Source organism: Tenebrio molitor, chromosome 8, assembly GCF_963966145.1.
Source record: "Tenebrio molitor chromosome 8, icTenMoli1.1, whole genome shotgun sequence".
In the NCBI taxonomy this organism is placed as follows: domain Eukaryota; kingdom Metazoa; phylum Arthropoda; class Insecta; order Coleoptera; family Tenebrionidae; genus Tenebrio; species Tenebrio molitor.
Genome location: NC_091053.1, coordinates 7,633,964 through 7,699,713, shown reverse-complemented (window position 1 = coordinate 7,699,713; position 65,750 = coordinate 7,633,964). Strand labels below are relative to the sequence as shown.

At 33.9% G+C, this 65,750-nt stretch overlaps 2 protein-coding genes and 1 long non-coding RNA gene across 4 annotated transcripts; 2 read left to right on the top strand and 1 right to left on the bottom strand.

The window, feature by feature from the left end:
* Positions 1 to 33,497: 33,497 nt before the first annotated feature.
* Positions 33,498 to 34,066, bottom strand: LOC138136700 (uncharacterized). Its single transcript, XR_011161396.1, has 2 exons — positions 33,684 to 34,066; positions 33,498 to 33,628 (listed from the first exon to the last, which is right to left on the bottom strand). It is a non-coding gene; the product is annotated as an uncharacterized lncRNA (long non-coding RNA).
* Positions 34,067 to 34,069: 3 nt separating this feature from the next.
* On the top strand, positions 34,070 to 46,768 carry LOC138136699 (odorant receptor 4-like). 2 transcript variants are annotated; one of them, XM_069055978.1, is made up of 7 exons: positions 39,582 to 43,051; positions 43,110 to 43,597; positions 45,105 to 45,867; positions 45,917 to 46,016; positions 46,069 to 46,176; positions 46,223 to 46,378; positions 46,429 to 46,768. In XM_069055978.1, the coding sequence occupies exons 3-7, from the start codon at positions 45,131 to 45,133 to the stop codon at positions 46,489 to 46,491; spliced, it is 1,164 nt and encodes a 387-aa protein (XP_068912079.1). In that variant the 5' UTR covers positions 39,582 to 43,051; positions 43,110 to 43,597; positions 45,105 to 45,130; the 3' UTR covers positions 46,492 to 46,768. The 2 variants fall into 2 exon arrangements, with proteins under 2 accessions (XP_068912080.1, XP_068912079.1); XM_069055979.1 differs by lacking the exons at positions 39,582 to 43,051; positions 43,110 to 43,597 and adding an exon at positions 34,070 to 34,137.
* Positions 46,769 to 55,070: 8,302 nt separating this feature from the next.
* Positions 55,071 to 64,849, top strand: LOC138136687 (alkylglycerol monooxygenase-like). The gene is made up of 9 exons (XM_069055958.1): positions 55,071 to 55,422; positions 60,198 to 60,325; positions 60,970 to 61,121; positions 61,185 to 61,288; positions 61,733 to 61,895; positions 62,023 to 62,174; positions 62,270 to 62,404; positions 64,137 to 64,250; positions 64,452 to 64,849. The coding sequence occupies exons 1-9, from the start codon at positions 55,228 to 55,230 to the stop codon at positions 64,728 to 64,730; spliced, it is 1,422 nt and encodes a 473-aa protein (XP_068912059.1). The 5' UTR covers positions 55,071 to 55,227; the 3' UTR covers positions 64,731 to 64,849.
* The last annotated feature ends 901 nt before the right edge of the window (positions 64,850 to 65,750 follow it).

Sequence of the window (65,750 nt, the reverse complement as noted above, 5' to 3'; positions counted from 1 at the left end):
TTTACACTAAAACGTTAGGGCTTTTGTGAAATTCTAGTCATGATTCGTTACGGTATCAGGTAAAGCAATATGACGTTCCTGAAAAATTAACAAAACCCGAAATCTGGCTCAAACTGCTCAGGTGTTCGATGCGTTGGGTCTTGTGGCCCCAGTAAGAGTAAAAACAGAAAAGCACAGACAATCCTTCAACAATGCTGGAGTAAGATGGGACGATTTATTGCCAGAAAGTATTTATTGTGCATGGATTAGGATTTTACAAGAACTTGCTCACTTAAACGAAATCGAAATTCCAAGAAACATATCTAATAAAAGCAAGTCCTCTGAATGTATAATACATATACAGTTATTTTTTGATTGTTGTGAAATTGGTTTATACTTCCAACAAATTAATAAAAAAAATGCAAGAATGTTGAGATAACCGCTTTTGAATTCAAAACTAACCGCCAATGAAAGCTATAGAATTACCGGCGTTCGGTACCGTCGGCGACCGCTTGGGGGCGTGGGTGAAAGTCGACAGGGGATGAACGGCCATGTTTTTTTTGGAGGGCACTTTTTCTTGACCGCAGAGTAGTACAGAAGTACCGTGTATTTTTTCTGTGTGCTAATTGTGCGATTTTAGTTGTTTTTATTGAACTGTGCTAAATGTTGTTGTCCAGCTTCTGTTTTGAACTAGGTATGTTTGCGGGACTAAAATTATGTCTGTTTCGCGCGAAGTGTATTTTAATTATCATGATGGTCGCACGTGGGTTGTTGATGTTCCCACCATATTGTATAAAATCCGCAATTATCTCGACCATCCCCATGTATCACGCTTTTAACATTTGTAAGCTTGTGAAGGAGAGTAAGGCCGCCTGGTTCTAGGTTTGTAAATTTTATAAAATTGCACGGATCACGTTTTTTTGTTGTCAAATCTGGTTTTACAATTCACTAACTTTCCTAAAAGAAAAGGGCGCCAAGTTTTAGCGTGGGTCTATGGCTTTTACTTTTTATAAGCGCACTCCCTCATTTTTGATCCCCTTCTAATTATTCCGAGTGACGCTTTTGGCGTGACAAGCATCTAGTTATTGTTCAACACTTTAATCAAAATTGCAAAGTTTCCACTTTCCATCCCGGTAGCAACCAAATGTTTATATTTCAGGTGTCTCCGTGGGTAGTTCCTTAGTTAGGGATCTACTACATTTAGTCCCGGGGCGCCCTCCATATTATTCAGGGCGCCCCCCTTTGGCGATGAACCGGCTCTAATATGCTAGGGTCGACCGGGCTATGTTTTTGTTATTTTTATGTATGCGTTAATGGTTGTTACCACCTTTCCATCCCAAATTGAAAGTGTTCTTAGATAGCTCTGTCAACAAATATTTGTCGCGTTTCTTTTTTTGTTTGCTTTTTTCCAGGTTGTTGTAGCTGTAAATTCTAGACCTTACCGCGAGGGTCTCTCTCTGTTTGTAGGGTTTTGTTTTTCCTCTAACCTCCCAACGTTGAACACGACCTCGCGGCCCTCATAAAATTTGCACCCCAAGGGAGACCCAAAAACCTAACGCTTGGCAGGACTTGTTGAATGCTGGGTTTTACTCGAGCTCCATGGCACACTTCCGGAAATGTGATCAGGTCTATTTTCCCTGAGTCTGTGTAGCCTGACAAGCGCGTTGTGTTTTCTTTTGCTGTGGAAAAGTAATGTTCACTTCAACCGATGAACCTAGAGTACCTCAATTTGTTGACTTACGTAAAGCAGTTAGGACCTTTCCCTTAGCAATAAATCACGGGTAGGCGGGAAATGTTAAAGTCGTAAGGATAGGTGCCACAACCCACCGGACCACCCAAGGCCACTCGCTCCTTCTATAGCGTATCTGCCGCACATTGTAAATTAACTTGAAAAGGAGAAAACATGCTAAGGTTCTCGTCTAGTGCTCGCTCCCGCTCGAACGGTCCGAAGTAACTGTTTTGTTTGTAATGTACATGACCCTCCTGTTTTCTTTTGAATTTGAATTGTGTTGTTTATGAAATCAGTTTTGCTCAATTTTCACTAACTGTCCCGCCTACGTTGTCACTTCGGACCTGTTCGTATTTTTAGGAGAGGTTTTTAGCGGAGCCTCATTCGGGGGTCTAGGAGGATGGCCAGAGCTCACCATTTTCCTAGAGTTCTAAATGAGTAGTCTTCTCACATTTGAGGAGACTTGAGTGCCCTCTCCCGAGACGTTTTATTATTCATAAATCCCGGCGTTAACGAAAATCATAACTTTGAATAAATAGCTGGTTTTAATTATTGTGTTGTTTTATTTGCACTCTTCTGTGTGGTTTACAAACCCTGTTGGAACGAATCTGGTAAGGTTTAATTTGTATAAAAAAAAAAACACAACGTAGAGAAATTAACGAGGTACGATCACGCGCTCTTGGCCATTTTTTTGAATTTCGCGGGTTTTATTTTTTCAGTGTGTATGTTGGAAAAAAAAATGAGATGGACGCTTGGTGGGAAATTTGAATTACCCACTTGGTTCATCACAATGTTATTTGAAAAGTTGAAGTATCTAATACATAAGGCTAAAAAAACTTAATAGACTTTTCACTCTCAAGATTTTTTGATAAATTCCCACATAGTCGAGTCAATGAAGGTTTTTACTTCTTAATCCTCAAGAACAGGTCCGATTTTGCTGATTTTTTTTTTTTTGAATATTTATTTTGATATATTATTTGAAATCAGAAACATTTTGGAGGAGGAATATAAATATTTCTATTGTTAAAACAATAATTTTGCTATTTATGGAAAAAATCAGTTTTTCACGATTTTCATTCCAAAGGGAATATTTTATATTGAAACTGTAATATAAAGATAGTTGTCAAGTTAAAATTTTTAGTAAAAATTAAATTTTTACAACTTAAAAATGCGGTACAACAGGAATCGAGAAATACGTTTTTTTAACTGTTGCCATAGGGAATTGCACGGTAAAACTTATAACCCCTGTTAACTTTTGTTCTGATGAAAATATTTAAACCATTTTTGGAACAAAGTTGGAAGATTTTTTAAACTATCGCATAGATTACAATTCAATATCCTAAACTGTCGAAAAAGTAGTGAAAAAAATATTTTCTAGCGCGCCGGAATTATAGTACGTCGAGCGGTCGCCAGAATAGCGTCCCTGTCGGCTCAACCAGCACCTGACCATCTCCACTTTTGACTTTTGTCACTTTTATTTTAAAAATAAATAGCGAGATCTCCTCGAGGCTATGATTAAAATAAATAATAAATTAAAATATAAAACCTAATTTTTGTTCCCATATCGCATACCACGTTTTTTGTCAAATTATTTACGTTCATTAATTTCAACATTGAAGAGTAAAATTAGTAAAATTAAACTGCTTGTCGTTGTTCAAACAATATGCATTACGTAGTCTTATTAATGATCTATTACAAAAATAAAAATTAGCACGAAATCTGCAGTCGATCATAAGTTAATAGAGGGTATCATTTTTACCATGCAATTATGTAATTCCCTATGACAACAGTAAAAAAACGCATAAGAGGTCAACCAGAAACTGTGGAGGAATTAAGGGCAAGAATAACTGAAGCTTGTAATTCCATTACAGTGCGACATTTATAAAACACGCGAAGAAATTTTCAAGATCGCTTGGTACATTGTCCAGCTGCAGTCGAAGGAAAACACTTTGAACAATTCCTTTGACAATTTCCGTTAATTTGTTGAGTTACTTGTGCGTTAACGTTTTTAGGTTCTGTTTTTTTTTAATGAATAAATGTTTAGATGTTCTGCTTCCAAAAGCTAATTAATCATAGCCTCGAGGAGATCTCGCTATTTATTTTTTAAATGAAAGTGACAAAAGTCAAAAATGGAGATGGTCAGGTGCTGGTTGAGCCGAAAGGGACGCTATTCTGGGGACCGCTCGACGTGCTATTGGGGGCACGGAATTTCGGCCAGACTTAAAATTTGACTGATATAAGATGTGAAATAGGCTTTAGGTGCTAGACGTATGAATAACCTCATTTTAATATCTACTATTGTCACAACTCATTCTGACAAATTGCATGCATCAATCCTGAAAAGTTGCAAGTCCTTTGTGATTTTTTGATTTTCTGAAAACTGAACAGTCTTTTATTAAACTTTGGAAATCAAAAATCAATAACTAAAATGAAAAATAATTGTGCACAATTGTGACAGTTTATTTTGAAGTTAAGTCAAAAAAAATATTATGATAATAAAGCTTAGACTACACTGGGTTTTTTTAAATGACATATAAATTGCTGCCGGAAATTCCATGCTCCCAATAGTACTACATATTATTCCGGCGCGCTAGAATAGTTATTTACACTACGAGAGAGGCGGCGGAGACGAGTTCCTCCCGGTACCCAAAATATCCTAATCTAGGATGCAGGTAGCGAAGGGTTGGGGATTAGACTGCATTGCAGGGGTGGTAATTATCATCTGCACATTTAAAAAATAATTTTTATTCTAGTCATCCTTCCATTTTTGCTTTTTTAGATCACTCATATAGATAAAATTGAAGTTGGTTTATTCGGTTCTTCGCAAATTATTCACACAAATTCGTGGTGCAGCTTTAGCACTGGTTCACACGAGTGTGAAAACGGTTCGCATGTAACCAAATGAAGAAATATGCGGAACCAGTACTTTTAGATGATCTTAAAAATTATGTGGTCTTAACCAGAAAAGCTTTTCTTTTACAAATGACCGAAATTGACTTAAATTAACAAGATGTTCTAAGACGAGTAATGAATGGTTTTAAAATTATTGAAAGGAAACCCTCCAGAACCTTCAACTTCCTCCTGTAAATGAGAATGAAATGAACCCAAGGTCAAGGCTTGGATCTCACCTTGACTGTAAATAAAAATTGATTCCTACAGGAAGGGGCGAAGTCGGTTAAGCTCCAAAATTGAAATTGATTGAAAAAAAAACGTTGACAAAAATTCTTACTGATTTTCAAAATACAAAAAGATTTACAAGAAATGCAGAAATTGTTTAACTGAGAAGCGGGAAATTCGAGGCGCTCAAAAACTTGAAAGTATGCGCAATAAAAGTGTGCCGGCTGGTAGGGCGTCCTCGGAGAGCGTCCTATTGACTTGCGATACTGTTCCTTGACGGAAGCGTCACGGTGTGACCTTGACTGTTTCTTTAATGCTTGACCGGAAACGAAACGATGTTCCTTACGCAACGATAGTTGGTCTGGCGATGACCCAAACGAATGATGTGGCGAACGGCCACGCCGGATGATTGCGGATCCCGAACGCCACGCACGTGATTCGCAGCTCGCGACTTGCGGCACAGCGGCCCGCTCGGCGGTCGCCGACCGAGTCCTCTAATTTCCGCTCGCGATGGGTTTTTTTTGTTACCCCCGAATCTAGGAGAGCACACGATAGATCTGGTCCTTATTCCGTTGCGCGATAAGGCGTCCCGGTAATTGTCCGAACAGCGCATCTTGATGACAACTTCCGGCGGTTCTACACTTGCGCGCTTAATGACAGATGGTCGATCATGGCGCCGGTTTGTTTACACTGGAAATCACCGATCGGAAAATTCAGATGTTGAAGCGGTAATGTGTCGGTGAGTCCGCGCGTAATTCACGAAAGATGGTAACGGCTATTTCCCGCAGGATCTCAAAAGGTTGAACACAACAGGGATGAAGGAAGAAGGTTGGGGAGAAGAAGAGAAGAAGATAACTTTCCGGCAAGTCACGGGAACAAAAGGGAATCGGAACTAACTTTGCCGTACGGTTACCCGAGCTGAGAAGAAGAAGAGAGGAATTGAAGGAAAAGGAAAGGAGAAAGAAGAAAAAAGAGAACGATAAACAGATAGGCCGCAGCTAGACAGCCTAGAGGCGTGAGGCCACCTCAGCCTAAAATTTAGGGGCTAACATGTGTTATTCCAGCCGCCCCAAAACTGGCTGGCACAAGGACTCTACAAAATGAACTCTCAAAAATGAAACCGCGAAAGAAACAAACGAAAACCGAAAACGAAACTGAAAGCGAAACCGAAAGAAAACTGAAAGTGATCCGATAAACAAAAAATGAACCCTGAACCGATAAACTAAAGATTGTCCTGATTGACGACACAAACAAAACTGAACGATCTTGAAATGAGCGTCCCGAAAAAGGTTACGGCAGGATGGGCGCGTCGCGACGTCAAATGCCGTGCGTTGTCTTGCTAGTTCCTGATTTTCGAACAGCGATCTAATAGTCCCGCGAGCATAAGTAGGACCTCTTGGCCTCCTACCCCGGCCAAAACGAATAGTGGCATTTTGACCTGCTACAAGTGTTCTCAATATATGTATATTTGTTTAAATTTATTATGCCCTTGCCATCTAGTCAAGAGACCAAAACTAGCTTTTTCTGGTCCGTACGAGTATACTAAAACTTAAGATCTAAGGGTCACCTTGATGTCTTTTTAGTTATTTCTCATGACTAAAGCTTGTTTGACACGATGCTAAATTTTGTAGAAAATTTGTTAGAAAATGAGAGAGACCCTCGATCAGGACTAATGAACGATCAGGATCATAGTCTGTCTTTGTCAGATCCTGATCGGTCATTGGTCCTCTCTCATTTTCTAACAAATTTTCTACAAAATTTAGTATCGTGTCATACAGCCTTAAGGCACTTTTTTCTTGCGCACTAAAAATACTCTGCTTGGCCACTTTATCACACATTACACCAAGCCGTGAGGTTTAATTCTCTTCAGAAAAATAAAGACTGAAGGGAAAAGACAAGACCCTCAAAGCAAGATCCTTATAGAAAAACCAAAAGACCCTTTCATGGAAAGATGAAAACGCAAATTAGAATAAAATACGGTAGAAAAACTGTGACTTACTCAGTCGGCGTGAGGTCTTTTTTTTTGGGCGTACAAGGCCATGACTCCCAGAGATTCGGAATTGCCGCACGAGTTGGAGTTCCCAAGGTACTCTCAAGGCAATAAAACGGAGAACCACTCCTTGCTAGGGTACGAGAGACTTCGTCTATATCCCGTAAACGGCGACACTGGTGACGAAGTGCACCCAGTCACGATACTTGCACGAGAAAGAGGAAGAACGGCGTCGAACCGAGTATTTATCACATACCCCAAAAAAGTCTACCCAGTCTTGGCGAAGGAAAATAGACCTTAGCGGCTATCGACGGAAGGAGAATCAAGAAACGACACGTGTGTGCTTTCTAGAATTTTCGACGCGCGGAAGCGGAACTGAGTAGTCGACGGAGAAAAAAAAAGTCAAGGGTCAAGAAAGCGAAGGGAATTTATCGGGTTGGAGTCCAAAGGGAAAAGGGAAAAGGGAAAGGTACGTTCTGATAACTTACCGAACTCCGATAAACTCTAGAACGTGAAGAGAGAAGAAAGTAGGAAAGAATGAAATTTTTCTGAGTCAAGGTTCGCGGCCTGACAAACCGCTGAAATTGTGAGGTAAAAGACACTCTTCCAACTGCCTCGTCAGCTGGGACCAAAAATAAAAGATAAAGACAAGGTTCGCCGAGTCGAGTCATGGAGACTAACGGAAGCAACGATGAAAAAGATTAAAGAATTTGAGATGTGATTTGAGTATTCCAAGAGTATCATGAACAGAGCATGTAACTAATACTGAGATCATTAGGAGAACGTCAAAAGAAAAAATAACCATCAATACAATCAAAACAAGAAAACTTCAATACCTAGACAACATCATGCGAAACAAAAACAGATACAATCTCTTGCTGTGCATATTGTAGGGAAAAGTGAAAGGAAAGTGAATCGTCAGAAGGAGAAGAATTTCATGGCTGAAGGACTTGGTTTTCCATGACAACGATAGAACTCTTCTGAGCGGCTGTTAACATAGATTAGTCAAGATGATGGCCAACGTCTGTTGAATTAAAGAACGGTATGATAATCATTGTTGGCAATGTAGTAAAAGTTGAATATAAAAGGTAGAGTAAATAAAAAGCAAAAAATAAAAATTAAAAAAACGCATTAAGTCAGTTTTAATGCCTCATAAAAAGTACTTACAGAATAGTACGTTCCATAAATTGTTAATAATGTGACAAAAATAGAATATTAAAGTTAAAAAAATAAATAAACAGCCATCAAAGCCAAAACAATAATGAGAAGGCATTAACAGTATATTATGTTATGAGGAGCAAAAATGAAGTTTTTCCTCAAACGTCCGTAAATTATGACATTATCCTGCTGCATTGATAATGCTAAAGTGTCACTTCATTGTCATGGCATCTAACGAGCTGACGAGCGGCAGATAAAGTTATTATCCGTGAAGTTATTATCTCCGCTGATGAGCGGCAGTAAAGTAAACTAGCTAAATCATTTGAAATTCCTACCTGGTTTCTTAACATGTCTTAAATAATTTGTTATGAAGGTTTGAAGAAAAAATAGTATATGTTATTCGGAGCAAAAATGGTTTTATGTGCTTTGGCTGGTTTGTCTGCCTCACTGCGTTCGGCAGCCAATCTACCAGCCGCAGCACATAAAACTACTATTATATCCGATCGGGCGATTTTTGCCTACTTATGGAGTAGTTTTTAGGGCGTAATTCAGTATATTATAGCCCAGGGCTGTAATAGCTATTTATGCACCAAGGGCGTTACAACGATGATTATGCCCGGAGAACGATGGATCCAGCTCGAGGGCTTCAGCCCGAGAGATGGATATCGTTCGATGGGCGTAATCATTCGGTGACGCCGTGGTGCATACAAGATTTTATTTTTCACTACACGTGTTCTACAAAAAAAAAAAAAATTGGCATCATTGCAATTATGAATTGATGAGGGCGTTATGAATTCATTACGCCCGCTTATTCTTATTACGCCCTGTATTATTCCCCGGTTGTTATGGACATGTTCACGTATTTCGTATCCTAGGAGCAATTATACGAAAGTGAAAAATAAAAGTTTTTGCCGCCGTTGTTTATGCCATTACTACAGTAATAACAATAACTGGCTTATTCCACCTTCCTGATTTTTGTGTCGTTATTTTAAAATTGAATCTACCTAAATTATTATAAAATTCAAAATTTCGACCGGACATAAAATTTTGTATGTACACTCGACCGATTTAGAAAAGCCCAGGCCCTCCGGCCAGGCATGCATTATTTGTTTGTCTAGTTGTATTTAGCCTAAGGAGACCAAAGGAGCAGGTAGTGTCGCCCCGTCTTACCAGTCTTATTTGCAAATGAGGACCAAAAATATTCACTTCGTTCGGCACCGAAACTAGCGGCCTCAGCACATAAAATTTCATTTTTGCTCGTAATACACTACTAATAAAAATACGGTGTGATCAAGAATTATTGAATCTGTTGGTAACAATGAAATTTAGTGAATTTGAAATTTACCATCGAAGGTTCATTTTTGTAATAGTATAAACATAACCGGCATAATCAAAAATGTTTTTAATGTCATCTCAAGTTAAAAAATCCGGTCAGTGCCAATTACGAGACAAAAAACACCAGTACTTTTCAATTGTTTCATTGCCAACAGACTCAGTCATTGTTGATCACGCTGTACATACTAAAAATGTTATTGTTTTCAAGTTTTTTTTTTTAAATTTAATTGATTTGATTGAAAAGATTATTATTCATATTTTTAACAGTTTTTAACCATTTAATCATTCAAGAATTTAATTTGCTAGAAATATTTGCAGATTTTTTTATTAACGACGTTCTTTGTAATAAAACAATTAGTCTTCATTGAACAATTAGACTAACAGTAAATTGTGGGTTTTTTGTCAAAAACTATCCAACACAAAGAGAATGTTGACAGTTGACTATTACGAATTAAGTATACAGGCTGTATCTGAAATACGTGTGTTAATTTTAACCAGTGAAAGAACTCGCCAATTTATAAAACTTTTCTTTACAACATTTTGCAAAATTCGCAAAAGTATTCCAAGATTTTTTACCCCTCAATTTTTACCAAAGGAGTTGTTTTGTGTGATTAACTAGTTTCTACTTTTTGTAACCATGAGAATTTAAATTTTAATCATGTACCGAGCGATCATTTAAAAAATAAATCGAGTTTGCTTTAGAGCCTATGCTATAGCATGGGTTGCCATAGGTAGGTAACACGCCGACTCGATTTATTTTTTAATTGATCGCACCGTATTTAGTTTTTTCTATAACAATGTAATTTTTTAATAAGACTTCGTTTCTATCACAACAGAAAATTTTCGCCCTTACCCATAGGCGGATATACACTTTGATGGCTAATTTATTCCAAATTTTAAATCAATTTGTAATGCTTTTTCATAAAAATGTTATAAAGAAAAGTTTCATGAATTGGCGAGTTCTTCCACTGATTAAAATTAACACACGTATTTCAGATACACCTGAATATATATTTTTTTTTACCAAATTAGGCATCTTTAATGTTTAATGTTCATTTCAAATACCGAGAGATCATTTAAATTAATAATAATTAGGCTATGATCTTTAAATTAGATCGCAGCCGCAGTGCAAATTAGAGGTTGTGTAAACATGTTGACGTTTAGAGTTCTCTCTTATGTTCAATCGTTTTAATATGTGATTTAAAGGAAATTAAGCACTATAGTGAAATTTTTTTAATAAACAATTGTCAATTTCAAAATTAAGTAAAAAACCACTCTGTACCACCCTAAAATGTGCGCATATAGAGCTATATAACAATTTGACACCAAATCGTAGTTAAGATTATGTTCACTTCACTTCTCGGACCTTTCTTCCGCGAATTCATTTGAACGAAAAATCATCAGAAATCTTTTTTGAATTTGAAATAAACTCTCGCTCGTCAAGGCGCAGGCTCAGTTAAATTTAAAAAATTTTGACACTCAGTGTAACTATTTTTTTTTTTTTATAATCATATTGGGTATTAATAGACAGGGAGATATTTCTAACAATTTAAATTTACATTTTTCAAACGATTTTCAGTTAAAAACTGCTAAAAATATGAACAATAATATGTACCTAATCTTCCCAATCAAATCAATTAAATTTTTTAAAAATGTTATTACGAGCAAAAATGAAATGTTATGTGCTGAAGCTGGTAGTTTCGCTGCCGAGGGAAGTGAATATTTTTGGTCTTCATCCACGGTATTTATGCAAATAAGACTGGGTACACTACGGTACTACCTGCTGCTCTGGTCTCTTTAGGCTAAATACTACTGGACAAACAAATAATGCATGCCTGGCCGGAGGGCCTGGGCTTTTCTAAATCGGTCGAGTGTACCACGGGCATAATTAGCGTTTGTGACCCTAGCGTGTTATGGCTCTCGACTGACGTCTCGAGCCCTAATGTCACGCCGCGGGCCACAAACGCCTTCATTACATTATATTAAGTGCGCGAAGAGAGTGTTTTTTGTGCATGAAAAGGTCTTTTACGCCGAGACGAAGGTCGAGGCAGTATAAGCCTTTGAATGCACAAAAACATCTTCGCGCACGAAATATAAACAATATTTTTTCTATAATTGATTCAAAAAATTGAAATTAAAAATTCAAATTTTTGAAGGAACTCTGAAGTTTCAATGCAGTGACCATGTTGCTAGGTAACTAATAAAAAACAGTGCGTGAAGTGAAACACAGAAATAGTCGTGTGCGTGAAATCGCATTTCACACACTGTTTTGTATGGTTTCTATGGTTTCGATCTTACTAACAATGCAAAAAAAAATACACGTAAAAAAATGACCCACTTCATGCACGGATAACTATGCGTGAATTTCAATTTTTTGAATCAATTATATAAAAATAACTATTAATGTTTGTGGAAAGCTAATTGGTAATGTATCAATTTTCTGAGTATATTCTCGCATTTCTTTAGCTCTTAATGAATGTTCATTTTGGGGAAATTATTTATTCCCTTCTTTGTCACAGTTTGTTAAAATTTAAGTACTACAATTAAGTACTACATATTATATTTGGCGGTTATTTTTAGTTATTTTTATAATACGGGGTGATCAAGAAGAACTGTTTAAGTTGGTGATCCTGAATGTTATTTTTAAATGGTACATAAAAGATCAACCAGAAACTGTGGAGGAATCAAGGGCAAGAATAACACGCGAAGAAATTTTCAAGATCGCTTGGGACATTTCTTTTAATAATTTCTGTTAATTTGTTGAGTTATTTGTGCGTTAACGTTTTGTTTTTTTAAATAAATAAATGTTTACATGTTCTGCCTTCCAAAAGCTAATTTAATCATAGCCTCGAGGAGATCTCGCTATTTATTTTTTAAATGAAAGTGACAAAAGTCAAAAGTGAAGATGGTCAGGTACTGGTTCAGCTAATTGAGCCGACAGGGACGCTATTCTGGCGGCCGCTCGACGTACTATTGTTCTGGCGCGCTAGAAATTATTGTTTTCACAACTTTTTCGACAGTTTAGGATATTGAATTGTAATCTATCCGATAGTTTAAAAAATCTTCCAACTTTGTTCCAAAAATGGTTTGAATATTTTCGTCAGAACAAAAGTTAACAGGGGATATAAGTTTTACCATGCAATTCCCTATGGCAACAGTTAAAAAAAATGCACTGTAGAATAAGTATTACTTAGTAGCAAAGCAACATATTTCTTTTGGCAAATTAATTAATACAGGGTCTATCTGAAATACGTGTGTTAATTTTAACCATTGGAAGAACTCGTCAATTCATGAAACTTCTCTATAACATTTTTACGAAAAAGCTTTACAAATTGATTTAAAATTGGGAATAAATTAGCCATCAAAGTGTATACCCGTCTATGGGTAACGGTAAAATTTTCTGTTGTGCTAGAAATGGAGCCTTGTTAAAAAGTTACATTGTTATGGAAAAAATTATACATATAATTAAAATTTAAACTATCATCTTTGAATACTTTGGCGAATTTTGCAAAATGTTATAGCTGAGACAAGTTTTATAAATTGGCGAGTTCTTTCACTGGTTAAAAGTAACAAACGTATTTCAGATACACCCTGTATGTATTCACACTCAAATACTCAAGTGCTTGCTGCAAGGCCTTGCAAAACACTTTCCCTGAACTTTCTTCGAATAATAATTCTGGATATTGTTACATCCAAGCAAAAATTGATTCAGATATTTTCGGCATATTGTTTTTAAAAGCACTTTTCGTTCCGACTAGGATTAGCAGACCGTTTGTGATTGAATGTTGCAAAATGCAAATTTACGTAGAGCGATTAAAATTCTTCGAAAGAAAGGGTCGACATCGTTAGCAGGAAGTTTTAGAAACAGAAGATCTGTTCATTCCATTGTTAAATTTATGGTCTTATTTCTCTAGAATTACGCTCTACCAAGAAGTTCTATGTTTTTAAAGCAAGGGGATATTTTCTGATGTCCCTCTATCTGCACCATGTAGACTTGCAAGGGTTCAATAAATGAACAAAAAAAAAATCTGGAAAATTGCAGAAATATGCACTAATATGCATTTTTCGCCAAAATATGCTCAAGGTGCTTCAAATATGCAAAATATGAAGGTATGCATTTTTGAAATTCTTTTCTTAATATGCCCAGAAAATCCAAAATGTTGTCTATATACGCCATAGAAACAAATATGCAATTTGCATAGAATCCGAGCTTTTGTCATACCTAAGCTTCCATTTTGTCGCTGTTATGTTATAGTTCTCCCAGAGCTGCAGCGATTTTATGGTAGGGCAATATTTATTATTACGCCTGTTGAGATGCCGATAAGCGACATAAACAGACCCCTGTCAATCATCATTTTCGTTCTGTACCTGTCAGTTTACAGGGTAGTACTTGGACAAATTTACGATTAGGGGTTGTACTTACGGTTTAAACCTATTGTCGGTGTTGTTAACGTTTATACAATGGTACCCTGCCATAAAATCGCTGCAGCTCTGGGAGAACTATACGTTAAAGCGGCCTTACACCAAGGCAACAATTGGCAACATGTAGCACACAACATTTTTTGGTAATAACCGGCAACATTACTAAAAAATGTTGCAGGCAACACGTTGCCAATTGTTGCCTTGGTGTAAGACCGCCTTTAGACATCTGTCAAATAAACCAACAAAATATATCTGGTTGCAGTGTTGTCCTTCTTGATCACCCCGTAAATTGTGAGTATGGCTTTTTTCTATTTTTAATAGAGTTACAGATTAATCTGTTTGCAAAATTATACGACTTATCCGGATATCATCATATGTTCAAATCAATTTAAAACGGAATTATTTTAGTAAATAATAAATATCGCGACAACAAGTCAAACAGGATAACACCCCTAAAAATTAAAAGGCAGGGATAGTTACGTTTGATAAAATATTTAGAAAATTGGGAAAAGTATGATGCTGCATTGTGTCAAAGGGTTGCCCTAATTAACTATTTAGTACGAGAAAAAGAGCTTAAAAGACACTAGTATTTAATTTTTTAGCCACGATGTAATAGCATTAATTAAATTTGCCCTTCAGACAGCCGACGCCTATAATTAAATTTTCATTAAGCCAAAATTGTTTATTTTCACAGTGCTAGACGGTGCGCCGCCAGTGAGCTTCATAGATCGTATGAAAAAGGATATGATACTAACTGCAGTCTTTTATGTGTTGGTGTCTATTCAGTGCGAGTTAAAAGTAAAGTAAGTATTGTGGATAGTATACATTTCTGAAGATATATTTTTTAAATTCCACCATTTTAAACATTCAGTAAGCAATACTTTGAAAAGGAACATCAAAATAGGATGCTTAAGTGAAATTAATAACGTAACAAGAGAACAACAAAATATTATATTTTATTGAGTGCAAAACTAAATAAAAGAAAATAAGTTCAATTAAAATAATCGTTTTTGCTTTTTCATATTCGAAAATTTATCAATAACAATACATTCGTAAGTTACCGTTTTTGCAACTTGATTGCCAACTGAAAATGAAGCTACCAAAGCTAGGTTACTCAGTTTTGGTCTTCTAAGGTATGTTTGACGTTTATGTCGCTTTTCATAAATTTTAACTTCGAAAAACTTATTTTATCTACGATCGTGTAAAAACTAGGCACTTTTTGCACTAAAAATCGTTGTCAAAGTTGACGTTTAGTGAAACTGACGGAATCGTGCACGCTTTTATGGCACAGAACTGTCAGAATCGCTTATACGAAAAGAATTGCTTTTGAGGTATTTTTTTTTGACAAAACTATTTTGAAGGCATTCATGTCATTAATGTAATTATTATTACAATTATTACCTCAGTAGGTATCGGTGCCGTTATTTACTTACAGTTAATGCTGTAAGTATAACTTTCAGATTGTGTCAACAAAAATGGTAACTAGTTATAGCAACACGATTGTGCGAAAATTAATTTGTCTTGTACGTTTTTCGAAAGATTAGGGACAAATCTTACATAACACGCCTGTTGTTTTTTTTTTGTGGACAATTCCGTATATTAAATAACACAAAAACATTAAGATCCAAGGCAGCACAAACCACAAAACTTCCCAAAGTTATTTTAATTTTTGAAAATTATTCATTTATACTGACGAAAAACCTTTGACGCTGTATCTTGCTTATTTTTTATCCAATTTAAACAAATACTTCAATATGATCTGATTCGAGGTTTTTTCTATATCTATTTTTCGATAGACATTAGTCAACTTTTTTTTCAAAGTACACTGTATGCATTTTTCTTCTCGTTATTATAGAGAATTTTCTTCTAAATATCAGTATATTAAAAAAAGAACAACAAATTTATTTTAATTGAAAAAAAAAAATTCAAAAACCCAAGATCAAGTAACCAAATTTATAAACAATAAAAAATCTATTCGAGTTGCTCAAAATTGCCTCCATGCTGTCTCAGACACTATCGACACCTTCTAGAAACGCCCATCTTTGCATTCATTAAAAAATTTGGGGGTATTTCTACACAGACTTGCAGTATCTCGACTGCGCCATCGTGGCTGAAACTAGTTGTCGCGCCGGAAAATTTACCTCCCTTACTCTAATGTAAATAACTATCAAGTGATGTCTTACTTGTTCAAATTGGACAAAAAAGAAGCAAGATACAGTGTCAAAGGATGACTGATGTCATCCGGTACAAAAAAATTATTTTTATTTACAGTATTCCTATAATTTTATTACTTGCAGTATTTTCCAGAATCAGTACATAAACACACTAACAATAAAATCACCAATCATTTTAAAAAAGTTGACAATAGTAAGTATATTATCACACAAGTTTATAAGGAAGCCTTTAAAGCACGTCGCAAGTGCCTTATAAACGTGTATCATACGCTATTTTTAATTACACCTGCATTACAATCTGAAAATTATGACGAAAAAAGTAAATTGAAATGCCTTTTCCGAAGTAATCTGTGTCATTAATCGTTGATATAGAAATTAGTGGAGTAAGGACAGACAAAAATACGGCGTTATTTCAGAACCGGTAGCAAGAGTTCCGATTGTAATAATTTATTGTTTTTTATGTCATGAATACAAAATACTAAAACCTTTATAGGTTAAAAATTGATGCTCATAGTGGGAATACACTCACCGACACAAAAAGCGACGCATTATGATTTCTTTACTAAATAATCTTGAAATAAAATTTGTTACACAGTCTAGGACTGGTTTTACAAATCTATGAGGGGCATGATGACCAACTCAATAGACCGGGACCAATGGCTTAACGTGACTTCCGAATCACGAGATAGAATATAGCCTTTTTTTTTTTCGCCCTGGGTCGGAATCGAACCCGCGACCCTCGCGTCCCTGAGCCAAACGGACTCCCTTAGGCTATATTCTGTGCTTATTTTTTTTTATAGTAGTTAAATTGGGATATTTTCAAAGATCGGGAGTGCTATGGTCACCATGGCAACCGAATTGTTTTGTTTAAATAAATTATTGAAAAGTTTGCGGTACTTCCATGTTGTGTTTTTGTGGGTTGTTTTACGTTGTTATGTCTTGGGATCGGGTTAGGAAACGGGAGCGTGAGCAATCACTCGCTGCCAGTGCCCAGTCATTACTCTCTTTTTATTAACTCCCCACTATTTACATTATCTACATACTATGACATCTTCCCCTTTTCAAAAAAATTCCTAATCACTATTGATTATTTTTCTAAATACGTAGAGGTGTTTAAAGTGAGTAATATAACGGCAGAGACAGTGATTCGTGTTTTAAATAGTTATTTTTATATTAAGTGCGTGAAGAGAGTGTTTTTTGTGCATGAAAAGGTCTTTTACGCCGAGACGAAGGTCGAGGCAGTATAAGCCTTTGAATGCACAAAAACATCTTCACGCACGAAATATAAACAATATTTTTTCTATAATTGATTCAAAAAATTGAAATTAAAAATTCAAATTTTTGAAGGAACTCTGAAGTTTCAATGCAGTGACCATGTTGCTAGGTAACTAATAAAATACAGTACGTGAAGTGAAACACAGAAATAGTCGTGTGCGTGAAATCGCATTTCACACACTGTTTTGTATGGTTTCTATGGTTTCGATCTTACTAACAATGCAAAAAGAAATACACGTTAGAAAATGACCCACTTCAGGCACCGATAACTATGCGTGAATTTCAATTTTTTGAATCAATAATAGAAAAAAATATTTTTGGGAGATTGGGAATTCCACAAACCTTAGTATCTGATAATGGTACGCAATATGCAGGATTTTTGTTCGAAGAGTTTGCTCAAAAGTGGAATTTTCAACATGTCTCATCTAGTCCTCAATATCCGAAATCAAACGGAATGGTCGAAAGGGCCATTCAAACTGTTAAGAATATTATTAAAAAATGTATAGAGTCAAGAACAGAATTAGAACTAGCTTTGTTAGATTATAGAAACACCCCTGTAGATTACTGTATTTTGTCGCCGTGCGAACTATTTTTTAATAGAAAGTTAAGAACGCTGATACCTATCCAAAATAAGTTATTACTTCCAAAGAATATTGATTTTAAAAAACAACGTCAAATGTTAGTACGGAGGCAAAGTAAACAAAAGATGTATTATGACAAGTCTGTTAAGTTTTTAAAACTTTAAAGGCAAATGATAAAGTGTACATCATGAAACACGATATTTGGGTAATCGGACATGTAGTTAGAAAATTTAATGATAGATCCTATTTAGTTAAGGAGGATGGTAGTGATGTAATTTTACGAAGGAATAATAGATATTTTCTTAAACCTTATTTTGTAAACAATTCTGGATATATTTCTGATTCTGAAAGTGAGTCAAATCTTCACAATGAGGAAGATGAAGCACATGAGGAATCACATGATAGAATTAAGAAGGATGCAATAGAATTAAGCAGTGATAATTTTAGTACGAGTGATAAGGAAGACAACGATGTAAGCGAGACTGAGCAAGGTAAAATTGCTTCCTCATCACACAAACGAAGAACCATTTATGTTTCTAAGTTTGGACGAAAAGTTAGACGTCCAGAAAAATTGTATTTTTTTTGAAAAAGGGAAGATGTCATAGCATGTAGATAATGTAAATAGTGGGGAGTTAATAAAAAGACAGTAATGACTGGGCACTGGTAGCGAGTGATTGCTCACGCTCCCGATTCCTGACCCTATCCCAAGACATAACTAAAGTTTGTGGAATTCCCAATCTCCCAAAAATATTTTTTAAAACACGAATCACTGGGCCGTATGATTTCCCTTTCATTAAAGTTAAAGAACGTCGTTAAACTGTTTTGTCTCTGTCTAACATAGTGCTTGGCATATACTCTCACTTTGTCTAATCAATTATTTAGCTAATGAAAGGCTTAACGAATGGGAAATCATACGGCACACTGTCTCTGCCGTTATATTATTGACTTTAAACACCTCTACGTATTTAGAAAAATAATCAATAGTGATTAGGAATTTATCTCCGTTATATTCAAACAAGTCACATCCGATCTTTTGCCAAGGATACTCTGGCACCTCGTGTGGTTTGAGTGGTTCCTTAAAATTATTTCGGGAATATTTTCGACATACTTCGCATGACATTACTCTATTTTCAATATCACGGCTCATGCCCGGCCAGTAGAGTACTTGTCTAGCTTTTAAAATACACTTGGTAACTCCTAAATGACTCAAATGAATAAGATCTAACATTTCTTTCCTTAAAGTTTCTGGTACAACCAAACAATTTCCTCTATAGACTAAATTATCGATAATTACCATTTCTGATCTCACACCAAATACGCTTGTGACTCTAACCTACACTTTGCTTTAGAATTAGGCCACCCTTCTTTACCTAATGTACCTCGATACTATTTGTAAACCCTCATCTTTCCGAGTTGTTCATTTTTTGCTCGTGAAATAGGAAAAGGTTTTCTTAAATAACTTACCTGAGCCTCATACTCATTAGTAAAAATTTTTGTTTCGTCGTTCGGCATTTTAATTCTACTAAGAGCATCTGAATTATTAAATAAAATAATCTTTTACTAACAAAAAATAATTCTTTTACAATACTGTAAACTATAATAAAAAATATCTATTCAAGTAAAAATAAATAATACCTATTGTAAGATCAAATTAAATTGAATTTCACAATTAACATTTTAATGTAAATACAATGTTTATATCAAACTCTAATTTTTGGATCTTCGACGACTGTCCATTTTCAAACTTTTATTTGGCGCCCCTTCAAAATGCGAAATAGCCGTTATAAGTGCTAATTTAATATTAAACTTACCAAAACAGAAAAATAAATAATTCTGCACCGCACTTTCGGCACGAGTAATGCGCATGTCTAACCGAGAAAAAGCAGGTTAACCCACCCCTATCCCTGGGTTAACTTTCCAGTTAAATTTAACCTTGATTAGAACCAACCCGACACCGAAATACCCCTGACCAGGTAATTTAATAGTTAACCATTTTTATTTGGTTTAACCCACGACTGAAATACCGGGCCTAAGAAAAATGTCGACACTCCCAATTTATTCTAATTTAGTCATTTTAAGCTTCACTCAAATACTCGTAGAATGCTACAAAGAAATCTTGATGGTTCAGCTCATTTGTTCTTTTTTGACTATGCACCAGTTATCCAAGGTAAAAATAAGATGTCATTTTTTTTGTCACTCTAATTGTTTTGTTTTAGGCGGAAGCAATGAGTAGCGACTTTTTCCGAGCGATATTTTTCCAGAGGGTTGCCACAGGAGAGATTTTTCTCTATCGATATTTTGGTAACAGAACCATCGAGAAAGTGAAGCTTTTAAATAGAAGAGAAATCTACGTTTGTTGATAATTCTGCTCCAAATAGATAGATACGTTTTGCGTGAATCTCATCAAACAGGAGGATGTGGAAATGAGAATAATGGAATTGGAAAGATAAAATTTGATAAAGTGAATAACATTATGGGCCAGTTTATAGAAAGAGAATTAAATATTTAATTCGAATTACATTTTAATGCGCGATTAACCCATGAATGCGAAACTTCGATTGGTTTAATCTGATCACGTGTTCAGTTAATCTCGCATTTGATTAAGATGAACTTAATTTCGCTTCTGTAAACTGACCTTATATCTGTTAATATCAACGTTAATAAACTAGGCAAAAATGAATAGGGAATTCCACAATTTTTCTTGGACAGCAAGATAATTGTCCCAATCCTCCCCCGTATTCTTAAACACTAGATAAATTTAAAATGTTACAGGTACTTGCAACATTACATTTAATGTGTATTTCTATATATTATTTCTAACACATTTCATTACAAATTTTAAACTGTATTTATAAAAAATTAAAAAAAGGAAAAATTCCCTATTAATTTTTGCCTAGTTTATTAACATTGAGAATCGCCCTCAAATGTCACATGATTTATATTGACAAATCACAACTCCGAATTATTTGAATAGCAACCAATCACAATTTAATTAATTTACCTAGGGAAAAGTTTTTTTTTGTTCGACACTGTCAGAATTTGAGAATTTTCTCCTGTGTGAACAGATTTTGATAAATGTCACAACTTGTCAAAACGAAACGTCAAGCCAATTTTAAAGATTTTTTGCGCGATTGTACTCTATTTGGTTGTTTACCACGTCTGTTTCCAAGATGGTAAGCTCTGTTTACTCGTTGCTAACGATAAACTCGATGGTAAGTAATTTTTGGTGTTCTAGAACGGTAAGTAAAGTTTATTCAAAATTAATCGATTATTATAATAATTTTTATGTAGACAGAAGTTGAAGACAAGATGTGGGGGCACTTTCTGGAAACTCATAAAGTTTTTGTAGTCGGCTTTCCTTGGCGCTGCAATGAAATAGCATTAGCAAACTTGCCGCGACATTGGCATTGTCAAAATTTTCATACCCCGCATTTTCCTTGTCTTCTTGATTACAAATCGAGATCGTTGGTTTCGAAAATTCTTCATTTATGTAGACGGAAGTTGAAGACAAGATGTTAGCACTTTCTGGAAACTCACACGGCTCTTGTAGTCGGCCTACCTTGCCGCTGCAATGAAACAATTTTAGTAACAGACTTGCCGCGACATTAGAATTGTCAAAATGTTCATACCCCGGATTTTCCTTATCTTCTTGATTTCATATTGAGTTCGCTGGTTTCCAAAATTCTTGATTTATGTAGACAGAAGTTGAAGACAAGATGTTAGCACTTTCTGGAAACTCACACGGCTCTTGTGGTCGGCATTCCTTGCCGCTGCAATGAAATAATATTAGCGAACTTGCCGCGACATTAGTATTATCAAAATTTTCATACCAAAAATTACCTTGTCTTCTTAATTACACGTTGAGGTCGTTAGTTTCAAAAATTCTTTATTTGTGACGCACCCCACATTCAAAGTTTCTTCTACAATATCCACTTCGTTTTCGGAATCACTAATATCACTCATTTTACTGCTTGTTTTTCAACACAACTGGCGATATTTGCGCACAAAACTGCAATGGCGGTAGTTGTTTGCAGATTGCCTTAGAAACGCGATACAAAAATCGACATTGTGGCAACACGATGTGAAGGGCGTCGTATCGCATTGCATTCTAGTTAGGAATGTTTTGTAATAAATATTCAATCGCGCAAAAAATCTCATAAGCATGACGAACGTTAATGACAATGTACGGATCTCAGACAATATTGGAGTCGTCGCAAGCTCCTCCTCCAAACAATTGTCTTCGATCCGTACATTGTCATTACCGTTCTTTATACTTAATATACTATTAAGCGATTTGGAGCCTTTAAGGGGCTCGTCGAACAAAAAAACGTATTCAACACGTTCGAGTGTAAATTGGGCCTTTTTTGGCACGCGTGGGCCATTTTAAAACGCGAGTGAAATCTATGACCTAATTCAGCGTTTTCGACAAATGTCATTAGTTTTGAAATTACTGAATTTATTCCATAAGTAGTTTCCACACTGTATACTATACTATACTATACTATACTGGGTTTACTCTTATTTAAATTTTATCTTCATGATTCATTCGTCTTCGCGAACAATTTCATTGCACGTCCCAAACAGAAGGGCGTTTCTTTGAATTCATTGTCTTCGTTTTTGACGCCTGAAGCTGCCATTGGCGTACGAATTTTGACTTGTTTTAGTGCGTACTTTCACTTTTGACAGGTGAGGTTATGATTTGTTTGTGTGGCATGGATGCAAATTTAGCCATGGCGCTTTAGTGTAGTGTTTTACTGGTTGCATATAGTAAGAATTGTTCTAAAATTACAAATTAAGCCATAAAAATTAACTAGAGAACAGTACGGTAATTACCAACAATTGTTGGTAATGTAGCAAAAATAGAATATTAAAGGTAAAGAGTAAATAAAAAGCTAAAAAGAAAAAAAAATGAAAACGCATTAAGTCAGCTTTAAGGCGTCATAAATGTTGATAATGTGACAAAATAGAATATTTTCAGACGACCACTGTGAAATATGGCACATTTCACACGGTTTTTCCTTAGTGAAAATTTAAAATTGCAAACGATTTCAACACGAACACGAACGAACAGCCTAACCGTGTACAATGAAAAATTTGAGAAATCTGATTGGCCGACAGCTGTGTGTTTTTATATTGTACACGGGCCGATGATTAACGATGTCTATCTCCGCGCAACGGCATAATTATTTTGTCCGCAGCTCTGTCGAATGATATTTGAAGTTTGAACGGATGCCGAATATTAGCGTTTTTTTTGTGGTCGTCGGAAAAATATCGTGTATACCACGTGTTGAAAATTCGATTTCACACTCGTTTGCTTAAGCCACGCGCCTACGGCTTGTGGCTCAATTCTGCAAACTCGTGTGAAATCTTTCATTTTCAACTCTTGATATACAATATACTATTATTGAAGTTAAAAAATAAGTAAAAAGCCATCAAAATAAAAACAATAATGAAAAGGCATTAAGGCAGTTTTAATGTGTGTGGAGAGCTAAGGTTAAGTTAAGTTAAATCATTTTTATGGGGAAGTTTTCTAAAACAATGTCCGCAGTAGAAAAAGTTGATTTCGAATAAGTTTAATTTCATTTCGCAATTTACTTTTTCATTTAACGAATTAACACTTCTTTAGTTCTTAATTAATGTCGACGGAAGGGAAATTATTTATTTTCTTTTTTGTCGCAGCAAAATTTATAATTAAGTACAGTTGCGGAATTAAAATTTTGGGCAGTATTTTTCTGTCACTTCAACAAATTCTCTGTAAAGCACCTTCTACTGTCATCATGACTGACATTCAAAAATTAAACTTTTCTTTGTCAGTCACTCAATCAATTTTGAATTTTGAGATTTCAGTTAGTTGTACTGAATGTAATTAAATCATCGCTTTGATATGTTGCCTAACCGTTATTATGCCACAAATGACAATTTAGAATGCCAAAAAGACAAAAACATGACAAGAGTAAAAAATGAGGTTATTAACGTAAAGGTTGTTTTAGAGTTTATATCATGACACTGCCAATACTGCCCGAAATTTTAATTCCGCAACTGTACTATTCCGGACATGGAATCTTGGCCACAACTGACATTTAACTGACAAATATGTGTGAACTGGCCTTTATTGAATATAACCCAACTTTTGACTAGATAAAGCCATTTCTCTGCTGTTTTGATGTCACAAGAAAAACTTCAAAGTGATTTTTAAATTGTCATTTATTAATGACATTAATGATTGGTTTACATAATTTTTTTTAGAAATGTCAAAAAACTGTTGGCTAAGATTCCGTGTCCGGAATAGTACATACTAAAATTAGTATATTAAAGAGAGTAGACTCTATCCTGGTTCCTAGGGGCGTTTGTCGATTGTTAATTGGCTGCACTGTTATTGTCAAAATTGTTAGATATGACAGGTGACATTTCAAGAGTTTCAAGAGTAGGTGCATCATGAAGGGAGAATAGACTGGAGATGGCATTTCCTATGCTATCCATGTTAAAAATCCGAACCCTCTAACAGCACGTGCAACAACCTTTTATGACCCAATCCACAATGCGCTAGATAAAGAAGCACAATGCTCGTGGAAGGAAGGCAAAGGAAGCCATTGGCGTAGCGTCTATATTAAGAAACCTTTTATGGATCTGTAGTTTTCGCGGGTAGGTACACGTATTTGAATTAGTGCCATCTCCAGTCTATTCTCCCTCCACGAGGTGCATAAACACAATTATGGAAGAAAACAATTTTAATTACAGTGTTCAATTACAAACTTACAGCTTGTGGAAAAACTTTACTTGATAGTAATATCCGTAATAGTGTATGTACTCCAGCAAAATTGCCGTGCCGCCGGGTGGTGGAAGGATAGTAATAATAAAGGAATTGAGAGAGGTAAATGTTACTCAGGAAAAATCTGTCTGAGAAGTGCGTTTGCTGTGCCAGCCAAATCATAATAATGAATTAGTGAAAAGTACTGAAAAGTTTTTCTTGTAACTGTCTTTGTAAATTTTCAATTTTTGCTTCCAAATTATCCTCTTGGGAATCAATTTGTAATAGAAATTTTAAGTCAAATTTTGTGCATATAGATAGGTAGTTGATCCTTTCGCAACTTACCTGTACCCTTAAATTGATTTTATTGGGAACAGCAGTATTTTTTAAAACTTTGTCATTGTTTGCATTTAAATGAAATTGCTCATTGTTAAAATGTTTCTAGAGTGAAAATAAAATGTAAATTTTATGTTAACTATTTAGATTTGCTTGCATTTACTTTACAAAGTCTGTGGCAACTAGGCTGCCAATTCAATGGTTTCCCAATATTTTGGATCCACAATTGTCTGCGTGACGCATCGTTTGGGAACCGAAACATTTTAATACCTCTTTCTGATCTGGCAGAATTATTAGGTGCCCTGCAACCAACCATTTTAATAAATTTTTCTGCTTTGATTTTGGCGTCTGACCGAACTGACAGATATTTGAAGCTTGATAGTAAACAGTAGATGCTCCCAACAGTAAATCTAACTATCAAAAACTCCCCTAGGAACTAGGATCGAGCCTACTTTCCCTTATATACCACTCTAGTACATACCGAGTGACTATAAATGATTGAAAATTATTTTGTTATGTTGGTAACACATTTAAAATCTTTAGTTGGCAACATCGTTGGCATGACACACGCAATTTTTAAAATTGAAACAAACGTCAAAAAAATCTAAATCGACAATGTACTTCGTGACTTAACCTAACCTAAATAGGAATGATTGACAGATGATGCACGAGAAGACTTGCACTACCAACTGCATCAGTGTTGCCAATCCACTATTTTCCTTCAATCATTTATAGTCACTCGGTACTATCGCGGCTAAAAAAAAAGTAGGACAATACGTTACTGTAGACGTTTCCAAAACTCATTCAAACTCATTTTGGAAGTGTCTACAGTAACGTATTGTCCAACTTTTTTTTGGCCGCGATAGTAGGTACATTGTTTTAAGCAGGAAACGATTTAACAGCGGATATTTTTATAATATAACTGTAAGTATGGTTTTTTTCCGCTCGAAATCGTTCTATTGCCGGCCTAGTCCGGCTAAAAGTAGGGATTTTGAGTTGTCATCGTTTTCGGTTGGCATGTGCTACCAGGATTCTGTCAGGCGTCAATTTTAATTCTGTGCATGGCTCGCTAAAATTGTTTTTCTATTCACAATATCGGACAAACCTCAAAGAAGTAATATTTAACTAAAATTTGTTAAAATAAGTGTTTTGCGCGTGTTACAGGGAGACAATTTAGTAGTCTAGATTCGAGTATTGAGTAGCCATAGAGAGAATGTAGTTTTGTTTAGTTGTTTACAAAAATAAATGTGACGGTTAACGTTTTTGAGAATCTGTGTATCATTTTCCTTGCTCTCGAAGTTTTCCTCAAAGAATTCTGCAATAAAAAAATTAATTAACGAAAATTACGTTTTGAGCGACTTCTTGACTATGTATTCATTATACCAAATGTTTCAGGTAAATGTCAAAAAAAAGAAACAGGTTAATTAAATTTAATAAATGTCAGGAAACAAGAGCGATGTTGATTTTTAATTTAAATGTTTCAGTGTTGCCAACATAAAAAAGTTCCTAATGCCAATTATTAAAACAAGTGCTTTAACTTTTATTTAACAAATATCTGCAGAAGTCGGCACAAAAAATTTTGTGTATCACACGTCCAGAAACAGTTTTGCCTCGGCTATCCGTCTCGGCCCGCAAATTTACTCGCACTGGCAAACGTGCCGTTTCTGGCCTAGTGATACAAATACAAATAACCATTATATCATCATTATATGCTCAAATCAATTTAAGACGGAATTATTTTAGTAAATAATAAATACACGTTAACGAGTCGAACAGGATCACACCCCTAAAAATTAAAGGGCAGGGATAGCTACGTTTGATAAAATATTTATTTAGAAAATTGGGAAAAGTATGATGCTGCATTGTGTCAAAGGGATGCCCTAATTAACTATTAAGTACGAGAAAAAGCGCTTCAAAGACTCTAGTATTTAATTTTTTACCCACAATGTAATAGCATTAATTAAATTTGCCCTACAGACAGCCTACGCCCATAATTAAATTTTCATTAAGCCAAAATTGTTTATTTTTACGGTGCTAGACAGTGCATCGCCAGTGAACTTCATAGATCGCATGAGAAAGGATATGATACTAACTGCAGTCTTTAATGTGTTGGTGACTACTTAGTGCGATTTAAAGTAAAGTAAGTGTTGTAGATCTTAGTATACATTTCTGAAGATATATTTTTTAAATTCCACCATTTTAAACATTCAACAACTAAAGCATGAATGGTCAAACTAACGTAAGCTATAAATTAAAAAAAGGTACAAAAATAACTAAAAATTTTTGAAGTTTAGCTTAATTGTTTCTCTAGTGCATAACGATGAAAGCTTTTTAGGAACTCTGTTCTTTTGCTTAATATTTCCTAATGTTTAATGTTAACATTAAAATTACAAATTTTAGTTTTAGCAAAATACACAAATCAACTTTAGAAATGAAATTATATCGTCCATTGTAAAAATAATCACAATTCGTTGAAAAGAAACATGAATATTGAATAAATAACAATAATAATTTCACAAAAAGAAAACAACAAAACATTATATTTTATTGAGTTCAAATCTAAACAAAAGAAAGTAAGTTGAATTAAAATTACGGTTCTAGCTTTTTCATTTTCGGCAATTTATCAATAACCTTGATACGTTATTATAACATAACTTATAAACTCTTGCAAGTTGATTTTCATTTGAAAACGAATTCACCAAAGCTAGGTTACTCAATTTATGATTTCTCAGTTATGGTTAAAATTTTTGCCGCTTTTCATAAATTTTAACTTGGAAAAACTTATTTCACATAACATGAAATACAGTGAGCGGCAAAAGTATGGAATAAATTTATTAAAAATTAAATAAAATTTTTTTCAAAAAAATCTTTGGACAGATCGATTTTAGTTTATAAAGATACATATTTTAGTACAAAATAAAATTCCAAGCAGTCATTTGTTTCGAGTTATGACGTCATCGATAGTTTTTTTTAAATGGAAACCCCCTATTTTTTTTCTTGCTTCTGATAGCCCTTTTGATTGTGTAAATAAATGACAGTATAAAAATTTTGTTACCTTACATAAGGAAATTTTTGAGAAAAAAAATAAAGTTGGAAAAAATAAATTTTATTACGAACAAAAACAAGTCAAAAAATCAAGTAGGTAAATCAAACAGTCAAATGTTACTGTCAATTTCATTCGTATGTGTTATTAGTTTTACAAAACGTTTTCGAAAATGACTCATTTAACAGAAACACAACGTATAGAAATTTTAATTTTGATTGGATGCGATAGATAAAACAGAAACAGGGGGAATTTCTTCATAAACTTGCTTATTGTCAACAAGCTGGGGGATGGCCATTCGAACATTTAATTCCATAATTTTAAGTACTTAGTAAGACAGTTTTTGACTTGTTTTTGTTAGTTATAAAATGTATTTTTTCCAACTTTATTTTTTTTTCTCAAAAATTTCCTTATGTAAGATAACAAAATTTTTATACTGGTGTTTAGACAATTAAAAGGGCTATCAGAATCGAGAAAAAAAATAGGGGGTTTCCATTTAAAAAAACTATGGATGACGTCATAACTCGAAAACAAATGACTGCTTGGAATTTTATTTTATATTAAAATATGTATATATTTTTATAAACTAAAATTGACCAAAGATTAAAAAAAAAATTTGTTTAATTTTTAATGAATTTATTCCATACTTTTGCCGCTCACTGTATAAACGGTTAAGATAAATAAATGAATAAATATTTAAAATAAAAGGATTCATAAAATTTCCACAAATTTTAAAAATTCCAGTTCTGTCCATTTTCTCACTTCTTTATTCTTGATTTCTGCAGTTTCCAAATGCCATTTCGATGAAGTAGAAAATCTTAACAAAACTTTATCCACAATCACTATATTATAAGGTCATAATTCAATTGCTTGGCAACCTTTAATGTGGTCTATAAGTCATAAAACACTCAAAATGAAATTTCAATGATTTTTGAGGTGACAGCCGCTGTCAGAGTGAAATGTCAAATTAATTTTGGATGACATTAGATAAAATTTCGGCGATTCTGATTCTAAATGATTGTGATTGTGGATAAATCGTTGTATTGCATGCGTGTTTTAGATGCATTTTATTCACTTAAGAAAATTAAACGCTCTCGCAAGCTCTCGCATTTAAATATTTTTGCGTGAATAAATTGCTACCTAAAACACTTATACAGTAAATAACTGTTATTTGTGACCCCAGACTAGATGATTACCACGAATAAGGCTATCAAGATGGTCCAACTTGGTTTTTATACACGGTCAGGTGACGCCTATTGCATCTCATCCAGTGTTACTTTTCGATGCCAACTTCTTTTTCTTTTTCCATTAAAATGTAGTTTTTCGTTGCAAAAAGTTTATTTCTTCTAGAACTTACTCCAATTTGAGATATAAGACTGAAACGAGAAATCACATCTCTTCTCTTTATTTATCGATAATTCGTGAGATTGATCAATTGTTCTTGAAATATCGATTGTACTCTCTAAGTAGTTTCCAATGATGTATGTTTCTCTGAAGACTCACGATCACTTATTCTGTTTACAATCTGTTTATCAAGTTTGAAATTATAGTTATTTATAGGAAATCATTTTATAGAAGAAATCTAGACAAAAAAAAAACTTTGTTTTGAAGACATATCCTTATTCATCTGTTGGATAACGTTTTATAAAACTGAGACGATGTCAAGTCGCGACATTTTTTTTTGCTTATCACTCCCAGTCAAATTGATGATATTAATTTTTTCTGGAATTATAACTGCAGTGTATTTCTTAAGCTGCTTTGCGTGATCTTGCGAACGTGTTTTTTGTACATGGTTTACAACATCGCTCCAGACATTTTTGATTTATCTGTTCATTTACTTTCTTCAGTCCTCGTCTCCGGCGCACCACACCACTGCGAATAAGTAAATTCATCCACAACCTGTATATTATGAAGACATAATTATACTGATTTCAGATGTATTATATACTCATTAGACAATTAGTGTTTTTAATTTATATGACATTAGAGAATAAAAATAAATTCGTGTTCATGATAGGTATATTCAAGTAAATTATCCGACTTTCACTGGAACGTACAGTTAATTTCAAAATTATCGAGTACACCTCAAAAATCAAGAAGCCGATTTATTACAGTTTTTTCCAGATGTGAAGATGCCTTTTTGAAATGTGGACATCATATTTTTATATAGGTTAGGTAAGTTTGACCACATAAATGTCCCTGATATTTTAGGACACCATAATATTGTTTGTTTTATCCTCTCTACACGGTGCTCTTCGTGATGTTATAATATTGGGCTACCCTCCGGATCGACCGCCCTTTTTCTAATTTGGAAAGAATGACCACTTTCGTGTATCCGGTTAGATTAGGCATTTTGTTTGTCAAAATTGACATTGATCTTTGACAAAAAATGTAAGTGCATTTTACACTGTAGAAAATTAGGTGTACTCTATAATTTTGAAATTAACTGTACAATTAGTTTCTTCGTAAATTACTGCTTTATTTAATTTGCTTATGTAATAATATCAGTAACACTTAACCACGAGGTCTTCAGCGACTGGGTTTTATAAATTTCACGGCACATGAATGTGGGTTGAGCAGTCACGAAGAAAATTTTCAACGGGAGAATAAACACCCTCGAATTCTTATGATACAGTGGAAAATATTAAAATTTTCATTTAAAATAAAGGGCAGATATTCTTGTATTGGTCTTACTTAATTTTTGTTTGTTAAAAATGTCGAAACAATTTAAAATAAAGAATAATTAATTGAATAACTCAACATTCTATAGAATCTTAGTATAATTGGAGTAAACGTTTTAATATGACATTAATTAAATGTACGACGAGGTAATAACAGATGTCACGCAAACAGTTGAGCAATAATTGAGACAATCTCCATAAATATGGTGTTTAACAAGTTGTGATTTTGGCATATTGTTACACAGAAATTAACGAATTTTATTAGTTGGTCGTCAGTGCTCGATTTCAAATGCCTTTAGAGGTTGATCGAGATGTGGCATCAAAAAATGATGCTGCAGAAATAATTTCAGTTGCTTACAGGAATAAAAGGGGACTTACCTGAAGGTTGTGAATGTAGATAAATATTTTGAATAAATTATTAATTTTGACAATAAAAGATACAGTCCTGTTTTTGATGGGATATTATCCAAGGGAACCGAAACGTCATTGTGGCAGTAGGTACTCGCTAAAATCTGACATAAAGGCAAAAAATGATATTATGGTTTTCGACCACATTTTCCCTCACTAACACCCTAAAATTCTTGGGAGACCATTCCCTAACACCCTGTATAAGAGTATGTAACGCCTTTTATGCAGAGATTGTGTTTCGCTGTTCTATTTATAGAGGTATCCCAGAATTCGAGCGTCAGCTTTAACTGCAAATTCGAATATTTATTCTGAAACTGATTCGTGATTCTGCAATAAAAACATGTCCAAATCTTAGTAGGTTTCATATTAAAACGATTTTAAGCTAATCAATCACACGCGCTTTCTTAAAGGTAACTTTGCACAATGGACCAAATGTTGAAACTATTTCTTCAATAAATACATAATATAAATTTTGTTCGATGCAGACGACAATACAGGGAATAATTTACCTCCATAATTGATCAATCATTCTTCTGCAATTTGCTAATATAAAATTACTATAATTAAAAACAACAGGATTTGAGAAAAAGAATTCTTGTGAAATCTATATCAAATGGAAGACCAGAACTCATAATTATCGGGTGACTCTTGTATTCTGAGAAAAGCTGTGAGTACACTTTTAATATGTTTTTTTTTTTTAATTTTTGAAAATAGTTATGAATCATCAAGAATATTATCTTTTTTTTCTATTTATTTGTTTCTGTTTTCTCACATAAACTTCTTTTATAAAATGTATTAAATTTGCAGTTCTAATTTAGAATAGACATCTGCCTGTAGCTCTTGTATTCTTGCTCTGTGTTCTTATAATGAACAATATTTTTTTGGTTTGAATTGTTAAATCAAATTGTAAACAAAGGATTTGTTGGGTTGACATTCTTAGAGATCTAATGTTGTTGGTCTTAAAAATAAAATTATATATTGATAATTGTCAAAAAATCCAAAAATGTAATTGTTGAATTTTCAGAGTTTGCCTGTACATTTGTCGATACAAACATAGCTGTTTTGCACAATACAATTATTTACAATTAATGTTTAATCCTATAATTGCAAATTTATGCAGTGACGAGCAAAGGATACTTCGTATGTAAATCAATAGCGCATACTGTGGACAAAATGATTAAATTAAATAAACGCATTCATCTATTATTTTAATGCGTACACATCAAACAGTTTATTGTTATATTCTCTATATAATTCTCCTATTATTCAATAACGAATTACAGTTAGTAAAAGCATGACAGAAAAATTGTTCGTACTCGTGTTAGTGTTCGCTTTGCAATTTTTTATACTTTGTACCTTTTGAGTCATTTTTAAATGAAAAGTAAGCATTTTTAAAATTCTGGGGAATTTTATGATGGTTGGCAAAAAACAAGTGAAACACTTGTGGAATTTGAGATATTCTATTTCAAGGATTTTCGTCAACCGTTTCTACATTTCTTCGATTCCTCCCAAAATCCATCAGCATCTCGCGGAACCCCCGGGCAACAGCCAGGGAGGAGGCGAGCCCCATCTCCAGCTGAGCTCCGCCAGACTGCCGCAACACCCGCCAACAACTCTTGTACGCTTGTGGGCGGCTCTTTTGGGTCGTAACAGTACCTATAGTCTGTTTTTTAATTAAAGAACCACGACCTGTTGATTTAGGTTTGAAAATATAAAATTTTACTAAATATAGAGAATTTAATGGTATCTATTGGCTATACTAGCCAACGTCTATCATTTTTAATTTCCTTGAAAGTACGCAAACTCGCAGCTAAAATTTGGACCATACAAACCTTATATTGTTCAAAAGCTTGTCAAAAAAGCTTTCGACCAGTGCAATAATAAATACGGGGTGCCATTTGAAAAAAATGAGTTTTTGACATTTGTACTTCGTTATGTTTAAAAAATTGCAGTAGGCATATGCGACTGAGCAGGTTGTTGAGTAAACACTCAGCAGATGCGGCAAACATTCAGAAATCAAACAGCGTCAATCATTTTAATTTATGTGCAACGATTTGGAAGGTACGAATTTTCGAATTGCAGGGGGCAATGAAATTCTGGTAAAAAAAGCGCCACTGATCAAAAACGATGGCAGATAAGTATAAATTTGATTCATAATTTAGCATATAATTCAAAAATAAAATCAAACGGTAGCTTCCGTTTAAAAAAACATGACTTTAGTGTTTTTATAATATTGAGACGCACTGTATATAGTAGTAAGTTCAGGACACTCAACAATTTTAAGGTAAAACACCCCCATTTTCAAGGGTAAACTGAAAAGCAGAAAAAATCGTGAAAACACCCCCGTTTTAAAGGTATATTTTAAAATTAACATTTTTTCAAAGATATTGTCTTGTTTTTCTATTGCCCCAATAGCACTTAAAATTCGCGAAAATCTTTTTTTATTACATACCATAATTGTTAACAAAAAGATTTATGCTCTTCTTGAAGATTGGGAAAACATCACTTCATCAAAACTCAATTTCCATATTACAAAATTTTTTTATTAGAAACTTTTGTTTTACGGTACATTCTCAAAACCTGAGTCTGTGGTTGGAGTTTGAAGAAGCACTTTTATCAGTTTCATCCGAACTCGAAGTACCGTGTTCAGCTCTGCAAGAACAAAACAACCAATATAAAGTGAACAATTACCGTTTTTTTAACTTACAAATTAAGGTGCGCAATAAATTCCATCTTTTGCTCGTCCGCGTCGAAAATCAAGAAGATCTGTAGCGCTGAATGTAGTGTAATTGGAACACAGCAATGGACCTCCAAATTTAGGTGTTGTGGAGGAATCGGAAATCCTACGAGGCCACCTGCTATTAACGGGAATGGATTAATGGAGATCACACCATTTGCTGCCCTTACACTGGATCTCATAGGGATTGCGTTTATTAATAAAGTGCAGTTGCCTAGAAAAGCCATCTCTCTTTTGTGTCTACTAATTTTAAACTGTTTAAATTCCTCAACAAGGTGTGTTTTTATCCCATATGTCTTATCTTCCATTTTTTTGTTATAGATAAAAATTTTAGCGATTACACAGCAGCGTTCACTTACAACACAGCAGAGCCAGCAGAGCAACACAGTCAGACGAGGACAACCACAATCATAGATAAAGAGAGGTGAATAGATTGCTCACTGTCTAACATCTTGGCGTCCGTGAGTTTCTGCGCCATCTGTATTTGTCGCGCCGAACTGTTGAGGAAATTATCAAAAAATAATAAAGAAAACTGCAGAAATTATGTATGGGTGGGGTGCGAGGGGTACTATTCCGGACACGGAATCTTAGCCACGACTGACATTTAACTGACAAATATGTGTGAACTGGCCTTTATTGAATATAACCCAACTTTTGACTCGATAATGCCATTTCCCTGCTTTTTTGATGTCACAAGAAAAACTTCAAAGTGATTTTTAATAATTGTCATTTATTAATGACACTAATGACTGGTTTACATCATTTTTTTAGAAATGTTTAAAAAAATGTTGGCCAAGATTCCGTGTCCGGAATAGTACATATATGTATATAGAAATATTCATTGAAATTAAGGGATTCCGTCGTCGACACAAAGAAAAACACTGAAATATTCACACAAAATATATTAAGGCCGATTTATAGTTCCGTAACTTGTACGTATAGCCAGGGCCGAGCCAAGGGTATCTGCCGCCCGGGTGCAAGAAATAATTTGCCGCCCCTATACAGGGTGTATCAAAACGACCGCACCAACTGCTTGTAATCGTATAAAGTAGAGTTGGAGGAACGAAAAAAAAATAATACAAACATTTTCCTAACGCTTTTTTGTTGTTTTTCCAAATTTTGATTTTTTTTATTGCCATTTACGAGCACATGACTAAGATTTAATTAAAAATCGTGTAACAAAAATTTTAAATTTAGGTTTTTAAAAAAGCAAATGAACTAAAACAAAATAATTTAATTAGTGAATGTTATCGCAATTGAATGAATACTCCGTTTAATATAATTAGAACAAATAGTAGTTTATTTAACGAGTTCGTGTGTAATTTGGGCTTTTTTTGGCATGAGTGGGCCAGTTTAAAACTCGAGTGAAACGAGAGTTTTAAAGGTCCACGAGTGCCAAAAAAAGGCCAAATTACACAAGAACGAGTTGAATACAACGTTTTTTTGTTCGACGAGCCCCCCCAAAGGCTCCAGATCGCTGAAAATCTTTAAAATTAGCTTGACGTTTCGTTTTGACAGGTTGTCAAATTTATCAAAATCCGTTCACATAGGAGAAAATTCTCAAATTCTGAGTGTCGAACAAAAAAAAAAATTTTTTTCAAAAACATTTTTGGTTCAAAATTTCTAACTTCAACACCCTGTAACTTTTAATTGAAGCTGGGGAAAAATGTTATTTTAATTTTTGTACGTTCTTCTCACTGTATTCTGTACAACTGCTAGTAGTTTAGATAAAAATAAATTATATACAGGTGTCTCAAAATTCGCGAATTCCGAATTCAGAGCGTGGTAGGGATGGACCCAGTGGAGCTCGAAAAAAAAATTCGCTCTTCGTGAAGAAGATAAATAAGCACTTTAATTTTGTTCAATATATAGCAGCCTGGATATGAATATCCACAGTGACAAAATACTATTCCAGCTACGTTGCCGTTCCATTTTTAAGAAAAATTACAAACATTTAAGATTTTTTTACTCCAAAGTAAAGCTATTCTTCAAAAATTGTTTTACGTTATTATTTTCCACAATCCATTCCATAAATAACAATAAACACTGAACTTTTCAGCCTGTATTTGAAGAAAACGCACTTCAAAGAGTGCACCTTCAGACCAATGTATCTTTGTGGGGGGATTCTCGACTTTTTTTTTATTTCCATATTTTTACTACTGAAGTGACCCCCTACAACGCTCTGAATTTAGAATTAGCGAAATTGTATAAGTAAAATGAATTATTGGAATGCTTGCCCACTTGTCTTTAAAGAAAAAGAAGAGCCCTTCACCGTTGAAAAAAAAATATAAATCAAACAGTAAGTTTTGTACACCAGTATAAATAATTTTAGCTTTACTTATTTTATTTTGCCGCCCCTAGTAGGTTGCCGCCTGGGTGCTGTGCACCCCCGGCACGGCTCGGCCCTGCGTATAGCATAACATATGAAAATTGAATCCTATTGAATCAAATGTACTTATTTATAGATCCGTTAACATAACATAAGTCCGTATCCGTTTACATATGAATTGGCCAATTTCAATTATTATGTTATGTATCATGAAAGTTACGGAATTTTAATTTTTTTTCCATAGAAACGGTTAGGTGTAGGTACGCTGTCAATTAATTTAATTTAAAAACATTATTGAGAAGGTGGAAAATCTGAAGTAAATTCTAATCGTACAGTGTGTTAAAAGGTTCAAGCCACTGTACGATAAGTCTTCCAAAGACTTTGAGGACAGTGTGAAGAAGGAAATGATTTGGAGTAGCTTGTTTATCCGTGTTTTTGTAACGCGTTTCTTTCGTGGTTTCTTCCTTTTTTCTTTATTACGACCTATCTCGTGTAAGACTACAGCACAGGCAGCAGCTTCTAAAACCTCGTCTTCACAAAACATATTTGATAATTAGTTTGACATTTAAAAAGTCAACAATCGTATCACGTTTTATCGTGAACTATAAATTGAATTTTCAAAGTTACGTTATGTTTATGATTTGTGACTATGTTATGCTGTATGTATACGGAACTATAAATCCTGCTTAAAAGTTATCATTTAACATAGTAATCGCCCTAAAGTTAAATAGTGGCATCACTTACATTAACTATTACTACCAATAAATACTTGACATGTTTATGTTGCTACAAATAGTAGGAATGTTAACTACTTTAAAATAAATCAATTAGGTTTATGCATACACCTATCATTTTTTTCAAGAATGTAAAGAAGCAGATGGTGAATCTTTTATCAACAGGTTTTTCCTATAAAAAATCAGGCGCTCTTAGAAAGCACTAAAATGAACTGCGATTACAAATATTTCCATCACATGAACAGACTCGTAACCTAATATAATATCAGAATAGTTTTTATGAACCAAAAGCGAGATGACTAAGTTGATGTCTTCACGGCTGAGGATACACAATGTTTTTGTACGTACATTTTAATAAAAAAAAAATACATTCAAAACCTTCATTTCAACAATAATTAATTGAAAAGTAAGTAGGTAATGATTGAAAAATCAAATAGGTTCCATCTGACATTTCACTAAAAAATTTTAGAAAAAATTACAATTCATGGTTTTTTTGAAATTGTAAGCAGAAATACAGAAAGTTCTGATAATTTTATGCCGGAGCTACAGAATATTAGTTTGCTTTCGCTGATCATACTTTTGTTCTTCTAATAACAGTTTTATCACAAATACGAACACAGAAACGTTAATCTCGGGAGCGGCGATTTACGATATAAGACAAAGTTTTGGCATTAGCGATTTATAAGCAAAGTAGAAGAACATACCGGGTGTAGAAGTGGTTTACGAGACATAGGGTTTTACATGTAAAAATAAAGAGTTTCAATTATTGGCTCCCCTAATAATTTTATGCCAAAATAGTTAAAATGAAAGTTAGAGAGAATTAAAAATACTGTCTAATTCCACTCTTTGTTTTTTTCTAACATCTTGTGGTATTGAAAGAAAAGCAAGAAAGGAGTTAACACAAAAATACTAAAAAGTAGCACTAGCCATGAAATTTGACTTTTAAAATACTATGTATTTGTCGGATGGTTTCTCTATTATTTAATTGTCTTTTAATTTGCCTTTCAAATGAAGTCGTACAGGACTACAGGATGAATGAAAAGGTATCTTCCATTAAATGCTCAAACTTCTCTACAATTCTTCCAATTGTTTCTGTTGCAGGAATTGATCGGTCTGGGAAACCTGAAGCAAATGTTGCTTGGAAGTTGCTTAAAAAAGATCCTCCATAGTAACATTTAAAGAAAGAAATACAATTTCATGATTAGTAGTACTTTTTACTGTTTTTGTGTCAACTTCTTTCTTGCCTGTCTTTCAGTACCACAAGATGTTAGAAAAAAAGTAGGACTGAAATTAGACAGTAATTTTAATTCTCTCCAACTTTCATTTTAACTATTTTGCCGTAAAATCATTAGGGGAGCCAATAATTGAAACTCTTTATTTTTACATGTAAAATCCTGTCTCGTAAACCAATTCTACACCCGGTATAGATTTTGGTCTAATTTGTTTAGTTTACCGTCCAATTTACCTACTATATTTGTTTTGTAACCATACACTGGGTCTTTCTCTTCATTTTCACAGAACACCAAGGCCAAACCATGTGTCGTGGACGAGATGAGTAAATGACAAATGTTATGATTTCACGATTGTCTGGTGAAAAACAGGCTTCTCCAACATGTTATTGTCTTGTGTTGGTTAGCATCAGCTCCACGAAAAGTTTAGGAAATTGTGGGCTAAGTAGAACCTTCTGGATACTAAAAAAGTTATCGTAAGATCTTTACATTAAAATAACATTAAAATTTGTAAGTTTTATAATTTCCTCAAGGGTCATTTTACGAAGCTGATCTTTCGAGAGCCCCATTTATTAGGGAAAAAAATATTCATTTTTTTGTTCGACACTGTCAGAATTTGAGAATTTTCTCCTATGTGAACGGATTTTGATAAATTTGACAACTTGTCAAAACGAAACGTCAAGCTAATTTAAAAGATTTTCAGCGATTTGGAGCCTTTGGGGGGGGGCTCGTCGAATAAAAAAACGTTATATTCAATTCATTCTTGTGTAATTTGGGCTTTTTTGGCTCTCGTGGACCTTTAAAACTCTCGATTCACTCGAGTTTTAAACTGGCCCACTCATGCCAAAAAAAGCCCAAATTACACACGAACTCGTTAAATAAACTACTATTAAGTCGTTAATATATTTTTCTAATTTTTCATGCCATATTTTTTTGAAATGTCTTTTTTTATATCGTATCGGAACATCCATAAAACATATATTACAAGTAAATTTATCATTTCGTCTTTTTTTAAAGTCATAACACGTGTATTCCCCATTTATTAGAAAGATATTATTTGATAATAAATGGCTCATAATACCAAAAGGGAACAGTCAGCTAAACAAAAGATAAATATAATAATTAAAAAAGATTATACGTTAACAGAGTCTAGTATTCCATCAGTTAAGAATTTAAATAATATGCGATCAAGACAATTATAGTATTGCCGTTATAACTTTTTATCTGCTCCGCTCACTAAAATTGACCAATCAGAATCAAAGCCAGATTCAATCTGTACAACTTTTCATCACATTTGCCACGTAAAAAAGTTAAGGTTAGAATTTTGCTGTCAAGTCCACAATTATTGTTTTAGGTTCTAAAAAATAAAATGTCATTAAGACAATTCGAATGTCAGAAATTTTTACTGTGTAAATCAGATCGTCTTAACAACCTATTTGATTGGTAACTAAGAAAATAAAATGGGCGGGGCAGATAAAATGTTACATTGTCCTTAGTATAGCATTAAATTTTTTAGCACAAAAAGGAGATCCCACTTCTAAAAATATTACCTTAAAAGAGTTTGCTAAACAGAATAAAATTGGTGAAAACACAATTAGGAATCAAATAAAATTTCTCACTAAATAAAAATTGAGTTGATGTTTAATAATTAAAATTTCATATAATTTGATAATGTATAACAAAACAAATCGAACTCACTTCATAACATGCAAACAAGCGTAATTTTGGAGTGAGGCTAATCAGTTGTCGCGGAGTGTATGACGTTTCGTTTTTAAATATTCGCATTGTTATTGTTCCTAATGCGTTCAATTGTTTAAAAAATGTAACAACCTGGGAGCAGTGTTCGGTTGAATTAGGTATAACCTAAAATAGATTTATTATGACAAATCACAATACTGCCAACTAAAATGTCAGATTTTCATAGATAGTCCGAATTTGAAACAATCGTTAATGGTACAGGGTTATTCTAAATGATTGTAGTCGAAGTAGGCCATGCTCGTGTTATTACATTTTTGCCGCTCTCATGTGAACTGTCAGTTTTGTCACTGTCACTGTCGTTTTTTAGGTGAAATGTGCGGTGATGAGATTTTTATTTATTTCTGTTAAATTAACGATTGAATCCAGAAATATTGAGTTGTTTTGCAATCAATTTTAAAAATATTGAGTTGTTTTGCACCCAATTTAACTCCCGTGTGTGAACAGCGGCAACCATAAATTTTACATTCAGTTTTCACGCCCACTTCGACTACAATCATTTAGAATAACCCTGTATATAACCGCTGTTCAAAAATCAAAAAACCATTGTGGTGTAAATAACAAAATAACACACATTTTTCATGACATTTCCTATTATTTATCACAGTGACAGATAACTCATTTGCACAACAATGGTTTTTTGATTTTTAAACAGCGTTTAAGTTTCGTTTTGTTAATATTATAACGGGTGACTATTAAAATTTTCACTTAGGGTTGGCTATGTATCATTCTTTGTTTTCCGTTGCATCTTCGACACAGACAAGTTTCAAAAAAGTTTCATCATTCATGTTATGCTGATGCCGTGCAAAATTTATAGGTTATGTTTCAATCACAGGTTTCAATTGTAAAGTAACGCTTTTACTGACTGACATTTGTCGTTCCAGAAAAAATAAAAACTCGTTCAAAGCCAGCTCCAAGTGAAAATTTTAATAGTCACCCGTTACATTGGCATTTACCTGCGGCTTTGCTTGCGAATATTAACACTTTCAAGGCGGCTGTAGTTCATATATCACCACTTTACATTGATAGTTTATTGACCGATGACAGATTCCGTGAAAGGGTTAATGAATGTGACACTCCAATATCAAGTAGAATTTTTAGGTTAAGGTTTCTTCAAAGATTCTTCTAACTTTAAACTATTAAAACAAAAATAAGGTATTACAGTAAATTTAAATAAAATTAAGTCAGTTTAAAAAATGTACGTTATTATTTAACCTAATAAATAAAGAAAAGAAATTCATTACGAATTAAAAAATTGTAAGAAATCAAATCAGGGTCGTCTTAACCTCTTGGTAACTAACGAGGCCTAAGTACGGGGGGCAACTAAACATTGTTCAAGATTTAAAATTCTAAATTTTCCTACTTTCTATTTTTACTGTAAGCTGAATAGCTATTTATGCACACATGATTATTTCTAATTCAGTTACGAAAAGCAACCATTGTGATATGTCATTTTAGTTGTCAAACGTGCTTCATTTAATAACTAGTGACAAAAGATGCCATTATATTATCACTAGTGTTAAAATTAGTATATTAACAAACAAGTTTTATAAGGGTTGATTTGGCCCACGAGTCCCAAGTGTTGAAAACGACCCGTAGGGGAGTTTTATATGGAACGAGTGCGCCAATGCCCTTATAAAACGAGTTTTTTGTTATTTTTTAGAATTTGCACCCTTTTTTTAATTTTTAAATAAAAAAATTAAATTTTCAAATTCTAGGGAATTTTGTATTAATTGGTAATTCAAGGTAACGGATGCAACTACATCTGCAACATATGTTAAAAAGTAGAGTTTGAACATTAATATTTGTTTTTTTGGTGTAAATGACAATAATACACTGAAATATTGATACAAATTTTCTTAGAGATCTATTAAACTACGAGTTCTTTAAGAGATAGCCATAAACGACTCCAAACTGAATACAATAATAGACGTATTAGAGACGCAGATTCTAAAAAGTGACATTATATTATCACTAGTGTTAAAAAGTGACACTATATTATCACTAGTGTTAAATACTGACATTAGTAGTATTATCCCAGAAAATTATTGAAATTGCAGATTTAAACAGGATTTTAATCAGCATGTGTGCTTTTCGTAACTAAATTAGAAACAATCTTGTATGAAACACGTAGCAAAATGGTTATTTTTTTGCACACGACATGTTGGACCAATTGTCATGTCTAGTGCAAAAAAGACGCTCATTTTGCAACTTGTTGCATAAATAGCTATTTCCTACTCGAATTTGGAAAAATAAATTAAATTTGGATATTTTCAATTTTCAATAATTATTTATAAATTAAAAAATGGAATCAAAATTGTTCTGTTTTCGTTACTATAGAGAAACAATTTTGTGTATTATAAAAAAAAAACAAAGTTTGTGAAGGCGTTTAAGGTGTTCGCTCGAGTAAATTTATGGAAATCCTATTAAAATGTCTGCTATAGTGAATCGTTTGATATTGAAGAATATGCAGCACAGGCCGAATATTGAACAATGTTTTTCGTGTTAGTTTAAGGAAATTCTTAAAAATAACACACATTTAGGTATTACTTGTAAACTTTGAGGTTATCTTTGACAGATTTCAAGTTCCATATATCAGGAAACGATCAAAATTGAACTTTTAGCGTTGAAATTTTATTTCCGCACTTGTTAGGAAATATTCCACTTTTACTAACTCAAATTAGTATTCAAATATGTTAGTTTTCCAAACTTTAGTAGTAAAACATTTCTCCAAGCCTAAAGAAACATAATATCTGCTATTTAATAATAATAATAATAATAATAATAATATATTTGCGTGTTATAAATCATACAATTTTACACACTGTCTACAAATACCGAAAAAAAATCAACAATAAAATGAAGAGATATAAGTAAAATTTAAACAAAAAATCTATAAGGACTTTGTGAATGAATAAAACTCTTCGAAAGAATAGAATGCATTTTCGGTTAGCAATTGCTTTAAATGTAGTTTGAAGGGTTTAAAGTCCATGTTTTTAAGATGCAAAGGAAGAGCATTATAAAATTTGACGCAATAATAGCGAGTGCTTTTTTGTGTTTTGTGCAGTCTCGAATGAATGCTTAATAATAAGTTGTGGTGCCTGGTTAAGTGCGAATGGTTTAACGAGCAGTAGTTGTTTTTATTCTTGTACATATAGAGTACGCATTGTAGAATATATATACAGGGAACCGTTAATATCTTAAATGTTTTAAATATGTCTCTACAGTCATCTCTGTAACCAAGTCCACCCAGAACACGAATACATCTCCTCTGCTGGTTAAAAACTTTACGTAAGTGTGCAGAATGACCCCATACGAGAATAGCATAAGTTATATTACTGTGAACTAGGGCATGGTAGGCAGTAACAAGTGTTTTATCGCTTACTTCACTACGAAGTTGCCTTAATACAAACAGCTTTTTGGAAATCGTCGTTACCAAATGGTCTGCATGAGCTTCCCATGTCATTTTAGTGTCCAAATGGATTCCAAGAAGTTTAATGGTTTTACTATTTTCACCAATATCCGAAGCGAAAATATTATTGATTGTGTCTTATCTTTATTAACAACCAGTTTGTTTGCAGTAAACCATGTGAAAATTTGTACCTGTGTGTGCTCGATTTCTATGTTAAGAGACATGAGACTACGATTGGAAATACATGTGGTTGTGTCGTCGGCAAATAGCGTAAATTTGTTCTTCGGTAGTGCCAATGGCAGGTTATTAATGTAGATGAGAAAAAGCAGTGGGCCTAAGACGGAACCCTGGGGAACGCCGCAATTAATGGATAAGTTATCCGACACCATTCCGTTCACTGCAACAAACTGTTGTCGGTTTTGGAGGTAGGACTGTAACAGATCAGTGCTGCTTTGATTGAAGCCATAGTATCCGAGCTTCGTTAGTAATATGTGATGAGTTACGCAGTCAAAAGCTTTAGATAAATCGAAACAGGTTGCATTGACATGTTCTTTGTTTTCGAGTGCTGAGAATACAAATTCGCTTAGGTCATTTACAGCTAGAGTTGTTGACAAGTTGTTTCTGAACCCATATTGGCTTTTGGAAAACAGATTGTTATTGTCGAAAAATTTATTGATTTGTTTCTTTAGTAAGTATTCAAAGACTTTTGAAAAAGTCGGTACAATGGAAATGGGTCTATAATTATTCATGTTGTCTTTATCCCCTTTTTGAATAGGGGTATAACTTTAGAGATTTTCAATACGTTGGCAAATACATTTTCCGCGATACATTTGTTTATATGATAAACATCTTTTGCGTTAGAGCTACTGACAGCTAATATTGCATCGCGTACGTCATTATAAGAGATTTCTTTGAAATTAAAATCATCCTGAGGTCTTGCGATATTACTTAGATAGTTTTGAAAGTTGGTTTCAGGTTGTTGCACGGGAATTGTTTTAACAAGTTTTTCGGCAATACCTGTGAAATATAGATTGAAATCTGAAGCACAAATGTTATCACTGTTATCAGGATTTGGGTTAAATTTTTTTTTATTTTTGTTTATAATTTCCCACATTGCTTTTGGTTTGTTCGCTGCTTTGTGTATGAACCGCTCGTTAAATGTTTTTTTGGCTTTAGTTAATTCTTTCCTATACAAATTTCTGAAATTTTGGTATGTTGTATTGTCAACGGTTTTGTTATTACGCAATGTATTTAGGAGCTGGAGAGTATCTCTCATTTTCCCTAGTTTCTCATTGAACCAATTATTTTTTTTTATATTTGTGCCATGTTTGGGCTGTATTTAGGATGCAATGTAATGAAACATAAGACGCGAGTTGACTGCCGTGTATATTAAAATAGACGAAACAGAAATAAGCGAGGTGGAGTCATATTTCACAAAGATTTATCCTTACTAGACGTACCGACTATCGTAATGAAACAAAGTGCAGAACACAATCAGAAATATTCCCTTTTTCTAAGTACGAGTGATACATATTATATGCAGACCGAATATATTATGCTTCCTCAGTCTGGTTAAGTTATTAAAACCTATAGTTGGCGCGGCGAATCACTGGAGTAGTCACGAGCTGTTCATGTGATAGTTCATAGCGACGTCATGAAAAGCCTGATTTAGACTGCCTCCCTAAATTTGAGTTTTGTGCGGGAAATTTAAATCTTACTACTTTAAGAAAGGATGGAAATTACGATTGCGTGCATTGAGCTGCACCATACTTCTTAACGCGCGCTCTTTAAGCAATAGGAAACCATCCCCCGTGAAGATCAGGCCAGTTTATTACTCCAGTGAGTCTCCGCGCCAACTACAAACAAAACTATGACAGCCATAATTCGTCATAATTGTTTAATTTAAAACATGATTTTTTTTCTTGTTAACAGACGTATCGCATGGTTCCCAGCTAAATATGTTTGAGCAAGTAAACATTTTACCAGCTTTCAATCTCATAATTACATCGTTAACAATGTTGGGACTGTGGCACCGTGATGGGAGTTTCGTTTACAAGATATATGCACGGATAATATCAGGTGGTCTAATAACAGCTTCTCTTTCAATGATACTTTGCTTGATTGTTCGCTTTGGAGAAGAAGATGTTATGAACAGCGTGTATTATTTACCTGGCCTGCTATGTTCACCCATAAAAAATATTTGTTTCCGCAAGAATTTGAATAAAATCGGATACTTGATAGACCTGACGCGAAAGAAATACAGTCCTCTGAGGAGCAACGCACACAAGGTGATTGTAGATGAATCTATTGCATATTCGACATTGATTTTTAAAATTTGTGTGTTCTTGATGACGGTGAGTTCTATCAATTTTATCACTTCACCGTTGTGGAAAGAGACAAAAGATCTCCCGCTGATTGTTTGGGTACCTTTTGACTATGAAGCTCCTAGCGTTTACCTAAAGATGTATATTTTTATCGCTGTTGTATTTGTGTATAATTTTTTTACACATTTCGGCGTTGATTTATTTTTTTACACTGCAATGGTACAAGTAGACACTCAGTGTGACATACTTGGTGACACTCTCAGAAATATCGACGACATTTCCCAAGAAGATGATCGCGAAGAGCTCGGACAAGACAAGAAGATGCACAAGATTCTGATAGAGTCCGTACGTCACTACAATGTTATTCTAAAGTGAGTCCCAAATTTTGATAATTTAAAACTTTTCTCTTGATTGTTTCAGAATCTCAAGTCTTATTGCCGATTGTTACAAAGAAATTTTTATGATTCAATTCATTTATTCAGTTTGCTCCTTGTGTATGATATTGTATGAAATGTCCATGGTAACACTTCAAAATAGTCATCTTCTTACCTCACTTCGATTTCTTATCGTAGGCTGACAGTATATTAACTCCAAGATTTTTCCAAATAGCCTTTTTTCAAGTGAACGTAACGGTGGAAATATTTTTGTTTTGTTACTTTTGCCAGAGGGTCATAGACAAGGTAAAACTCACATATTTTCTACAACTATCACGTTTATTCTTTTCAGTGTGAAAAATTGTATTATGCCACTTTTGAACCAAATTGGTACAACGCTTCGAAAGAATTTAAACAAGACTTATTTATTTTTATGAACCAGTTGAAACAACCTATAATTATTTACGCTTGGAATATTTTCCCCATTAATTATGAAACTTTCAAAGCTGTAAGTAGAGTGAATTGATAACTCCAAATCAATATCAAGACGAGTTTTAGATAATGCAAAAATCGTGGAGTTTCTTTATGGCTTTAAAAAAAATGAACGACATGTCTGCGTAAAAAGTATCTTCACTAGAATTTTTTAATTAGATACTAGTGTAACTTAAGTTCTTATTTTTAATAACCGTTTTGCGATAACTCTCAAATTGTTGTTGCAATGACCATTTCGAAAAATAAAATTGTCTGGTTTTTTTCTAGTATCGCATCTAGGCAGGAAAAATAAAGGTTTTTTTAATGTATGAATGTTTTGAAACTTGAATCATAAGAACTATCTTTTGCTTTATTTTCTTTTTCTGTTTTAACATTCTTGTTATCAAATAAATTAAGCAGTAGTAGACATCTGCTATTTTTGTCATCCTAGAAACCTTCATGGTTGATCCTTAAACTAAGAAAAATCTAGTTTTAATTGTTAAATTAAATTATATTATAATCAATCAAGTTAAAATTCCAAGAGAGCCAAAATGAAGAAGAGCGGTCCAAAAGTGGACTCTTGGGGGAATGTTAGTAGAGAGCGTGACATTTAAGAGAGGAATATTTACGATCACTTACGTGAATTATATTGTTGTCATGAGAGAAACGTGACCTGCAACCAGAATCTCCATTCAGTATTTATTAACTACAACAATAATTATGAAATAATTGTCTCGTAACCTCGTCCAGTTATTTCTTGTCAGAAAGAACAGAAAGAAAATGTAAACAAGTCGACTCTGTTAGCAAGAAATTTTCTCAAGTATTATTTCTTTCTCTTCTTCTTTGCTATCATCGGAGTTATAGGGAATTCTTTGATCAGCCAGAAGAAGAGTTTACCTATAATTGTCTGGCTGCCCTTCGATTACCACCAACCAGTAATTTTCGAAACTGTTTTCGTCCACTTCAGCGTCACTGCAGTGTAGGTACTTCGCCTGTGTAAACTCCTTGACCGATTTATTTTTTTATAATTCTATGATACACGTCGAAACGCAATGCGATTTAATCAGTGACACGTTCAGACATTTGCAGAAAATTTCTGCTTCTGGTAGTGATGTTGTAAGAGCTGGAAACGATGACAGTAGTGGAATGTATAAATCAATACAAGGTTATCCATGAGTAAGAAGAATGTTGACACTTCCAATTTTTTCTAATTTACTCACTTGCAGCTTCACTCAAATACTCGTAGATTGCTACAAAGAAATCTTGATGGTTCGCCTGTTCTTTTTTGTCCATAATTATGACCATGAACCAGTTGTCCATGGTAAACAGAAGATATCATTTTTCACGTCACTAATTATTTTCTTTTAGGCGGAAGCAATGAGTACCGACTTTTTCCAACTGATATTTTTCCAGATGGCTGCCAAAGGAGAGATTTTTCTCTATTGCTATTTTGGTAACAGTACCACCGAGAAAGTACGACTCACAAGATTGTCTAGAATAGAATAAAATGTTTGTTTTCAGAGTGAATTGTTATATTATAACAGTTACGAGTCAATTTGGTACAATACTTCCAAGGAACTAAAAAAAGACACTCATTTTAATGGAGCAGTTGAAAAATCCTATAGTTCTTTTCGTCAGGAACATTTTCCCACTGAATTATAAGACATTCAAGGCCGTAGGTACTAAGACAGAAATTGTGACAGTTTCACAAGGATGTTTCTAGATAATGCAAAAATCTTGGAGTTTTTACATGGCACTGAAGAACACAAGTGAAATGCGAGGAAACCAAAAATAAAAAAAGAAATAAAAATAAAACTGAAAGCTTTCTATTTTTTTTTTAGAAGGAAAGAGAAACAAAAATTGAGCAAATGAGAGAACACCCAAGAGGACAAACAAGCACAACACATAATTGTAAAATGTTTGTGAAATTTTTAAATACATTTTATGTTTTTATTGATTTATTCAGGTTTCTTGACCTCCTGTCTAGACAATTTTCCTTATTTATTAAAATTAGGGTCCACCTTAGCATTTCAATGTGCGGTAAAAAATTAATTCCAGTGACTTGACAAAATTACGCAATATCTGATGAAGATTTTTAATACATTACATCTTCCAGAACTAGTTGAATACTTTCAGAAAGAAGAAAACACTTCTGATGTAATTCTTATCAATATTGCAAATCTGGTCGCATTGTCTTATTTGCATTTTTATTACTCACCGTGACTACGCGTTTTCTATTTTAAACAAGAACAAATTGTTGGAAAATTAATTGACTGGTTGGTTCAGACCAACTGAAACAAAATAAAGTAATAAATTCTTAAAAAAATATTGAGTTTACGTGTTGTAATTATTTCACAGATTTTAATCTGTGATCAAATCAATCAGTTGCTACTGGAACTGCGCCTGTGAACTTTTATGGGGTCATTGATTGTCGTGTTACGCGGTAATGAATATTGCATGATTTTCAAAGGTGTGTCTGATTGAGAATTTTCAGTGTCAATGTGAAGGTTTGCCGGTCGGTGTTTATCCACATATCTACAAATCATCGTAATATTTTTTTTTTTGGTCATTGATACATTGCACTGCTAACGATTTAATTAAAGATACAGGACACGATAGTGATCTTGTTTGTCTGTTACATAATGCGGATAAATATTGACTTTTTTTAACCACAGAATTTCCAAATATTTTACCTTGAAACTATGATGCATCATGCTTTTAAATTGTGAATTTTTCATCCACATTTAAATATTTAAGAAAATCCGAGTTGGGTTGAGAATGTAAATGCAAAAAAAAGACCCAATCAAGGTGTTCTGACGCTTTTGAATATGTTGTGGTTTTTGTTTTGCTACAAACGACATTGGAGTGTCGAGACAGATGTTCACCTAGTTGGTGCCAAGAAAACCGCAAGTCATTATTTTTTGCCGCCACAAGGACCTTTTCAATGTTTGGGAAGAGATGGAAGGCGCCGGGGGCTAGGAATCTAGTATCGCTTTCTACACCAGGAATCGCAATTATGTTTATGTAATATTGATAATTAAACTTGTTTTGCAAAATTACTTCTTAAAGCTACTAGATTTCATATAAAACGGCTACTTATTATTATTTTTTGAGAGTATTAGTAAGCTGGACAGGGTTTACTTGTTTGGACTGAAATTGGAACAATAGATGCTTCTAACTTTTCATCATCAAGGCTTCTTGTATATTCTTCATATGGAGCATTGTTGAATGATGCTATTTTCTAAGCACTGTTTTTCTGTAATTTCACTCTATCACTGTTACTGTCGACTTCGTCTCGGTCTTCAATCTCTGGGCTTAGCACAAAAAGACTCACTCACTTCTACTTTTAATGATATAATCTTTCCATATTGTTACACAATTCGGCAGGGAAGTACCCACATCTCGAATATCGTTTGTTAAGAAGAAATGCTTTTCGTATTAGAATTCCTAGTTATAAACTGTAAATTTTGCACATTTACAAACAGTTACGTTAGTAAGAATAATAATTGTGGCCATTATATTCCCTTTTCAACCACAACATTTCTAGAAGTGATGTCCATCAAAAGATGGGAAGAAAAAAATTCAGCCCTAAATCCTAAAAATGTACGCGGGTGTATGCGGACTTACAGTGTTGAAAGAACAATGGATAAAACTCAGTATATACCTATTTATTATTTCTAAAAAACGATTTAAGAAAGTGTGAAAGACAAAAACAGCGAAGAATGTCAAGGAACGGTAGATTTATAATAATCCTCATAACTAATAGTCATAACTTGCTGTCACCTCCGCAAGACCCTGATATAAATCCAGTCGAGCATTTCTTGAATAAAGTAAAAATATGCTCAGACCATTTACGATTACTACAAAAGAAAGTTAAATAAATCGTATTCTTGAAATATGTAATTCAATGCATTCAATAGTAACAGAAAATTTGGTTCATTAAATGTAAGTAGTCATAGCTCAGAAGGAGGAACTACAACGTATTAAATTGTATAGGTTGTCTCCATTTTTCAAGCTATTAAAACAAAACTCCGCTCAGTTAATGAAGACCCAAAGTCACATTTTTTGGGACTTCCGATTTTGCCAACAATGATATCTATCTATCTAGTTAATCTATTATATCTATCTAGTATATAGTATATACATAACGTGAAAAGTGGTATATAACTAAATACAGGGTGTCCCAAAAATGGCGCACTAACGGTGCACTACGGTGTAGAAGAGATTACTGTAAACGCCAGAAAAATGTTAAAAAAATTCTATTGGACTTATTTTCTGATTTGGCGGTCTTTGAGAGTGGCACTTAACAGGTCAATTATTTTGAAATATATCTTTGAAATTGTCATGACAGCTACGTCTAATCATACATATTATCACAAAGTACAAGATCACTCACCAATATCTAATCCTGCATAATAGAGAATTTAGAAGCTTTGGAAATCGAAAAAATTATTTTAAATCCTCTACGGTAACATTGCAAGGTAATGATGTATGAATATATCTTTCTTTACATTGTATTATCGTTAATAATAATAAAAAAATAATTGATTTTTTTGTCGGAAACATGTTTTCCATATTTTTTTCATGTACATTTAAGCATCCTCGATAAGGTAGTAAGTAGTTTGTACGCCATTTTTGGAGCAGCCTGTATATAGTATGTCCCCGGACTGAGTTTACAAGAGGGAAAAATTTTTTTTTTTGATTTTACGCAAAAACTTCAAAGGAATAGCATGTTTTGCTTCATCTGAAACCCCCATTTCTGTTATTAAAAAGTCTTTTTCAACAGAGAGGAAGAAGACTTAACATTAAAATTAAGGATTCAGAAAAAATATTTTCCTTTTTTTTGAAAAAATCAAATGATAATTGAATATAAAACTATTCTATTAACTATGCGCCGTTTTCTGTACATAATTCAACCCTGAATCGAAGCTTCTGAACCCGCATGCCTGATACATAACTGTTGGGAAATTTTTCATTAAATTTTGTAATTAAGTGACAAAAACCGGTTCAACATTGGATTAAATAAATTCTTTGTTCTAAAGACAACATTTTGAAACAGTAATAAGTTGTTTGTCAAAAAACCAGGCCAATTGTAATAAAATTTAAAACATAAAAATTAATTCCAAATTTTAAGAAAAAATGTTAATTTAAGAATACAGTGTATCAATACTGAGATTTTAATAACGGAAATGGGGGTTTCAGATGAAGCAAAAAATGTTATTCCTCTCAAGTTTTTACGTAAAAGCATAAATAATTTTTTTTTCCTTTTGTAAACTCAATCCGGGGACATACTGTATAAATTTTTCAGTTTATAGACCTAACTTGACATCTGTCAAAGATAACCTCAAAATTTACAATCAATTCATGTTTTTCAAAATTTTTGCCTAAACGAACACGAAAAACGTTGGGTGCACCTCGGTAAAAAGTGCCTTTTGTGTCCTCGCCTGTTTTCAAGTCTCGGCTCCGCCTCGACTAGAAAACCCAGACTCGGACAAAAAAGATGCACTTTTTGGGCCTTGATACACAAATAACTATTCAGACTGTTGACAAAATTCTGAGTGTGATTGCCTAATTTTTGTGAGTATTATGTCTCCTTGATTTTTATCTAACCAATTTTTGTTTCAAATCTAAAGTGCAGCGGATAAGTTCAAAACATTATATTCGACGTAAACAATAACAGAAAAATAAAAACTTTATTTTCAGTGAAGAAATTTTATATATTTAAATTTGTCTTTTCAAATAGCAACACCAGCGGTAATACGTCGGTTAGAAAAATTCTTGAAGAGCATGGATTTCGTTCATTTAAATAAAAATTACATCAACCTTTGTAAGAAGATGATGCTCGTCAAAAGCTGGATTCTTGTGACTGGTTGCTTCATAATATTGATGAAGACACAATTATGTGTTGTTCATCATTTTTTCTGATGAATTACGGTTCACCAATGATGGCATTTTCGATAGATAGAATATTCGATATTGGACTCAAGAAAATTTACATACTATGAGGCAGGACCTCTTTCTAGAAAGGTTTGAAGCCAGTGCGTGGAAAGGAATAATTGGGACTAGGATGACTGGACCAATTTTTTCTAAGGATGCTTAAATGGATAGTAATATTTCGGGTAATTGTTCACTTTAACTACTTCTGGAATTTTCGCGTTTTTTCTGGCTAGACAGCCTCGGGGCGTCCTCCTAGATCGTGTCCCATCATTCAAACCTTGTGCAAATGGCTTTTTTTTCTCTCTTGTTGTGTTTCAAGGTCGCGTCAAGGTCGCGCCAAGACTTAGTATAACTAAAGGGTAAGGAAAATTTTCATTTGCACAAGGTTTGACTGGTGGGAAACGATGTAGGAGGACGTCCTGAGGCTGTCTAGCCAGAAAAAACGCGAAAATTCCAGAAGTAGTTAAAGTGAACAATTACCATATTTCGGCTTTTTACAAAAGGGAGATACGAGTAAGTTTCTGGCACAATTATCTCTAGTGGTTAGGTCTGGAGAACAGGCCATTGTGACGATTGATCCTACACGTTGGTCCCCGCGTTCGCCAGATGTAAAAAAAAACAAACACTGGGCCTCTGTTATGATTAAGGGTTGTGCAGAGAGAGCAGCGGCTTCGCTGAGCGAACCTCGGTAGAGACCCCTCCTTAAGAGAAGTCTCCCGCGGGTGGGACACTATGAAGTGTCGAGTGCTGGGCAGGGGATGTTGTTATTTGTAGCATCCATTCGCCTCCTGTTTATAAGTCCACAGTCTAGATTGAAGGAAATCTCTGAAAAAAACCTGATCCAGTACGGCCGGCCGGTGCGAGAATCGAACCCGCTACCTCCCGAATGACAATCAACAACGTCAAGCGCTTACCCACCGTCTCGGTGCTGGTTGTTACGCCCTCATATTTCTTTTTATAGGGCTACGTAAAAATTGTCTTTATAACAGAGCACCAGCCACGCTTCAAATTTTGGAAAACTGAATACGCCGAGCATCTGGAAATATTACGTCTGCAATGCTGCAAAAAGTTTGACGAAATAGCGTGTTCAGAAGTGGATGAGGCGTTAAATAAATGGGATAGAACTTTGAACTTTGAATACCTGTTAAATAGTCATTGTTTTTGCTGTTTGTTTTTACGTTGTTAACCCAGTAAGATATACTGGGTACTTAAGTTTCGATTAACAGTCGAATGAGTAATTTTTTTCGAAAACTGATAAGAAAAGTTTATACATATTTACATGACAACTATTATGACGCGAAACAGCTGGTTTTTTTGTTTTTGTTTAACGTAAACAACTTAAAGAAGACTCCACAATTTAACAAGTGTTGCAAATTATTAGCGGTCCTGTTGTAGTGTAGTTTCCTGTAAGTGTAAGCAACAATTACTTCAAAGTAAGTGGTAAAATGAGTTTTATTATTGAAGATAAAGCATTCATTATTAATAATCAATTAATCAATAATCGATTTTTCGAGAGGGAGGCAACCAATTAAACGAATGTGTATAGCAAGTATACATACAGGGTGTTATTGAAAGTTGTACTGATATTTTAACCACGAGCTACTGGCTTCATGTAGAACTCGGAAAAATATCTAAAAAATTCTATGTCAAAAAATAAAATGGCATTTATTTTTTGAGCTACAATTTTTTTTAACTGCTTTTAGTCTTCTACGTTGTTAAACAGCCTCGTAGGTAAAATTTCGGCACATTTTAAAAATACACCCTGTATATCATATTTTATAAAACGTACACCAATGCGGTTTCCTTATTTTAAAGCATATTTCCTATTGGTTACTTCGCATTGGCGTACATTTTATAAAACATGATATACAGGGTGTATTTTTAAAATGTGCCGAAATTTTACCTACGAGGTTGTAGGTCAACGTAGAAAACTATAAACAATTTAAAAAAATTGTAGCTCAAAAAATAAATGTCATTTTATTTTTTGACAGAATTTTTTTGATATTTTTTCCGAGTTCTACATGAAACCAGTAGCGCGTTGTTAAAATATCTGTACAACTTTCAATAATACCCTGTATGTGTACGATTAAGCTAAGAGAGACGTTTCGATAAAACACAAGGTGAGGTAGCACTCATTTGTTTTCTTGTTGATCACTCTGTATGTCGGTTATGATGATTTGAAGTCATTCACAACACTAGATTGGAAAAAAAATTAGGTCGAAAACAATCGAGTATGTCAAAAAAATTTAAGAAAAGTGTGCAAACGCATTCAGAATTTCCTCAGAATTCCTAAAATGGTCTTACTGTCATTTCCGGCCAAACCGGAAGTACTAAAAATTAGCCGCTCAGTCAAAATGTGAGATAATAACTGAGACGAGCTTTATCTTATTTTAAAAACTGGAGGGTAAACGAGGGTTGTTACATATTACATAAAATTTAAAAATTGCTGTTCCGCTTTACTATGTATAAATTGTAAAAGTTTTAGAGCTGTGTTTGTTTAAAAATCATTGTTATCAATACACCTAAATATTCTTGAAAAATAACTATTCAAATTCTTTCGTTAGCCACTGTGTTGCAAATGACACATTCAAGTTTGGTAGAAAATTTCGTTCATGTGTCTGTTTAGAGCGCCCTTTAACACCTACGCCTTTAGCTCTTACACTTTTTAGGCCAAGTTCGCTTGATAAGACGCACTTGACAAAAACAAACGACCAGGTGATAAGATTCGTTCGATTGTTCGTCCCCCCTCCGATAATTTGTTTACATTGACGAGGAGTATAAAGCCGGCCTTCCTGTTTTTTGCAAGCAAACGAGAAAGTACCAACATTTGAGAGGCTGTAACGACGCGAGTTTTCGTCTAAAAATATCGGTCCAGTTGGTGTTTCGCCAGCAGATGAATTGTCTGTTGCACTATCTCGTCCTGATCCAAGAGTTCACTTGATCCGCGTAATGGACGTGTCACACTGCAATAACTGCACCGAAACCGTCACCTCGGTCTTCATCAGACTGATGGAACACGAAACGAAGACCTGGGACGGCAGGTTCTGGGACGTCCTCGCAGGAGCCGGAAGGATGTTCTACGTCGTCGATCCTGCAGTGACCACGTTTCGGGAGCCGGAACAGGTGCCGACGTTTTTCAGAAATGTGAGTCTTCGATAATAATTCAATTTGCGATTTTGGTTGTTTATGTTTTTAAATGCGGAGCGAAAAGTGATAAACTGTTGGCAGTTGACCCCGTTGATGGGTTTTAAATGATTAATTTAGAGATGGGAACAATGCGCTGCTTGACGACCCTTCCGACAGACAGAACGAATGTTTATTTAGAGTAAAAGCGTCAGGCTATTATTTCCTTTTATTGTTTTCTCGCCAGTATTACTTATTGTCATTTAAATTCATTTTTATTTGAATACGAATGCCACTTCTTATCACCTCCGTATAAATTAATTGTGTCAAGTTTGTTAATGGCGGGAAATGTGATACATCAAAACAACTTTGTTTTCAGGAAATTTCCATCTCTATGACCTCTGCTTTTCTGATGTAAATGGAAAGCAGTTTGTTTACAATAATATTTATTTACTACTGCTGACTATTAAATGAATAGGACCTCCGAAAGTATTGCATTTTTTGATGACACATACAATACATAATATGTGATTTAACTATAATTAAACAAAAAAAAAGCTATTAAAACGAAACACGATTGCTACATTATGTATCTATTTATTGCTCCATTTAATAACTTCATATGAGTAAGTTAAAAATGGAATGCCATAAGTGTTCATAGATAATTAGATTATGTGCAGTTTGAAACGTTTTAAATAGACATACAAAGTGATCAAAAAGAAAACAAATCAGAACCACAGGCGTTGCAAATATTGGTCGCGTCGTAGCGGAATCCTATGCAAATACGCGATCAATGCATGGGCGTGGTCTCAAACGCTACTTTACAATAAATCATACTTCATGAATTTTAGATAATTGTGGATTTTATTATTATTATCTGTTAATGGAGAAAATATAAAATAAACAAAAGCAACATTTTGCATTCGTAAGAACGGGTAATTTACCAGCTTTATTGCCAAACGCGACGCCACTGCTACAAACGTCAGTTTTTATTGAAAATTCTTGGGGGCCCCTAATTTTCTTAAAATTTTCTAATAATAAGATCCTTCACTTGTGTCGATAAATGGCATTGCTATATTCTACATCGTTGCTGTAAAATATGCATATATTGTTGAAATCAATCAGTTAATACGAATTGTACGTTCTAAAAATTTAGCAAATTTAATATAATTGTTAGGTATAACATTCTAAAATTTGTTATCAAACCTGTGTCAATGTTGAGTTTGTTATTTTCAATTTTTTCCATTATAACAAAATCGACGATAAATTACTGTTCGTAAACTAAAAGAATCCTCATTCAATAATTATTTTGTTTGTCAAGCAACGATTATATCGAAAACAAATATTGAAACAAGTCAGTTTCTTTTGACTTTAAATATTATTCTTTTAACCAGAAAAGTGGGAAAATCTGGTACGCTCGTAACTCAGCTAATAAACGTCAAACAACGGTCACAATGAATAAAATTTTAACGCAAAAATGGTTTTTACTTCAGAATATAAAAGTTTCATCTTACTTTCGTAATGGTGTTTTCAATAACGGAGAATGATTCAGCGAGTTTCGGCAAAAATTTCCAAATTTAAATTGAATATGCAACCAAAAACATTTCCGTGCATTCCAGAGCATGTGTGGAAATACGTCCAAAATCTCAGTCTTCTTTGATCTAAATAATTATTGATCGCATAGTATAATTCCATAAACGTAACTAATTTGAAACATGTTTGAGTACCTACGAGTACACTTGATTTTTTTAATTCATCAATTTTAGATTTTATCGTTTAATTATAGGATTTAATGCCAATGGATTTTACTGGTAATACTGGAAAAAACTTCAGAAGTTGTTATGTTACATAGATATTATCTTATAATAGTATCTTTTAGTATTTATAGCTTTTTATTAAAGATTGTTTATCTAAAAATTTCGGAAACTCTTCCTGTTTACAGTATTAGGTACTATACCTCCTATAACCAGTTTACGATCCATTTATATTCTATAAAAAATAAATCATCGTTTCGCAACTGTTTGTTTTTGTATTTGTCTAATGATGATGATGATGATAATGAAATAATTATCTTTTAAATATTTTGATAAAATTTTGCAATATCAAATCATTTTCCTGATTGTTTTTGTTTGAACCAGTTAGTAATGTCAGTGAGGGCAGTTTTGTGGTTTTTTACAATAAATGAATAAAGATAGGCGATATATGTATTATTATTATAACTCCAATAGTTTTGTAAAGCCAATGAAATAAATTATAAGAGTCTATTTTTTAATCAAAGAATCACAACACTGCAATTTACACCCAAAATAGAGCTGACAACAATGTATATTTTTGACCTAGGGTGAAAAATCTGATCAATTAAAAATTGAGGTTATTAGAGATATTAGTAGCGCAACATATTCAGTTAATAACAACTAATTTGAGAATTTAATAAATGTCTTACTAGTCTGTTATTTAATCAAAGAACCACGACCTGTTGATTTAGGTTTGCAGATATAAAATTTTACTAAATTTAGAGAAATTAATGATATCTATTGGCTATACCAGCCAACGCCTGTCATTTTTAATGTCCTTGAAAGTACGCAAACTCGCATCTGAAATTTGAACGTGTTATTAAAAATGCCTCGCAAAGTGAGACATTTATTAAACTCTCAAATTAGTTGTTATTGGTTCTTATTAACTTTATTAACATGCTGCGCTACTAGTATCTTTAATAACCTCAATTTTTATATGATGAGATTTGTCACCCTAGGTCAAAAATGTACTGTCGCGAGCAATAAATTTTGGTCGTCAATGTCATTTCAAAATTTGGTAAGATTGTCACAAATTTAAAAAATTTCCCTGCCTGATTAGTGATTAGGTATGCCTACGTCAATAAAGTGTCAATAAATTGAGAAAAAAATGATAATTAATGTCATACAACATGATACTCGTAATAGGTTATGATATTTACGACTGTTTTACAATGGAGCATTTTCGATTGCGTCAAAGAATGACCTTGACGACCAGAATTTATTGCTCGCGACTGTACAATGTTGTCGGCTCTATTTTGAGTGTAAATTGCGGTGTTGTGGTTCTTTGATTAAAAAACAGACTATATACAGAGTGTTTCAAAATTAGCGAATTCCGAATTCAGAGCGTGGTGCGGAAGTACCCAGTAGAGCTCGTAAAAAAATCGCTCTTCCTGAAGAAAATATAAGCACAGTAACAAAATACTATTCTAGCTACGGTGCCGTTCCATTTTTGAGAAAAATTACAAAAATTTAAGATTTTTTTACTCCAAAGTAAAGCTATTCTTCAAAAAATTGTTTTACGTTATTATTTTCCACAATCATCTACACCATAAATAACAATAAACAATGAACTTTTCAGCCTGTATTTGAGGAAAACGCAGTTCAAAGAGTGCACCTTCAGACCAATTTATCTTTGTGGGGGAGTCCTGATTTTTTTTAAATTTCCATATTTGGACTACAGAATTCGCGAATTTTTAAACACCCTGTATATTATCTTCATTTGTAGATATTAAATTATTTTTGTGCTTGATTTAAATTTTTTTAAGTACATACAGAGTGATCAACAAGAAAACAAATCAAAAGTACTACCTCTATCTTAGCTTAATCGTACACATATGTATACTTGCTATACACAGTCGTTTTACTGATTGCCTACCTTACGAAAAATCTATTATTAATTAATTAATTAATTATAAATAATTAATGCATTCTTTTCAATGGTAACACTCATTTTATCACTTATTTTGGGATATTGTTGCTTACAATTACAGAAAACTTTGCCGAAATCGAAAACTTTTTTCCAAGGTTAACATCAACACCGTTGCTTTAAAACTGACGATTCTTTGACATTTCACCGAAAAATCTGCTTATCAGTGGCGTCGCGTTTGACAATAAAGCTGGTAAGTAACCCTTTCTTACGAATGTAAAATGCTGCTTGTGTCCATTGTCAGATAATAATAATAAAATGCACAATTATAAAACTTCATGAGGTATGATTTATTATAAAGTAGCAAATTGTCTACGCCCATGCACTGAGCGCGTATTTGCATAGGATTCCGCTACGACGTGACCGATAATAATTTGCAACGCCGGCTTTGATTTGCTTTCTTTTTGATCAGTTTGTGTTGAAGACATATAATAGACAAATTTAAATTTTAATTAATCGGGAAAACATTATTTTACAAACTATTCAGAGAATTGAAAACTTTGATTTTTAAAAAACAATTTTTCAAGAACTTAAGTAGGGACATATTAAAAAATCGAAGATGCAAAATTTCTCCAAATTGTACAACTTTGAGCTTAAAAAATCAGTTTATAAATTAAATCAAAAAGAATAAAAAATTAGAAATTTAGTTTCCATTATGCACCGATGGAGTGGAACAGTCAACTCCACGGGAAAATCAACTGCAATTTTTCTTGCTGCATTGTTAAAAGTCTGCTTTGCACTTTGAGCTCTCAGTTACATATGCGAATAATTTTACAATATTCCGCGAAAAATAAACTGTAAATAAAATGTCTAATACATTCTTCCAGTTAATTAGAAACAACGCATTTACATTTCAAACAGAGCAAATAGCTCGAGGCATTAAAGAAATTCTCACAGGCTTGATGTAACACAATATTTCCCAAACCCCCAGCAAATGTTTAATGTTTTAATTTCTCAAATTAAGCTCCCGGCGAATGTTGAGCCCGTATCTCCTGGTTCCTTAATTCCCAAAACCATCGTCGTCTAGGATTAAGTCTCTCAATCAACACAAAGTAAATTTGTTATTTGTATTTCAGGCTTGGCCTTACTTCCTAGTCTTCATCCTCTTGGAAAACATCTTGCTGTGGTTGGACCGAAAGCCGATTTTTCGTCTGAACGACGGACTGACCAGCATATCGCACGGTCTTGTCCAGGAATGTGGAAGGTTAGTTAATTAATCTGGGGCATACGGTACGGTGTGTCTCAAGGAGTTAGTGACATTTTCCAAATTGAGTTAATATCGATGTTTATTACTCTGTTCGTTGTCTCGATGATGTGGTTCGCACTTTTTGTTGTTTTCAAGTGACGGTTTCATTAATTTTTTGTCGGCTGTGGAGTTAATTGACAATAACGAATGATGAAAGTGCCACTTTACATCGAGCGTAATTGACATGTGGAGTAATTAAAAGGCGCTTGGCTGAGGTTAACGCAAACACGAGACTCGTTGGGCAAAAATGTCGTCTTGTTCAGGTTTGAAAAATACTACAATGACTTTTATATTTATTTGAGAGTGTTGTTATTGTTTGTCTGACGTTAGTGCTCTCGAGGTGAGGCCGAGTGAAGGATAAGAAAGCAAATTAATATTCACACTGAAGCGTTGTTATTGAATTAGTGGCAGGCGAAGGATCTTCAAGATTTATGCCTTGCACAACGTGGAAGTAATAAACATACAAAAGGGCAACAAAACATCATGTAAATTTGTGTGTTGATACTTACCGAGAGTTACCGTACTCCGGTGGGATTTCTGCCGGATGAGCTCGACAATCATCTTGTTAAAATATAAATGATTTTTTTCTTTTATCCTTCCAGGTTGGTATTCCGCGGAGCTGAAAGCTACGCCTACGTCTACATTTACGAGAACTTTCGACTTGTGGAGTTGTCTTGGGACAAACCCGCCACGTGGTACTTGGCCGCGATTGGAGTAGATTTTTGCTACTACTGGGTACACCGAGCCTGTCACGGTAATTTTTTTTTAAGAATTTTTTTCATCAACTTATGTAAACTGTTCAATTATTTTACATCAGAGATTCACATCTTGTGGGCTCAGCACCAGGTCCATCACAGTTCCGAAGAATTTAACCTCGCTGTGGGTCTACGTCAGAGCCTCGTCCAAGGATGGTGCGGCTTTGTAAGTATCGGACATCAAAGTCAAATTGGAAGGGTTAGGATATGGTGAAAAGTTGTACGCCATGTTCCCAATATGGCGACCTTGACAGCTACATTGGCACTGTATTCTTTAAAATATTTTATAATTTGGCAAAATGATTGTTTAAACTTCATTTGTTTGTTGAATTCGTCGAAAATAAAAGAACAACTCATGTTTTGCAAACTTTTAATAAAAATTGTTTTTTTGGAAAAAATCCCAAATCTTTTTTAGTAGTTTTTTCACATTTTTTTCTTCATAATACCTTTACGTAATGAGTAATTTTGTCCCATAAATTTTTTCTGGCTTCTAGCTCTTCATTCCCTTCAAAAATTTTATTTTGTTGTGTTCTTTCTTATTTTTCTCTAGTTTTAATTTATTTTACTGCATCTGACTCAGCTTTTGTATTGATATTTATTATTCTTTTAGATCTTTTATCTACCCCTCGCTTTTGCAATTCCCCCCGCACACTTCATCACACATCAGCAATTCAATTTGCTCTACCAATTTTGGATACACACCAAAACGGTGAAGACTCTGGGGCCACTCGAATTTATTTTTAACACTCCCCAACATCATAGAGTCCATCACGGTGAGGAAGCTTTTCCTTTTGACTTTACTTCAAAATCTAGAACTAAATCAAACTTGCTTGACTCCCCCAACTAGAATTTTTTTTTGGAAAATGGAAGAATCCAATCATTTTATTTGTATCTTTACAGGAGCCAACATCTACTGCCTCGACAAGAATTATGGTGGCGTTTTGATAATTTGGGACCGACTTTTTGGAACTTTCAGCGAAGAATGTCCAGATGAAGAGATTGTCTACGGACTGGTCATGAATCAGCCATCCTTCAACATCCTCCATTTACAGGTAGGTCGCTTTCAGCTCCTCTTTTTCGTTTTTGCAACACTTCACACTAATTTCTTTAAAAAATACCAATGTTCTTTTTTCTACTTACGTTGCAGACATTTTACACATTTTATGTTGCCCAAAAATTCAAACAAATGAGTTGTTGGCAACACAAGTTTGCTGCAATATTCTACGGACCTAGCTGGCAACCAGGAAAACCTCGGCTGGGACTCGACGAAGACAAAATAAAGGTAAGTGAGCATTCAGGTGACATTTTTACATAGTAGGACAAGTATAATATTTTAGAGGTCTTGGATTTTCTCATGGGCTATGAGTCATATCTGCGACGAATATTGGTCTCAAGTAGGCGCTACAAACCGACCGGAAAACATAGTCTTGTTACGTTAGTGTTGTCTCTCTCTCTCATCTATTTGCATGTAAAGTAGGCGACGTTTTCAGTTTCCATTTACAAATTTTATCGCTCGCGAAGATATTCCAAGGTCACAGCCCATGAGAGAGTCCAATACCTCTACACATGTGTAATGGTTATTGCCGAATTATTTTAAAAATTATCAGTATGTAACACTATGCAATATATTAATTTAAAAAAAAGAGTTTTGCAAAAATTCTTCACACAGGACATTAGAAATTCATTAATTCACAATGAAAAAGTGTTGGTAATGACTTTGTTTCAAAAATTCTTATTTAAAAACATTGCATAAAGAAAAGATGGGTGGATGCTTATTTTTAATTATTTATGTTCAGACAGAAAATAATTATTTATTTACGTCGTTCGAAAATTTAATTATGTTTCAGAGAAAATTAACAATTTAATGTAGTTAAAAACAGAATTGTTTCTTTTTGAGTTTCACATTTAATTTAATTATTTTCTCATTTGTCTAAAAGATCGTATTTTACAATACTTGTTATTGTCTCAGTAAGAGACATTTGGTGTTTCAATTTTATTATTTGAAATATATTTAGAAAGTCACTACCATTAGATCGTTTTCAATACATACAATTAAAAAATAAATCGAGTCGGCGTGTTACCTATGGCAACCCATGCTACAGCATAGGCTCCAAAACAAACTCGATTTATTTTTTAAATGATCGCTCGGTATTAATAATCAAGAATATTTTTTGTATTTGTCTCGAATGTTTCTTCGTCCTAATTATGTATAAAAATGATATTGTTACAACTTAATTTTTTTTTTGGCTACGCCCGTGGGATAAATAACACTTATCCCATTTTGCGTGAGATAAGAACTTCATTACCGGACGCATTTTCATTACCACACGGATTTACATTACCGCGCGCTTTTTTGTAATAACAACAATAATCAAAATTTTAATTTAATAAACATTGAACTACAAGAACAATTGACATAAGATAATTTTTGCAATTTGTTAAATAAATTTAAGCTGTGAATTTTTACCTACTACACTAAATTCTTGGTTATTATTTAGTAGATAAAATTTGTACAGTCGCGAGCTGTCAAAAATTACAAATTTTGCGGGCTTAATTAGGGCCAATGTTAATGAAACGTCAATCAAAAAAAAATTGTCAAAGCTTTATACTAAACATTCAAAATTATGACCCCAATATCGTATTTTAACATAGTAACAATTATCTCGCTGATGACGCGAATGTGTCAGAAGCTACGGTGTTAACCCAGTTGGGACTTCCAAAAAGTTGACAAGATCTTGACAAGACAAGACAAATAGAATTTATTAGAGGTTATACCCGTTTCACTTCCATTGCATCAAAGAATGACCTTGACAACCAAAATTTATTGCTCGCGACTGTACAATACACCAAACAACAAAACTGTGTAAATTTCGCACGCGTTTGTTAATAATGTTCTTATCCCACTTGTATCGCAAATATCTATGAATGCATTAAAGAGTATGTTTTGGTGGCTCAAATTCTTTTGAACTCTCTTTCTCATAACCAAGCCTATTCCACTTTACTCCTTGTTACAGGTGATACCCAGGGAGAAATACGACGTGCAGTTGCCGCTCTGGTGCAACCTCTACCTCCTCATCCACTTCTGCGTTGTGGTTTACGGATTTCAAGAGCTTGCCGCTCGATACTTGGTACGTCAAAAATTTGTAATTATCGACTTAACTTCATTTGGAATTTGTCGTGTTGAATATTTCATTACCTAACTGAAACATGTCTGTGGAGACTCGTCGAGATAATGGACACACCTGACTCGATTATTATCGTTTTTTAACATGTTACCAACTGTGCAAAACCATCAAATCGTCGACTACCACGGTCGATTTCTGTTTCAGAACTTGAACCCTCTCACAGTCCTGGTATTTGTGTTGTACATCATCGCATCTCTGACGTCAATCGGGTTGCTTTTCGACAACACTCCGTACGCTTGCATCCTCGAGGTTCTTCGCTGCATGATTCTTGTCACTGCGATCCAGAGGATAGAGTTTGCCGATTTGGACGAGTCTCTACTCCTGACGGCTGAAGTTTTCTTTGTGATGTCAGGGCTGTTCTGGCTCCTTCAAAGCTTCAAGATCTTGCAAATGTCGACCAAAATGAAAAGTCGAACTGACTGATAATTGTGATGTACTTTTGTTGATAGATTTGTAGGTTTGTTATTTATAACTATAGTATTAAAATATTTATTGTGATTTGTTTGAATGAATTTTCAAGAATAAAATAAGAAATACTCCAATTATTGTTTCATTTTTTTATTGTCAAGAGAGTGAGATTGATTTAAGATAGGTAATTCATTTTTCTGGTGTTCCTTCGAGCGACCGACTTTGTTGGAGATATAAACAACTCCCTTAGGAAGTTGTGGAAAGATGTGAATTTTTCTTTTCTTAATTAATACAAGAATAAATTGTTGTTTGAGACTTCAGGGAAGATTTTCAAGACGAGCAAAGCCGTAGCTAAAGACTAATTAATGGAAAAAAAAAGAAAGCATGATCTCGGAGCTTATACAAGGTGAATCACGGCGGAATTGAAAATGCAACCCACAATACATTTGAAACGTAAAGCTGGATATTTACCGCGTCCATATCGAGGTTTACGTTCCAAATGTATTGTGAGTTGCATTTTCAATACTCGTGGGTCAATAATTGGATAAGTACGAGAAGTTTTCGTTGAAATTTATTGTCAAATAAAAATCTTTACGCATAATCGTAAAGTATATGGAATATTTTTACCGGGTGCTTTTCTCAAAAGTATATTTTAATACATCATCTCGGAACTTCGTATTTATGAGACAAATCCCATCTTCTTTCATCTTCTCCAACAAACTTATGAAATGTAATAAATATCCGAACGTTTCCCTAAAAGTACAACTATGATTTATTCATGGAACTATCCCATCGTATCCTAGTTGAAAGTAGTTCAGCGCCATTTTAAAAAGATTTCAACATCTCTGTTTCTAAAACGAGAAACCATCCCAAAGGTTCAGAAAGGATAAAATAACATTGTTAGAGGAATCAAACGTAATTTGGGAAATGGCCGGGAAAAGCGTTTTATTCAGATTCGACTCGGCGGAAAATAAAATAACTTCTCCAGTAAATTTATTCTCTTTCCGCGGCCAGGTGTGTCACATCTTTCATTGA

What these genes read in the sequence shown, in the direction of transcription:
- LOC138136699 (XM_069055979.1), top strand. Translation starts at nt 45,131, where the DNA reads ATGTTTGAGCAAGTAAACATTTTACCAGCTTTCAATCTCATAATTACA. An exon ending in CACTACAATGTTATTCTAAA is followed by an intron (nt 45,868 to 45,916) that starts GTGAGTCCCAAA and finishes TGATTGTTTCAG; the next exon opens with AATCTCAAGTCTTATTGCCG. An exon ending in TATTGTATGAAATGTCCATG is followed by an intron (nt 46,017 to 46,068) that starts GTAACACTTCAA and finishes TTCTTATCGTAG; the next exon opens with GCTGACAGTATATTAACTCC.
- LOC138136687 (XM_069055958.1), top strand. Translation starts at nt 55,228, where the DNA reads ATGGACGTGTCACACTGCAATAACTGCACCGAAACCGTCACCTCGGTC. An exon ending in CTTGTCCAGGAATGTGGAAG is followed by an intron (nt 60,326 to 60,969) that starts GTTAGTTAATTA and finishes TTATCCTTCCAG; the next exon opens with GTTGGTATTCCGCGGAGCTG. An exon ending in TCGACGAAGACAAAATAAAG is followed by an intron (nt 62,405 to 64,136) that starts GTAAGTGAGCAT and finishes TCCTTGTTACAG; the next exon opens with GTGATACCCAGGGAGAAATA.